This window comes from Asterias rubens, chromosome 4 (genome assembly GCF_902459465.1).
Source record: "Asterias rubens chromosome 4, eAstRub1.3, whole genome shotgun sequence".
Classification (NCBI taxonomy): Eukaryota; Metazoa; Echinodermata; class Asteroidea; order Forcipulatida; family Asteriidae; genus Asterias; species Asterias rubens.
The window spans coordinates 11,921,358-11,992,431 of NC_047065.1; the positions used below are offsets into that span (position 1 = coordinate 11,921,358).

At 40.7% G+C, this 71,074-nt stretch overlaps 5 protein-coding genes across 7 annotated transcripts in view; 3 read left to right on the forward strand and 2 right to left on the reverse strand.

Annotated features, from left to right (window-relative positions):
• Positions 1-3,656: 3,656 nt before the first annotated feature.
• On the reverse strand, positions 3,657-26,189 carry LOC117289233 (zinc finger CCCH domain-containing protein 18-like). Of its 3 annotated transcripts, none has more exons than XM_033770255.1 (16): positions 26,082-26,189; positions 23,592-25,136; positions 22,520-22,661; positions 21,120-21,205; positions 20,742-20,831; positions 19,390-19,544; positions 18,241-18,364; positions 17,642-18,024; positions 16,785-17,195; positions 15,549-15,710; positions 14,549-14,636; positions 13,540-13,771; positions 8,888-9,362; positions 8,462-8,558; positions 8,085-8,187; positions 3,657-5,889 (listed from the first exon to the last, which is right to left on the reverse strand). In XM_033770255.1, exons 2-16 carry the CDS (start codon positions 25,095-25,097, stop codon positions 5,507-5,509), a joined length of 4,437 nt encoding a protein of 1,478 aa, XP_033626146.1. In that variant the 5' UTR covers positions 25,098-25,136; positions 26,082-26,189; the 3' UTR covers positions 3,657-5,506. The 3 variants fall into 3 exon arrangements, with proteins under 3 accessions (XP_033626146.1, XP_033626145.1, XP_033626147.1); XM_033770254.1 differs by having other exon boundaries at positions 8,462-8,561; XM_033770256.1 differs by lacking the exon at positions 15,549-15,710 and having other exon boundaries at positions 8,462-8,561.
• A 355-nt stretch (positions 26,190-26,544) lies between these two features.
• On the forward strand, positions 26,545-30,379 carry LOC117289303 (cytochrome b-c1 complex subunit Rieske, mitochondrial-like). The gene is made up of 3 exons (XM_033770368.1): positions 26,545-26,845; positions 28,151-28,419; positions 29,940-30,379. The coding sequence occupies exons 1-3, from the start codon at positions 26,635-26,637 to the stop codon at positions 30,276-30,278; spliced, it is 819 nt and encodes a 272-aa protein (XP_033626259.1). The 5' UTR covers positions 26,545-26,634; the 3' UTR covers positions 30,279-30,379.
• A 4,074-nt stretch (positions 30,380-34,453) lies between these two features.
• Positions 34,454-59,003, reverse strand: LOC117289121 (NEDD8-activating enzyme E1 regulatory subunit-like). Its single transcript, XM_033770096.1, has 14 exons — positions 58,888-59,003; positions 55,138-55,302; positions 53,169-53,271; positions 50,458-50,537; positions 49,063-49,172; positions 47,864-47,973; positions 47,284-47,346; positions 46,110-46,325; positions 44,664-44,797; positions 43,567-43,642; positions 41,898-42,024; positions 40,544-40,680; positions 38,187-38,257; positions 34,454-35,774 (listed from the first exon to the last, which is right to left on the reverse strand). The coding sequence occupies exons 1-14, from the start codon at positions 58,947-58,949 to the stop codon at positions 35,615-35,617; spliced, it is 1,614 nt and encodes a 537-aa protein (XP_033625987.1). The 5' UTR covers positions 58,950-59,003; the 3' UTR covers positions 34,454-35,614.
• Positions 59,004-64,329: 5,326 nt separating this feature from the next.
• Positions 64,330-68,379, forward strand: LOC117288933. Its single transcript, XM_033769807.1, has 4 exons — positions 64,330-64,682; positions 65,507-65,714; positions 67,248-67,331; positions 68,372-68,379. The coding sequence occupies exons 1-4, from the start codon at positions 64,461-64,463 to the stop codon at positions 68,377-68,379; spliced, it is 522 nt and encodes a 173-aa protein (XP_033625698.1). The 5' UTR covers positions 64,330-64,460.
• A 1,933-nt stretch (positions 68,380-70,312) lies between these two features.
• The window catches only part of LOC117289552 (alpha-N-acetylgalactosaminide alpha-2,6-sialyltransferase 6-like), a 7,703-nt gene continuing 6,941 nt past the window's right edge, over positions 70,313-71,074 (forward strand). The window contains exon 1 of the mRNA XM_033770703.1: positions 70,313-70,394. The gene's annotated coding sequence lies outside the window, so the exon portion shown is untranslated. The remainder of the gene's footprint in view (positions 70,395-71,074) is intronic.

Here is a 71,074-nt window from a genome sequence, read left to right on the forward strand (position 1 = left end):
TTATAGTTACCATCCCTCCACGCCACATCGACCCGCCCATCCACAGCGGAAGTTTCTTATTCGGTTACTCAAAGAAATATGATTAACCAACACGCTTTCCACTAGCCTTTAGTCAAGGCGCACGCGGCAAACCGGACAGCACGCACAGCCCCCAAAAATGTAACGCACGAAAAAAAAGACTATCACCGCGAGCGGCGCAGCGGCTTCGCCTCTCGCGGTGATAGTCTTTTTCGTGCGTTACATTTTTGGGGTTGTGCGTGCCATCTGGTGTGCCGCGTGCGCCTTGACTAAAGGCTAGCTTTCCACTTGTGGTGTAACTGAAGGTACAGAGGGCGGGCAGAGGGTGGGGGCAACCCCTTCACACAATAATTATGCCTTCGCCGTCCCGCCGAAATAGCTTAAAGGCAGTGGACACTATTGATAATTACTCAAAATAATTTCCATCATAAAACCTTTCTTGATAACGAGTAAATGGGGAGAGGTTGATAGTATAAAACATTGTGAGAAACAGCTCCCTCTGAAGTGACGTAGTTTTCGAGAAAGAAGTAATTTTGCACGAATTTGATTTCGAGACCTCAAGTTTAGAACTAGAGGTCTCTCCAAATCAAGCATCAGAAATCACACAACTTCGTGTGACAAGGGTGTTTTTTCTTTCATTATTATCTCGCAACTTCTACGACTGATTGAGCTCAAATTTTCACAGGTTTGTTGTTTTATGCATATATGTTGAGCCAAGAGAGAAGACTGGTCTTTGACATTTACCAATAGTGTCCATTGTCTTTGAAGAATGATCACTTTAATTTCACGGAAAGTACAAAGTGGTTGTACTCTCTCCGAAGATGCTTTTCGTGAAGGGTGTGTGGGGTGAGGAATATAGCTTATCGGTACTTCAACTTACACATGTACAGAAGGGAAAGGGTGTTTAATACGGAGTATTATGATGGGAACCAGTGTGGAGGGCGGGGGGGGCATCATTTTATGGTGCTATATTGCCGTATTGCGATATAATTATTGCCGCCGTATTATGCCTATACAATGCGTTATCATCGTTTATATAACACCCAAGCAGATCCTTGCCATTTGATTGGAGGATTGTTCGTCACGTGATAGCAAATAAAAGTACCATTGCACGCTGAGTCACTCACCGTGCTTTTTCGTTCCATCCGAAAAGTACCATTCCACGCTGGCACGCTGCCAGCGTGCAATGGTACTTTTCGGATGGAACGAAAAAGCTGAGTAAAAACATCACTGCGTGCGCGTGTCTTTGGTAACGCAGCAGGTGTTCTGCAAGAAGGCATAGTAAAATTACTAGCATTCGGCTTCTACAGTTGAAATTGTTTGTTTTGAAAGTTGTATCTTTCAATCAAAATTACAAAGTTCTACTTGGATGTTATATAAAACAAATAATGAATGTTTTTCATTCGTGCAATGGTGCGAATATGTTCATTCGTTGAAAGCTGGAATGTTCCATTCAACTCGGCTCCGCCTCGTTGAATAGAACATTCCATCTTTCAACTCATGAACATATTATTAGCACCATTGCACTCATAAACATTCATTATGTGTATATTATACTATCGCTTTTTTCGCCGTACTAATGTTTTTTTTTATCGGTGCTCTATTTCTTTCTATCGTCGCACTAATGCGTTGATAACCGTACCATTGTTGCCTAATGTTGCCGTACTGTGCAATAAAACGAAAATTTACAAAATACAAAATGTAAAAGAAAAAGCTCTAGAATTTTGGCTACATCTCAAAAACGCTACCATCTTTTGAAGTGAAATTTCCACATGTTGGTTTCATTGTATAGGCACTACACCATGGATCTACATTATTCAATGATTGTGAAAACTTTTGAGCACAGAAGAATGTACTTGGGGAATGTGTACGTCTACTACACAGCAATTTAATTATGAACTTTTTTTCACATACAAACAAATTCCATGCAATAAGTTCTGTAGGTTCTAACTGTAAAACTGAAAGAAAAAAAAAACCCGGTGAGGTTTCCATATCTTGTTCGATTTTTAACAACTTTTGTCTCTCCTTTTTATTTTATCTTTCTTTATAATTTTGCTTATAGATCAGCATTACAAAAACGAGCAAAGTAGAATATACATCAACTACACAGTAGTTTTCAATGATGAAAATGTTTATTCACATACATAAATGACATGAGAAAATTCCACTACAATAATGCATCACTGTTAATAGCTTAATCAATTAAAATCAACTGTACAAAATTAAACAATCGAAAATAACCTGGTTCATTTGGGTTTGTGCATGGTACCAAACAATAACAAAATTGAGGTATATAAAGTAACCAAGTTTTGTCCCATATCATGCTAGACGCAGAATGAGTGGAGGACAGACGTTGTTTGCTTGACTGAACTTGGGAAGTTGGTTTTGATTGAAAGTGACAAACCTTGCAAAAGTGAAGGGAAGTAGGCCAGAGCCTATCGCCCTTGGATAAAGCTTCCTGAACATTCTAGGGTCGATGTTTTATATTATGTGGACGTTTCTCCACCCCAACCAAACTTCAAAATCATGTGAAGATTTGAGTTGCATTTATTAGGCCTGGGGTCGATTTTTTAACTTAGGACTAGTCCTAGGAGATATCAAAAACGTATGGCTAGTCCTAAGTTAGGACGAGTAACTCGTCTTAACTCGAGATAAGACTAGTCTTAACTGTTTGTGAAATCCACCCCTGGGCGACTAGTTAAATTTACCACTCGACTAATATCACCTCAATAAACAGTTGTGACTTCAACACTAGTGGCGACTAATTTTTTATTCCCAAGATTTATTGAAGCATAATATTTGCCACAGGCCCAATAGTCATGCTGATAGGGTTGAATGATTGTTTCACTGATGTCTGACTGTGTTTTGTAAGTAAATTATGCTGTCATGAGCGACACAATTGGTTCACCAAGTAGTAGCTACTATTTTGTAGTAGTCACAACTTTGTTGTAGTCATGACGGCACAATTAAAGGCAGTGGACACTGTTGATAATTGTCAAAGAATAGCCTTCACAGTTGGTGTATCTCAACATATGCATAAAATAACAAACCTGTGAAAATTGGAGCTCAATCGGTCATCGAATGTGTGAGATAATAATGAAAGAAAAAACACCCTTGTCACACGAAGTTGTGTGCGTTTAGATGGTTGATTTCGAGACCTCAAATTCTAAATCTGAGGTCTCAAAATAAAATTCATGGAAAATTACTTCTTTCTCGAAAACTATGGCACTTCAGAGGGTGCTGTTTCTCACAATGTTTTATACCATCAACCTCTCCCCATTACTTGTTTTACGCTAATAATTATTTTGAGTAATTAGCAATAGTGTGCACTGCCTTTAACCGAGTAATTGGAAAACGATAGTCGCAACTCGACTAAGCACTCAATAGTCGACTACGACACTAGTCTCCCTAATCTCCCAGGCTTAGTTGCAATCTAGCATGCAGGGGGAAAACTCCAGGAAGGTTCTAGAAAATGTTGCGGGCAAAAAGAGAGAGAGAGATTTATGCAGAGGATGTCTTTGGGACAGGGAAAACGCCCAAGACGTGACTTAAGTATCCTCCAGGTTCAGGAATCAGAACCAGTCATGAATCAATTATAAAAAGATACTCCCCCCCCCCTCCCCTCCCACTCCCCCATCCCAAAAATCACATAGCCTGGACTACGATCCATTAAAAAGCTATTTCCATTCCCCATAGAAAATGATCATCATGATATTAAAGTTTACAAACAACCTAAAAACTATAAGGGAAAATCGAACATTAGTTGGTCATCAACATTACAAGACCTGCACATTTTGTTTGTACAATGTTACCCCAAAAGATAACCACTACGTTTTAAAACAAATTCTTTACAAAATGCAATATTTAGTAACTGCTTCAACTTTTATTTATTTGGGGGTTACCCTTACACCAATGTGTGTTAGCACTACACTACTCAGTACTTACCCGATTTCTGTACAAAAAATCACAGGCATATTAACCAGGTGGGATTCGAACCCACGACCAACTTGGTTTGCCAATCAAAAGTACTAACCCACACACAAACACAAAATACCAGGAAGAAAATGAAACGTGATAAAAAAAAAATCCTTATCATTAAAAAAAACAATTGAGACTGGCGAAGAAACTAAATATATTCACAATTACTGGTTATTTTGTTTTAAACATTGATTTAAACTTTAAACTTAGCAGTATCCAGCCAGACACAACAATAAACTAACAGGACACAAGCAAACACTTCAGGAATTATTCACAGGATTGTTCTTTAAACAAAAAGAGAAAAAAAAGAAAAATAAAAAAAATTACAAGGATTCAAGCTTTTCTGAGGGGGGATTTGATGGAACAAATGACATAGAAAATAAAATCATTGTTGAGACCTCTCCGTTTCAACGAGAGTAAAATCTATACATTCCATTATGGGACAATAAGACATCAGCTTTAAAGGACTGGTAAAACGGGATCGTATGTACAGTACTACTCTCTCAAAGATTGTTGTCAAGTTTTTAATTTTCACCTTTAATTAATTATTTTGGCCAAACTGGTGGTAAAAATTTATAATGTTTAAAATTAGCGATGTTGTACTGATAATCGATAAGAAATTAACATGAAACTTGAAAATAGCCGAGAAATAAGTTGTTGTAGATTCATTGTTTATATACCCAAAAATTTGCTCTCGAACCCTGTTGGTAAAAGAGTGGATAAAGGAGGACTCCTGTTAGGGGAGGTGTCGTGGCCGAGCGTTTAAGAGCACCACCACCGAACTGAAGCTCTGACCTGTTCAAGGGAGTGTGGGTTTGAGAGTCGTGACACTTGTGTCCTTTAGCAAGACACTTAACCACTGCTTCATCCTTTGGATGGGACGTAAAGCTGTAGGTCCAGTGTGCTATTATAACAACTATCAATGCACGTACAAGACCCCAGTACACACTTTTCGCAAAGAGAAGGGGTTCGCAGGGTGTGTCCGGCAGTGCGACTAACTTCAATTACGAAGGCTGCACAAGAAAGAAGGAAGAAGAAGACGAAGAGAATGCCCTTGCCATCCCCCATCGCTACACCACTGGAAGGTCAAACAGGTGTTCACGAAAGACGAGTTCACCAAAGCAGCAGGTCCTATCATTACTATGCGCCAGGGAAAAAAATCTCCCGACACCAACCGACCTTAAGAACACAAGAACCCCTCCCCCAACCCCCAAAGGCTTAAACACAATCATGAGCTGCAGATTTCTATTTAGTTCCCTTTCCCTTTATAAATTCCAATTTCCAACACACAATTTCCTCCCTTCTACCCACATATGGTTTTGATCTTACTGCACTTGTAATGAAACACCCCGACTCCTACATTAAGCAAAATAATACATTTTCAAGACCTGGGTTTGGCAATTTTACAAATTTTGGAGAGTTATAAAATATTTTGTATTGAGGTTTATACCAATCTTAAGTAGTAGTATATTCCCGTCTGATAAAAGGTTTTTGAGACCCTTTTAGAAAGTTATTTAAGCTTAGCTTTCTTTCTGGCGATGGCGTCCTCCACAGCCCGCAGCTGTTTTAAGAGTTCTTCACGTCGTGACACTGTGGTGTTCTTCTTGGCCGCTGCTCCTCCTGCCGGTTTCGCCGCCGCAGGAGCTGCCTTAGCAACTGCAGCTACTACAGCAGGTTTGGCAGACGGTGCAGCAGACCGAGCCGGTACTTTAGCTGGTGGCTGACCGCGTGGTGCTGTTGGGGACGGGGGACGCTTGCGTTCGCCCCCCGTCGGCTTGGCTGCTGTCTTACCCGGGTACCCCTGGGCGCCGGGTTTTCGGCTGGCATCACCTGAGCTTACAGGTTTCTTAGCAGCAGTTGGAGCGGCCGTGGGTTGGCGGTTAGCCTTACGATCTGAAGGCAGAGAATGGACACATAGAGACTTTTGATAGCATAAAAAAAGAGACAACTTCAGAATAACAGTTATTATGTCATGATGACTTATTGAACCAAGGTCACCTGATGTCGTCATCACAATAATCTTGGGTCATGTCCAGAGATGCCAACATTGAATTTAAAAAAAGAGTAGCATCTCCCAAAAGTTAAGGGCGAGCGTGGCTTGGGCTCCCTAAACCAATTTTTCTATTACCCTCTACAATGCTAATTAGCTCATTTTCAGGCATTGTCGTGAAATAACAATTACAAATGTTTATAATGGCCAGTGAAAAAAAAATAAAAAATTCCCTCATCTTCTGACTTTGTTTAAAAAAAAAAACATAACAAAGGGTGGCCTTACTTAAATGTTTTTGTTTTAATGGTCAGAAATGCAACAACAAGCTATTGGGAGAGAGAGAAAAAAAGAAAAAAAAGAAGCGTGTCCGGATTTTGGGCAAAAAATACGTGTCCGTATTTTGGGCATTGTTTGGACATCGGCGCTACAATTACTAGTAAGAAAGCATGGAAACTGTCTAGCTTAGATCTCACAGGCCACTCAGTTGCAGGTATTTTTGTTCAGAAGGTCTCCTTTTTTTTGCTATTATTTCTTACTTTTTGTGCCAAGCTTCGATGAAGTACATGTACAGACAGCGTGGGCACAATAAATAGTGGATACATGAGGAATGAGGTTACTGTGACACGTTAGCTCACACACAACCTCATTCCCCACGCACGTGTGCACTATTCCCAATGGTTTAATAGAGATCAATGGGTACGATCTTGCAGCAATGCACTAGCGTAAAAATACTCATCCGGCCAGCCAGCGGGGGAGAGGGCACGCATCAATCATTACGTCGAGACACTTACATTGTTCGAGTGAATTCGCCGCTATTATTCAACACTGCGTTCTAAAATTAAAAGTGTTTTTTCTCTTCTGTTACAATTATTTGGATTTTTTTTCTTAATTTTTATTTCCACTTAATAGTTCATTCGTTGTTTGCATGTATTGTACGATTTAGTAAAATTATATTGAAGCCTGTTTAGCGTGTTTTATTGAGTATTATCGTAGCGTCGTAGTCACGGCTCGAAATCGTATTTGCTACGCCCAAATCGTGTATGTAGGTATCTCTTCATGTCCGAATGGACCGTTCCGGCTTTCCACTAAGCTCCGCCAACTGCGCACATGAGCAAGACATGTGTACAAACACTCCCAATGATATCTGCACGATTCTGCTGCGCGTGCCAATAATACGCGCACGCATGACTGAGTTTGTCCATGGTTTGTCAGACCACAATCATTGCTGTGATTGGTCAAATGGGTGAACGCGCACAGTTTGATTGATAGGCCGGATCGGTCCATTAGTGGCCACAGCTACCATTTTGGCTACAGCTACCACTATATATCTGTATCATCACATGTTGAAGTATAAAAAGACTTTACGACAGTCTGAGCAATAGCTGTAGCCGCCAATTTGGATATGAGTTGCTCAATTTTGGGAGTCAATGTCACCATTTGTGGTAAACAGTGTGATGCACAAATTAGGCAATGCAGTGTTTACACACTGATCATAATATCTACGTGTAACTTGATTCCCAAAATGTAGAGCATGCTAGACCGTGTCCAGTGCACTTGACTGCTCGGCAATGACACGTCATAATTAAAGGCACTGGACACTATTGGTAATTGGCAAAGACTAGCCTTCACAGTTGGTGCATCTCAACATATGCATAAAATAACAAACCTGTGAAAATTTGAGCTCAATCGGTCATCGAATGTGTGAGATAACAACGAAAGAAAAAAAACACCCTTGTCACACGAAGTTGCGTGTTTTAGATAGTTGATTTCGAGACCTCAAGTTCTAAACTTGAGGTCTCGAAATCAAATTCATGGAAAATTACTTCTTTCTCGAAAACTATTGCACTTCAGAGGGAGCCGTTTCTCACAATGTTTTATGCTATCAACCTCTCCCTTTTACTCGTTACCAAGTAAGGTTTTATGCTAATAATTATTTTGAGTAATTACCAATAGTGTCCACTGCCTTTAAACAAGAAGCGTTAACGCTGGAGTAAAGACGTTGATAAAAAACTGTATCTCAAGTCCCACACTTTCAAAATTAATTTGGCAATTCGAGGGCTCCAACTTTATAAAATTGAAGATGAAGTGATAAGCATACCTTTCTCGATTGGAGCCTTGCCTTGCGATGGAGTGGTTGAAGTCTTCTTGCCAGTCTGGGAAGCCATGGGTTCTGCGGGACGCTTCTTGGGTTCAGCTGGAGCCTGTAAGAAGGAGAGACACAAATCGTCACTTCTTGCCTCTTTGAATTTAAATAATAAACCACCAAGGGAAAACTGAGATGGATTCGAAATAATTTGGGGTTGAACGAAGAAGAAATTGACTAGAGCGGATTGAACCAATGACCACCAACTCTCTACCAGTTGAGCTACATGTATCTAGCGTCAGTGATGATGTGTCAGAAAAACACTAGACAGCAGAACTTGTTTGGTTGTCGGCCGGGGGAAACTGGTTTACTTTGAATTCTTTTTCTCTTACCTTACTGAGGAGAGTGACTTTGATATTCTTATGGGCGGTGACCTTTAGGGTGTTGGAGCGAGGGGCCGCAGTTACTGGAGCTGAGGTGCTATGCTGTCTGCTGAAAACAACAACAACAACTGTCAACATCAACAAAAACACCTCTCCCCCCCAAATAAAAACAAAAACCCAACTAACAAAGAGGCTCAAGGAGATTTCCAGAAATAGCAAGAATTTATATGTCTTAATACAGGCCAGGAATCACATGGTGGCCAAGGAGCCCATGGTCTTGGCCTTTCGGCCCCTTCAAACACTGGACGTGCCTTTTGCAAAATAAATTGGCCTTGCCCTCTAAAAAAAGTGAAAGTCCAAGGTCTGGAATGAGGTATCTGCTTTGCCTAGAAAAAGCAAACTTGAAAATCTTTGACAACAGTTTGTTTTGTGTACCTTGGTGGTGCTGATGCCGCTGCACTAGATGCGGTCCCGGAAGACCCCTTCGACTTCTCCTTATCTTTCTCCCTAGATGGCGCTGTTGGTTTGGTTGCACTCTTCTGCTTCGTCTGGACGGTGGTGGCCTTATTGGCTGCCGCCGGCGGAGCCTTGCCGCTCGGAGCAGCAGCAGTCCGGGAGGTGCTCCTGCTCGGAGACTGTTTCCCGTTTGACGGTTTCCCGCTCAGGGTTTTACCGGCAGGTTTGGATCCCGTTGAGGGCGGTTTGGCCGTTGGAGGAGGCTTACTTTGAGGTTTGCTGGAGGAGGATGGCGGCTTGGTAGAAGCTGCTGCCGGTGCTTTGCTGCTGCTAGGTCCTGGGGGTTTGACTGCCTTCTTCGGGGATGCTGGAGTGGGCTTGGTCCTGCCGCTGTTTGCTGCTGGTGCCTGAGGTGCTTTGCTGGGTTTATTAGCGGACTGGGGTGGAAGTGCAACTGCGGGGTGAGACAGGACAGAGAGTTTATCTTCTTTATTTTATTTTAGTTCTGGGAAAATAGAATTAGCTGCTGGAAACTGCTTACTGACCAAAAGGAACTATGTAATAATAAAAAAATAGTTAATGTTCTAAGAGATTCGACCCTAGTTGAGTCTTACGCTACATGCTTTTCATTTAGCCTTGGAGAAAGACTCTGCTAGGGTCTCAACATCACGGGCCCAGTTTCATACAGCCTGCAAGCACAACAATTTGTGTAGGCATTCACCAAGTGCGCCCTCATTGTTGAACTTCTAAAAAGTTTACTTTTAGGGTTGTCACATGACAATCACTCTCTTTTTGGAAGAGCACATTAAATTTGAGTGGTAATTCTCTCTATCTTTATAGGGAGCATGGCTCTGGCCATGCTCCAAAAACCTATTTATATGGAGCTGTAGGGTCATAGAGTTTTCTATTAAACCCTCATTCATAAATACCTCAGACAAATTCACTATTCCTATTGCAGAGATGCCAACATTGAATTTTAAAAAAGAGTAGCATCTCCCAAATGTGAAGGGCGAGCGCAGCTTGGGCGAGCGCAGCTTGGGCTCCCTAAACCGATCTTTCTATTACTCTCTACAATGCTAATTAGCTCATTTTCAGGCATTGTTGTGAAATAACAATTACCTGTATGCATCAACAGAACAACTACAAATGTTTATAGTGAAAAAAAAATTGATAAAAACCCTGATTTCCCTCATCTTCTGACTATGTTTCAAATAAATGTAACATAAAAAAGAGTGGCCTTACTTAAATGTAACATAAAAAAGGGTGGCTTTACTTAAATGTTTTGTGTTTTAATGATCAGAAACGCAACAACAAGCTATTGGGAGAGAGAACAAAAAAAAAGAAGAAAACAAAAAAACGTGTCCGGATTTTGGGCAAAAAATACGTGTCCGTATTTTGGGCATTGTCTGGACATCGGCGCTACAATTACCGGTAGGAAAACATAGAAACTGTCTAGCTTAGACCTCACAGGCCACTCAGTTGAAGGTGTTTTTGTTCAGAAGGTCTCCTCTTTTTGTCGCCATTGAAGTACATGTACAGCCAGCGTGGGCACAATAATAGTGGATACATGAGAAATGAGGTTACTGTGACACGTTAGCTCACACACAACCTCATTCCCCACGCACGTGTGCACTATTCCCCATCGTGTAATAGAGATCAATGGGTACGATCTTGCAGAAATGCACTAGCGTAAAAAATGCACACTCAATCAACCGGCCAGCCAGCGGCGGGGGATGGCACGCAACAATCATTACGTCGAGACGCGTACATTGGTCGAGTGAATTCGCCGCTATTATTCAACACTGCGTTCTAAAATTAAAATTTTTTTTCTTTTCTTTTCTGTTACAATTGTTTTGACATTTCTCTTAATTTTTATTTCCACTTAATAGTTCATTAGTTGTTTGCATGTATTGTACGATTTAATAAAATTATATTGGGTGGCTTGTTTAGCGTGTTTTATTGAGTATTATCGTAGCGTCGTAGTCACGGCTCGAAATCGTATTTGCTACGCCCAAATCGTGTATGTTGGTATCTCTGCTATTGGTGGAGAGCGCGTCACGTGTGTGTGTATAAACCTTTTTTTAAGACCAGTAAAAAACGTTGAAACATGGGCGTGACACGCGAGCTTGCACCTGTGCTTATAAGACAGTTTCTTCATTCCTATTGGTCGAGAGCAACGGCTGAAACAGTTGTGCCACATCACACCATACGCGCGACGCGCACTGCATTCCCTTTTGAGGCGTTGTTTACCAGAGGGCCTTACCATTTCATAGTGCTATGTAGGCCTAAGCCATTTTATTCTCCAGTTCCTCTGATTTGTGAATTGACTTTGTAGGAAGATCACTGTTCTGTACTTGTATTGTCTTTGAGCTAAAAATAGTTCTTATATTCACATATTATTTGTGATGTACTTTTCATGGTATAGTGGATTTTGCCATGTATTTTTAGGGACAAGATGTTCCCATGATATTTATTTTTCTCTAGGCCAAACAAAATAAATGTTGTGTTTACGATAACGGCCCGAAAAAAATCCAGGTAGGTAGGTAGGAAAATAATTTTATTTTGTAATTTTATTTTTATTTTTAAGTTCTTGAATTTTGAGTTATTTGTTAATATTTTAAACCCGTTACCATTATACTACAGCCCTGATACTTCGTGTTTTAAGGGGCACGGCAGTTTTGCCTTGACTTTTTGTAAAAATTTAGGGCACCAAGGCAATTTTCAAAAATTTGGAAGGGCATCACGGCAATCATAAAAAAGTTGCGAAGGGCACGACGGCAGTTTAAAAAAAAACCTCCGAGTTGCCTGCAAAAAATAGTTCTTCCAATTTTTCCATTTTCTAACTGTTACCCAATGAAAAAAGAAAGCATTCATCTAACTCAACAAAATAAACTACTTACAATACACAATAAATAATTTTTTTTCATACGTAATCCTACTATTGGTCATGCACGTTGTGTAGTTTTTCGTAGAGACGCTATAATTCCCACGTAACTGCTCCATTTTGACACGATGTTGACAGAATAAATGCATGCGGTGCGCGACGACTATGCTGTACATGATGGTACATCACATGTTCCAAGCATGGGGAAAACCACTATCCCAGCATGCACAGACACGTCGAGTCTTCGTCTCAAGGCGTTTAGCGTTGGTTCGCGTAATTTTACCACTAGAGGGCGTTTAATCTCACGCTATCGCTCTGTTCCAAAACGCCCTCTAGCGTTCGATGTTTCGAGTATTTTTTTGTCGCACGCAAAGAACAACGACTAACGGGCCTGAAATCTGCTGTTGTGCCTTACGTGCGTGAAATTGGGGTATATTTCTTTGCGTAAAAATTGCGTAAAATCGCATAAAATCGGGACCTTTTGGCTTATTTCCGAACTTGGGCAACGTTTAATATAATTTTTTTTCGGGAGGAAGGGCACGGCGGCAATGATGAGAAAAGGGCACAGCAATCATCATTGCCGTGAAAAATTGGGTTTTTGAAGGGCATTGCGGCAATCGGTAGGGGCAACGACGGCAATTGCCGTCGTTGCCGTCGTGGGTGAAGTATCAGGGCTGATACTAACCTTGTTCGACTCATCAAGTTTAAATAAACCCTCATGTTGGAAAGTGGTAAAATATAAAAGTTTATAAGTTGTCATTTTAAATTTTACCAACTCACAAAATATTTAGAAAAATGTTTTGAGGTCGGCAGTTCGGCCGCAAACAATTCAGGTCGGTCGGGTTACCGTAAACACAACATTTATTTTGTTTGGCCCTACTGACTTTTGGATGATTATAAAGATCAGGATTACCAACCAAATTTTAATTTGTTGCATATTGCTTGTTACTGGTATTCAGTTGTTGTTTGCTTGCCCTGAATATCACGTGATATTTTGGTTGAAAATCCTGTTTTTATCGAGGAAGAAATTTCATGCTAAGCAGATTTTTGTGCTTACAGGCTTTATGAAAATTGGCCCAGGCCATAAACTGTATTTTGCAAGCGCCAATAAATGGAAGGATCAAATATTTAATAAGAAGAACATAAACTATGCAGGTATTATTTGCGGAAATAGTTCAATTCAATCTTACTAGCTGTTTTCATACAAACTTTGAGAAAGATGGTCTTTTAAATTAAAAAATAGTTAAATGTAAAACTGTCACCAGGGCAAAATTTCATAGTGCTGCTTTACGCACAAAAAAGCAGCTAAGCACAAAAGCAATTATGCTTACCAGCCGAAACAAAGTGTCACAAGAACCATTAGTGACTGGTATCCTACTCATTGCGCTAAGCAATTTTTGTCTGCTTAAGCAGGTCTATAAATTTGAGCCCACAAGGTTTCAAAAACATGAACAAGTTTGATGGGAGATGAATTAGAACATCTGGAAAGACATTAAACAATAATAAAAGGCAATCTCAGTTCACGCCCAAACACCTTCAAAGCTTCCCAGTACAGGCATAATATTTGGTCTTTGGACAAAAAGTAGAAGCATTTCATGGGATACAAGGGTTGACCTACATGTACACATGGTGTAAGCTCTAATGTACATTTCAGGATATTTAATCACAATTTGTTTTTGTTTTTCCAGGGCAAAAACAATCGGAAAACAAACATATAATATAGGAAGAGTATCATATTTTCCAGTACCTTTGGGTATCCTGGTATTGGGAGGCAATCTCTTTCCGTCGATTCCCTTCATCGTAGACGGCCTCCTGGGTGACATGTCGCCCTCGCTTGACGATATACTAGAGTAGGAAGATCCCGAGCTAACCGACGGACTACGCGAGCGTGAGCGGCTGCGACTGCTGAAACTGGAGTTGCTAGTGAAGCTGCTGTTGCTGCTGCTTCGGGCCCGAGGTCGGATCTGTCTCCCCGGAGGCTGGTCAAAAGGAATAATAAACGGCATTTATGAATGTTACACTGATGTGGTGAAAAAAACCTCATAGGCATAACTTGGTTGGGAACCTACGACCCTTGCAATTCCAGAGCAGTGTCTTACCAACTAGACAACCGAGATTGCCTAGTAGCTAGAGGCATTTCGAATCCCGACATTTAATAAGTGTAGGCCTGTATGTTTCATTTTTGAAAGGGCAAGGGCACCAAGGCATGTTTTCCTTCGGAAAGAGCACCTTGTGAGGAAATTTCTACTGGAGCATTTCAAGGTCACCAAGGCAATGACCACGGGGAAGGGAAGCAATCACCTTCGTCCCTCTCCGTGAAGTATCAGGCCTGTAGCGCATAATGAATCATACGATAGAAGCGAAAGATAAAACAATGCAAGCTTTTATCCAGGATCTGTCTCCCTAGAGGCTGGTTAAAATAATAATAAACAGCATTAAGCCCGATTCATTCTTCCTGCAATTTCGAATACGATATGAATGTTGACGTCAAAAATTCGCAACTAATAGTTCGCAGCAGTTGAGTCGTGCTCAACTCTCTTGCGAATATCGCAGCGATATTTACGTCAAATTCGCATCGCATTCGCAGGAAGTATGAACCAGGCTTAATACAGTGCATTATGAAGCACAGATTCCTCAATTCACAATACAAAAGAAGAAAAGATAAAACCACGCTGAGTTTAAGCATGATGGACAATAAGCACTATCAGAAGTCACTATTATTCTTATAATCACCTGTCCTCCCCCAAGTTTCTTACCTGTCTCCTGTCTGTGGCTCTTTGCGCCACAGAAGATCTCTTGTCTGGTGCCTGACCTGCCGATGACTTCTTCTGTTGCATAGATGATCTGCAAAGAAAATTTGTTACAAAAAGATATAAGAAAAAAAACTTCCCTTTACACCATTGACAGTGAACAAGGAAACAGGGTGTGCAACTCTTACAAGCATGCCAAGTCTTATGAGCGACATGCACAGTCGTCAAAAAGTTCCTAATGGTCTGAAAGTGACGTAGAAAATAGCCTGACCCTGTTGGTTAATCAATAACCCACACTCGCATGCATCGCCTGCAAGCGCAAAACGTTTCGCTACTTCAAAGTCCAATTTGAATGTGTTTTGGTGGTCTCTAGCGACCGGCTTGTGCACCAAAGAGTTTAAAAAAGCAATTCCAATGGACTTCTGGTAATCGTTGGAGCCAGTTTGTGTGAAGTGGCTTACACAGTGGAGTAAAGTTAAACATCATTTACATGTACATACATTTACATACATACGTCATGTACATACAAAAATGTTTTTATAAACCGCCATTTTACCAATTTCACAGCGGTTTGTGATGAAACAAAGATAAAGAAACATGGCAACGATGATACAAAAATTGCAAATTAATATCATAAACAACCAAGCAATCATTGTGAGAACAGGTGTGATTTCAGACGGATATACATAAGGATAAGCATGCAAAATAAAAACGCCTCTCACAGAAAACCTTATCAGAAAAAAGAGATTTCTCTGAACCTCTAAGGAACAAGACTGCAACTATATCATGCAAGAGAAATGATGTTACAGCAGCATTTATACAGAGCAGAGCTTTGCAAAGCGTTTGAGTGAAAACAAGCGAATTAAAAAAGCAGCCAGTTTTTCTTATAGTATCCCGCTTCGGTGGCACTGGTAGAAAAGTGGCGGGCAGATTGCTTCTCATTTCAACAGGACACAAACAAGCACCCATCAAAGCACACATCAACAAGCACACTTATTGCACTCACGCGTTACCGTGCCCTCTCATCGCTTGGTGTGAATGCTTGGGCTCGACAGCCCCCCTGGTTGGAGCCTTGAGGCCCGGCGAGGGTTTGGCTGAGGAAGGGGCTGGCTTGGGAGGAGGGGTGACCAGTGGCGGTCTCTTTGGCAGAGACTGCATGGCAGAGTCACTGTATGGGGGAACAAAGGACGGGGGTTGTTGTCATCATGCTAACAGGCACTGGACACCTTTAGTAATTGTCAAAGATCAGTCGTCTCACTTGGTGTACATGTACGTATCTCAACATATGCACAAAATAACAAAACTGTGAAAACTTGAGCTCAATTGGTTTTAACAATGGAAGAAAAAACCCTTGTCACATGAAGTTGAGTGCTTTCACATGCTTGACTTCGGGACCTCAATTTCCAATTCTGAGGTCTCAAAATCAATTTCAAATATTTCAGTGGAAAAATTACTTCTTTCTCGAAAACTACCTTACTTCAGAGGGAGCTGTTTCTCACAATGTTTTATACTATCAACAGCTCTCCATTGCTTGTTACCAAGTCCATGTAAGTTTTTTATGGTAACAATTATTCTGAGTAAATACCTATAGGGTCCAATGCCTTTGAACAGTTCTTGTAACTCCGGTCAAATTATTTGAATCAATCTTAACCATGAATAAACATTCCAAAATTTGTGATACCTTTCGTATATTTCGTTTATATTCATGTAGAGAGTGTTATACATGTTTTATATAAACAATAACGGTCTCACATTTTGACCCTATTTAAGAGGTGACTCGGGTGATGCAACATTTGAAAATGCACATCTATATTTTCACTCAGCGCATATTGGAAGCCCCAATGAGCAACCTTCTTTTGACCTCTAGCCGAAGTCACCCTCCTTTAACGACGCTATGTGCAAAAGGTCCATTGTTGACAGCTCCCTTATAATAGGACTTTTGAGAAGTTTGGAATGTGAAGCCAGGTTCATACTTCCTGTGAATGCGAAGCCAATACACATTTTGACATCATAGAGCTGTTTTTCGCAGCGAATGTTTCCCAGGAGTAGAGCACAAGTCAACTGACGCACACAATACATTTTGTATCGTATCCACATGCGCTTTCGCAGGAAGTATGAACCAGGCTTCAGGGGTTAAAAGAACAGTTTATCAGTGGAGGTTAGTTGCTAGCTTTTTACAGAAAAGTATCTTACTGGAGAGTTAATTATCGCTACGTCTACAAATGACTGCCTTAAAGCATACCTGATTGGTGCTCTCTGTGATGCTGATTTACTACCAGGCGCTCCTCGACCCCCAGGATCCACCATATTTCCTCTACCTCCAACATGCCCTGCCTTTCCAGGAGGCATACCACCTCTTCCCTGCGGATAACCTGACCGTCCGATCGGCTGCTTGACCCCTGAGGGCTGCTTGACCCCCGAGGCCAGTTTGGCCCCAGCACCCGGTCTGACCCCCGGGGTCTGTTTGACTGTCTGTTTGACCCCGCCGGCGGAGGGCTTGACAGCGCCAGGGGGCCGACGGTTCCTCGAGGCGGGACTTCTGGAGCGGGATCTCGATGAAAACGATGAATGACTGTACGAACTTCCTGAAGATGAGCGGCTGCTTGAGGAGAAGGATGAGTGGGATCGAGAACGGGATCGTGATCGAGAGGAGCTGCCAGAAAGAAAAAAAAAACCTCACAAATATGCAGGACCAATTATATTTGGATCACAAGAAAGCAGTTATTATTATTATTATTATTGTTATTATTTATTCAGCATAAAAACACATACAAAATACAAACATAATCAAAACCTATGGGGCACAAGATGTCTCAGCTAGGAAATACATTGCAATATTGCGATACTTAATCGATATCGCGATATATCGCGATACATCGATATTTCGACTAAAACCAAATCGATCGATATATCGAAATCGTTTCCAAGTTAGTATCGCGATATTCGATAATATCGTGATATCGCCCAAGCTGAACCAGTTCCACAGTAGTGAGTGGCGGGCGCTTTACGCACAAACCATACAGCATTCGTAGGAAGACTCTTAAGGATTTAGGACCAACAGGGTTAATCGCTGAAGATGCAGAATAAAACCTGACTTACAAGGAGGAGTCACTGAAGGAATCCGACGAGTAGGAATAAGATCGACGTCTCTTCCCAGTCGTTTTAGCATTGGTCTTCGGCGAGCGAGACCTCGCCCACGGATCCTGCCAAGCGTCAGCTGGCCGGTCAGCACGCCCTGGTGGTGGTAGTGGGCCTCCCATGTCCTTCTCCATCCTAGGCACCCGGTCTTCCCTCATCATTGGCGGGCGGTCGTTTCCTGGTAGGGGCCTTTCCCTCGAGAGTGGGCGTGGAGGGCTGCGCTTCTCTCGCATCATGTCACGTGGTCTCTCACGCATGCGGTTGATCTCCCGCTGGCGTTGTCTCTCTGTGTCGCGTCGGTCTACTGGCTCGCGCTCAGCTCGCCACGGTATCTCTTTTTCAGGCTGAAAATAAGATATGGAAACATATCAATCAAATTAATGAAAGGCTGAACTGAAATATATCTCTGTTCCTTAAAAATAACAACAATCATAAAGCGCCTTTTCCTAAGATTACAAAGCGCTCAAAATTCACAGTTAGAGAGTCAAGGAAATGGTTGACTGTAAATTGCCTTGTGTGACATGGCCCTAAGAAATGACACACCTGATTGTTGAACTTACCCGGTGATATTCAACCTGCTGGGTAGGTTCGGGGCGCTCGTATCGGGTGTTGTAAACCTCAAACTGCGGGAAAAAACCTTCCCTGTTGTCTCTAGTGGGCGCTTCATCATCAGCTATGCTATAGCTGCCGAAATAAACAAGATTTGAAAGATTAAGTATGGTCTCTAGGGGGTTGAAGGCATTACACAGGCATTAATACAGGGCACTGCTAGGGTTAATTATGATCATTTCTGACACAAGTCGATGATGGTATTAAAGGCATCGGACACTATTGGTTATCGTTAGCGTGGAAACAAAGTTGCTAACGAGCAATGGAGAGCTGTTGAGAGTATAAAACACTGAAACGGCTCCCTCTGAAGTAAACGTAGTTTTAGAGAAAGAGGTAATTACTCACTTTACAAATAAAAGACTTCAGATATGAATCATTGGTACGCACACAAAAATGTGCGAAAAGGGTGTGTTTTCTTTCACTATTCCCTTGCAACTTTGATGACCGATTGAGCTCAAATTTCCACAGGTTTGTTAAGTGTGAATCCTGGGGTCGATTTCACAAAGAGTTAGGACTCGTCTTATCTCGAGTTAGGACGAGTAACTCGTCCTAACTTAGGATTAATCTTAAGGTCATGCTACAGTGCAGGGTTGAGATTCCTCCCAAGTCATAAGATTAGTCTTAAGTTAGGAAGAGTTTTGTGAAATCGACGACTGGTCTTTACCAAACGTGTCCAGTGCCTTTTAAAGGCAGTGGACACTATTGGTAATAACTAAAAATATTTATTAGCATAAAACCTTTCTTGTTGACAAGTAATGGGGAGAGGTTGATGGTATAAAACATTGTGAGAAACAGCTCCCTCTGAAGTGCCATAGTTTTGGAGAAAGAAGTAATTTTCCACGAATTTGATTTCGAGACCTCAAGTTTAGAACTTGAGGTCTCGAAATCAACCATCTAAACGCACACAACCTCGTGTGACAAGGGTGTTTTCTTCTTTCATTATCTCGCAACTTTGATGACCGATTGAGCTCAAATTTTCACATGTTTGTTATTTTATGCATATGTTGAGATACACCAACTGTGAAGGCTAGTCTTTGACAATTACCAATAGTGTCCACTGTCTTTACGACTGCAAGCATTTTCAGAATGTGGTGCCTCACCCGTAAAACTCCTCAAAGTTTGTGTTTCCTTGTGGGAGAGTGAAGTCATTCTCCTTGTCGAAATCTCTTTCCTCCTCGTACGGTATACCCCCCAGCATCCTCTTCTCTTCAAAGTTATGATCCTGCTCCTTGCGCATCAAGGCTTTCTTACGAATCTAGACAATGATGTTGTAAGACAATTTTCAAAATTGAGTTAATATCAATAATAATCATCTGTTTTTTTCTAAAGCGCTTTAAACACCCGAAGGGCATTTCAAAGTGCCTCCAACATTAGTACACCTGGTCACTGGCCCGTTGTATTCATTCCTTAAACCATCTCAGTTCCCTTGGGAGTATACAGAGGGTGAGTTTCAAGTCTTGAGTCTTGAGTAAACTAATCCCTGTAGCAGTTCTCACTGGAAACTAAATAGGTATGGTGTGGCATGGGTGGCATGGTTGGCTCGTGCGTAAAGCACTCGCCTCTCACCAAGGTGACCCGGTTTGACTCCCGGCTGAGGCCATATGTGAGTTGAGTTGTGCGTTGGTTCTCTGCTGTACCACAAGGGTTTTCCAGACCATCCGGTTTTCCTCCCTCGGGAAAAATCGATCTTGGCTGTGCTCCGTGGTCACAATGGGTTGATGTGGCTGGCACCCAGAGGCGCCCTTGCATGCCTGCTTCTCGAACACGTTGTAGCCGCGTCCTTCGCAATTCAGCTCTTAGCTGCGAGTAAGGACGATTAGCCCCCAAATTATTATTATTATTATTATCATCAGAGTGAACCCCTTCAATTAATGATAAGTGTACTGGGATCTTTAACATGCATTACAATAAATTATGGTCACGATTATTTCTAAAACAACACAATTGTCAAGACCAAGGACACCAACCCACACACAGTTGGGTCCTTAACCTACATTCAGTTAAATTGTAGACCTCAACTTAAAGTGGGCGCTTGGCCTTGTGAGTTGGGCGATATCTCATTAAGCTTGGGCGATATCAATTTATTTTATTCCTGATATATCGCCGACAATGTATCGCGATACTCGATATAATCGCGATTAATTAAATTTGACATCATCAGTTTTCAAACTCCCAATGAAAGTTGTAGAAGAGACAGTCATAGCGTAAGAGAGGTGTTCTAATGACCTATTCTTCTGGTTTTACTCCAAACCTATGGGGTGCAAGATGTCTGAGCTAGGAAATACATCGCGATATTGCGATACTTAATCGATATCGCGATATATTGCGATCCGATATCGAAATCGTTTCCAAATTAGTATCGCGATATTCGATTATATCGAGGTATCGCCCAAGCTTATATCTCATAAACATATAAAATAAGAATAAAACAACTTGAAGACTGTTTACTAACCTCCTTGGCGTGCCTGAGCCCTCTCTCCCAAGCAGACTCGACCACCGGCTCATTTGATGGAGGCGGCGGCGGTGGAAAAGCAGGGGGTGGCTAATGAGGATTGGGAAAACAACAAAAACAAACATAATTGAACCACTCTTGATGATACTAGGTTCGCTTTTCTGCGACTCTTTGGATTCACAACCAAAATAAGTTTAATGTAAAGAAAGGAAGTACCCAATCAGAAAGATAATTATCAGCTCAGACTAGGTCAATACTTCAAATTCATTGTATATGAACTAAAAGTTAGGAAGAGTTGGGTGAAATCAACCCCATGAATAAGTCAGGTCAGTTTAACCCTCCAAAACACTCCAAAGAAGATTTTGTCAACCATCTTACCGCTGGTGCTGGAGGAGCTTGTGGTATATTGAGGAGCTTGGCCGTGGCTTGGTGCAGCTCCCTTCGATCAATCAGTGAATAGTTTCCTAAACAGGTGTAAGAAAAAGTACATAACAGAGTACAAATATTAGTCATAGATCCAGTTGAATCAAATATAAAAACCCTGCAGTGGCATGTCATTGCGCTACGGTCGTGCCGTCTAGTTCATTGGACCCAAGCTCTGGTGTTGTCAGCATCAGCTTGTGGGTTTCGAATCCCGATCATGAGACTTGTGCCCTTGAGCAAGGCACTTTATAGAAAAGTTGGGAAGGTAGTGCATTGTGCTCTTCCAAACCAGGGTCCTATATTGGATGATACCCTAGCCTACATCATTATGGACAGTGAAGCGGTAACCCTGTTACAGCCAAAGGAGCAGGGCCCAATTTCATGGCTCTGCTTACCGTAAGCACAGAATCGGCGCTTTCTGTGCTTCGGCAAGCGTATTTCACGGGTTAGCGGCGAATTTGGGCTTCTGCGCGTGCGTACTTCACGTTACTAGGCATTCTACGCTTACAAGGCTAGCGCAGAAATTCGGCGCTTGCACGTATGCGGGGAATCGCAATCGTAAGTGCAGAATTCGGCGGTAAGCAGAGCCATGAAATTGTGCCCAGGTAGCAACGTGTCCCTGGTGACGGTTGATTTGAGTTGATAGACAAGATCAGGTATTTGTAGCCCTCAACTTGAAGTGGCCGCCCGGGCAGGTGTTTTTACGGGCTGCACTGTGCATAATTCTGAGGTATGTAGAGCTGATACACTTGGCCCTCAGGGCCCAATTTCATGGCTCTGCTTACCGCCGAATTCTGCGCACCGCCGAATTCTGCGCTTATGATCACGATTCCCCGGTTACGTGCCAGCGCCGAATTTCTGCGCTAGCCTTGTTAGCCTAGAATGCCTAGTAACGGGGAGTACGCACGTGCAGAAGCCAAAATTTGCTGCTAAGCCGTGAAATACGCTTGTCGTAAGCACAGAATTCCCTGCTTCCAAAAGCGCTGATTCTGTGCTTACGGTAAGCAGAGCCATGAAATTGGGCCCAGGTTGTTTACTGGTTGTTGGTATACAAAAGTACTACACACAGCCTCGTACTGGACTGGTCAAATCATGGACTGGTCAAAACATGAACGGCCAAAAATGAAGTTTAGAAAGGTGGCAGCATATAACCCATGGCACCCACAGCAAATTGCCGTAGTGCCCTGTGCTTTAGCTAGGTTGCCCTGTGCATGGTTCCTGTGTGAGTTTACATTTTCCTCATAGAGTTGCCCCTTACCAAAGGGGATTTTCTGTGCCCCTACAAGAGCCAAGGCCTGTGGAAATAAAAAATAACGACAATATTTGTTTGCCCCAAGCGAGAGATATTCTGTTACCTTTATCATTGACACCAGGGTGAATAAATCTGCAATTGGAGCCCCAGGTGCACTTGCCCTCGTTGTAAAACCGGCACACCTTCTTCACAAAGGGTTTCCTACTGCCTGGTTCCTTGACTTCACCCTCCTCCATATCCTCATCCTGGTGGAGAACAAAACAGTGACTGACTAAGAATTTCAAATACAGGGAAATTGTGTATATCTTTGAGTTATAGTTGTGTACAAAACCTTGCACTGTCAGCGTCCAAGAAATGACGCCATGGCGTGCCTCACTTGCACATCGTGTCTTGATTTGGTACTTGGTTAGTTAATCCCTTTACAGCCCCATTTGGGCTAAACTGGGATGGTAGGAAAGTGACGTCAACAGCCAGGTGGATAAGGTGCCAACAGAAAAAGATTAAAAGTGCACTTTTTACTGATGGCAGTGATGGCTGCAGATCATGGGCAGGAAAGGGGCAGGTTTTCGTTGATTGTTTTGAGAAATACAGAGGGTCTTAACGCTAGAAATTAGTTTCTCTTAAAGAAGCATGGGTGTGACTCAACATGCCACTGTTGTGGCATATACTTGGGGCAGAGTAAGGTATTGGTCGATTGTTCTGAAGAAGAAAAAAACCACTCATAGTAGGTCAATGGATTTAACGCTTTAAAATTATGTGCGTTACTTTTGGACTCTCATTGGAGTATGGACATTCATGAGACCCAGTCACAAACCTTGGCCCAATTTTCTAATCAGAGCATTTCAGTCAAGGGCACCAAGGTGATGGCCAGGGGCATGGAGGCAATCACCTTTGTTGCCTCTGTGAAGTATCAGGCCTGCTTATGATGTGCTAAGGACACCCTTCCATAGATACTTTATATATTTTCACTAAAAAACTACAAAACAATGTTTTAAATTACATTTGAATAGCTTTCCGTATGGCACCACCACTTTTTCACTCATTTTTACAAAAGGGATATCTCATTGAGGTGAATTAGATACTAAACCTATATTATTTCATATCGACTGAAAAAGTGGTGGCGCCATACGGAAACTTTTCCTTACTTTTTTCCCCCATTTTATTTTCCGACTTACATCTTCTAATTCACCATCATCATCATCCTCTTCGCCCTCTTCAGCATATAGGCCATCCTCCTCACCCTCTTCCTTCTCATCTTTACCACCAGTCTTATCATGATCTTCAACATCTTCCTCATAATCCAGCTCCACAGCATGATCATCCAGGTGGTGAACATCTAGCATCTCTGATTGGCTGGCTGCTGCCTGCTTCACACCTTCCGATTGGTCACTTGTTAATACAGCTGTCTGTGATTGGTTAGTGTTGCCCATTGAGGATTGAGTGGGCACTGTTGATTGGTCGGGTGTCTCTAGGTTGTCTTGCATCTCATTTGCCTGCAAGTCCTTGACAGTAATAATCTCATTATTGCTCAAAGTTTGACCTATTGAATCAGTTTGTGTAGTCTCCTCGTCATCGGGTTTACCTGAGCTAGTTAAATCAGTAATTTGTTCTTCGCTTATAATATCCTTTGTGGATGAGTCATGATCAATTAAATTTTGATCACTACTTATTTTAGTGTCCTCAACAACCCCCTGTGAATCACCACTATCTGCTTCTCCCTCTGCCTGACCACTATCCTCTAAGCTTACAGATTCTGTTTTGTCAGCGAGGGAAGTAACCAAAGACTGTACGGATTCTGGAATTTCATGTGTTGTATTTGAAGGCTGATGTAATGCCAAGTTTGTTTCTAGTTCTGGCTCAATTTCTTGGACTATTTCTGGATCATTTATAAGAGGTTTGTCGTCACCATCGGTTTCTGAATTCTCTCCGGATTGATTCAGGTGAAGTGGACTTTCATCCTTTGTCGCTTCTTCGTCGTCGTCTCCAGGATGACTACAAGAGATGTCCTGTTCAGATACACTTTCATCAGGGTCTCCACCCTGATTTACAGCTGTAGTCCGATCATCTTCTTCAATATCGTCTTCAATTTGTTCATCCTTTAGCTCTCCCTCGGATTCACTGCCCTCTACAGCTTCCTCTTCTAGACCCTCGACCTGCACTCCGACTTCCATTTCTTCTTGTTCACTGTCCTCGTTGTTTTTAGATTCTGCCGCCGTCGCAGGACTGAGAGGTGTTTCGACTTCTACAGATGGGCTTGCGATAAGACCACACTCCTCTGACCCACTGGCTGCATCACTCTCCTCATCACCTGAACTGTTTGCCTCTTCTTCTTCATTGTCGCTGCTCCCAGTGGAGTTGCTGTTCGGACTTTCTGGCGTTTCCGTTATATTATCCGCATCGCCTGGCTCCGATTGGACCTCATTGTCACTTGGGGTGTGGGGTCCCCTCTGATATACCTCCTCATCGTCTTGATCGTCACTACTTGAGTTTGGCGGACTTTCAGGGTTATCCATCCGACTTAATAAATCCGATACGCCATTATGATCATCATCGACAATTGGCTCTAGGTCAGAGCCACTCGGCGGCGATCCTCGTTCGTTGTTGTCACTCTTGCCAGATGAGTTTTGGTCGAGTTCCAAATTATCCGGGCTTCGAATCTGTCCCTCATCCTCTGAATCCATCTCTGAGGAGCGAATTCCTTGAAGCTTCCGACAAATTACCTGAAAAATTAAAAGAGGTATCAAATTAGGTCTCTGACAAAGGGAGCTCGAGGAATTTTTTTTATTTGTTGTTAAAAGTAATTTAAAAAAAATAAGAGTTCCAGGCTAATAAATAGGGTGCAAAATTTGTTGCATCATCAGACATCAATAAACAAGATTCTTAAAGGCAACAGTTTAAAAAGTAAAAAACAAAAAGTCTTTTCGCAAACTCTAGTTTTTAATAAATCCTTTCCGGGAGCACTAATTTGTTTAGCAGCAGCAGCGCAGGTAGGCGCTATAGAATCTAATTCCAAAGATACAAAGATATTAAGGTCACCAAAAAATTCTGAGCTGCAGCTACATCAGTGTTGGGTTTCACACATTCGCACCAACTTCTAAACTTTTGCACTTTTGCAACCGTTTTGTTTGAAAATGAACTCGACCAAATTTAATACTAATGAACAATTTGCAAGGAACAAAATTACATTGAATGAAAGCTTCCTTATCATTTTGTATAACCCGACTTTTAAAGATTTGCAATTTCTAATTCATATTTGGCGAACATGAATATGAACTCTGAGAGGAGGTCGGGAAAGAAACTAGTTTTGTTTTTGTGTTCATATCATATTTTGTTCATCTGCTTATTCCCTTATCAAATTAGTGCAATTGCAAAAAGTTTGGCTAAAAATGGCAATTTAATTTGCAGTTAAGAATTTTAATTTTTTTTCGCTACAGCAGGATATAAAAGCCACACAGGAAAAGCAAGTTACGCCTCGAGCTGCGCAACCAATATTCGTACGCATGTGCTGTATGTGCTATTTTCTCTGAGCGCTGAAGTGAGTATGAACGTGTACGTTGTGTGTAGTAAAAAAAATCAAGAATCCGTGTCGTGTTGCAAAGCAGTGTATATGTAAAAACAACCACCAAAGAGCAATTTATTTCAACTCAGACCAATTCTAAACGCACCTTAGTGAGCAACAAGCATCTCAAGATTATATTTCTGAGGAAATTTTCCTAAAAAATAACGCAATTTTAAAGTTTAACCACGCAGTCGATAGGGGGATTATTGTTCAAGCGGCGCCATGATGGAAAATTACCCACAATTCCACTGTAAAATAAGCTCCCCGGCACAGTGATAAAAAGCCCTAAAGAGGCGCGTAGAGTTTTGGACGTGATCCCTCTAACAACCAAGCCAATTTGGTCGAGTCAAAATGTTATAAGCTTAGAGGGCATAAACGTGTTTCGTAACTCGTGCGCGTGAAGGGCATCATAAACTAGTCGATTCCTTTCATATATCAAAATTATCTTAAGGGATCGATTCTTTTGTGAAACCCGTGTTATAAGAACATAGGCCAACCTCACTACATGTATTCGGTTCTCAAATTAACCGTAACCATATAGTCGATATTTCATTAAGGTAATCGCCATTGATGCTGATGGTACGGTGTTGCCGGCTTCTTCTTCTACTTTTATCGAGTCCCGTCGAAAGTGCCATAATTTGAGGAAAATTATCATTACTATGCTGGCAGTTGGGACAAAAATTGGGGCTTTTGCCCCGTTTATAAGTGCTACCTCACAAAATGTAGCATCACAACTAAGGCCAGCCGTAGTTGTGGCCCCGTCGTTGCTGCCGACTTTCAAGATTCCGACCGACGTGGAGAAGCACACAAACCGGGGAATGAGCGCTCTCGCACCCCGTAGCAACTTGAAAGTGACATCGGGTGTTCAATGTAAGTCTATTATTAATTATTATTTACACAACACATACTTTAAATAATATTCAATATTATGGTACATTCTGACATTGAACTTTGAACTCTCCCGGATTTTGCAGAAAGTTCCCTGAATAATGAAAATAAACAAACATTTCCCACAATAACATCCATGACATCCAACTATTCCAATGTTCGTGATTGATGATGCGAGTTGGTGTTCTGATTTTTGTTATGAACAAAATTGACAATCTTGCTGCAATACTTTCTTTACGTAAATAAATATTGAAAATGGAAAATCTTCCATATGTAAAAATAGGCTAGTTAGTTTTTGTTTCACTCAGTTTTAAGCTGGAAAAAATTGGTAAATATTTATATGAAAACATGTTGTCTGTTGAAACTTTAAGTAAGCAATGTATTTTGGGTGTCACTATTTACCGGAAAACACCAGAAAATACCGGAAAATACCGGAAAACTACCGGAAAACACCAGAAACACCGGAAAACTACCGCAAAAACACCAGAAAATACCGGAAAACTACCGGAAAACACCAGAAAACACCAGAAATTACCGGAAAATACCGGAAAACTACCGGGAAATACCGGAAAATACCTGAATAACAGCGCCGAAACACGACAGAGCAGCCAGCGGGCGTAGCTAAACACAGGAATACGTATACGAAGAACTGAGGAATAATTAAACTTATCACAGTCCTTCCTTTATCTGTCTCTATTTTCAGTGGAGTTTATAAAAAAAAACGTACAACTTTAATGTAAGAAGTTGCGTCGGCATTACTTTTTGTGTACGTTCATAGAGAACGCTGGCTGCTCTGTCGTGTTTCGGCGCTGTTAGTCAGGTATTTTCTGTTGTTTTTTTGGTATTTTCCGGTAATTTCTGGTGTTTTCCGGTAGTTTTCTGGTGTTTTCCGGTATTTTCCGGTAATTTCTGGTGTTTTCCGGTAGTTTTCTGGTGTTTTCCGGTATTTTCTGGTGTTTTCCGGTAAATAGTGACACTGACGTATTTTTATTTGATATTATTAAATTAATATTTTAAATAATAAATAAACATTGTTTAATTTATTACATAATTAACTGAATGAGAAAGTGGCTGTCGACCACTGTCTTTTTTGTTTTTGTTTTTGTTGTTGTGCAACAACAACATACAACATTTCCCAGTCTGAATTTAGTTGCCTATTGCAAGATTTTTTAACTTGTGCAGGACCACTTTGAAGAAAATTGAAAAACTCACCATTTAAATGTGTATTAAAAAATGATGATCTACAGTTTTTTAATAGTTGTATCCCATACATTTTATTTTACACAGGCTCCAGCTATGTCCGATATGCACACACCGACATCAGAGTGCCTGATTTTTCAGAGTACCGCAATGAAGGTTCACTCGATCCAAACAAGCCTTCCAGTGAAACATCAATGGATCGAAGGGCGTACTCCTACATGATGGTCGGTGCCGGTGGTGTGGCCGCAGCATACATAGCCAAGACCATGGTGACAGATTTCGTTAGCAGCATGAGCGCGTCCGCTGACGTTTTGGCTATGGCCAAGATTGAGATCAAGCTCAGCGAGATCCCAGAGGTTTGTATCGTGTAGGGTCTGAAACTCACCAGCCATTGTTTTCACCAAAGTTTTACCAACTTAGGATTAATCTTTGGACTTAAAATTGTAGGATGAGTGAAGTTTTGTAACCATAGATGTAAGGACGCATTGAACCCATCCTAAGTTAGGAAGAGTTACTTGTCTAACTTGAGATAGGATTAATCCTAGCCTTTTGTGAAATCAGCTGCAGCACCCAATTTCATTATGCTGTATAAAAAAAGACAATACTGCTCAGCAAGTACCTGCTAAGCCATCATTAGCAGGGAACCAGTCACAAGCAACACAAGTTTGATTATTATTCGGCTGATGACCCGTTTCTGTTAAAGCAACATTTTTCTTTGCTAAGCAATTGCTAATGCTTTTAAACAGCTTTATAAAATTGGGCCTACATATAGAAAGATTAAAGTAAATAGTGTATTTAAATACATGACAAATTTCCTACAGTCAAAAACAATTGTTTTTTTGGTCTATTTTTGACCCTGTCAGATGAACTTGTCCAAGATTAACACTTCCACTTCGAGTCAATTGTGGAGCCCACAGTTCAACCATTCAAAATTCATTGACATGCTTCACTGATTGTGCATAGCTACCCAAATTTGATCCAATGTTAAAGCTTTTCAGGCATGCAACCATATTTCAATGATTTTGGATGGTCTTCTAAAATTTGAATGGTAAAACTGAGAATAATAAAAAGAAAATCAGCTGATCCAAAGAAAAGTTGCATGCCTGGCTTTTAGAGTGTGTACAAAACTACGAGCTAGTGCAAGGAATGGATTATTGAATGGATTCAAATGGTCAATCAGCAGGAGGGTTACCCCTCCTACTGATACACCATACTTTATAAACAGGGGTGCGTTCCACTTGCGCAAACGACTCGCAACTGTTTGCGCAAACGTTTTTTTTCTTTTGAACGATTGGTGCGTATACGCGATGTCAATATGGCGGCGCCCTGAAATGAAGATGGCGCGCACCATACGTAGGTTTTTTTTAAACTTCGTTTTTGCTGCAATAGTCCTCATTTTGACATCATTACATCAACTAATTAACTTTGTTATTCCAAATCTGCATTATCATCCACCGAAAATACAATGTAATTATGTTTGTGACAAAGAAATAATACCGTATGCTTGTCCGCCATTTTAAAAATCACTCGCCAACACCAAAGTATGTTCGCCTAAAGTTGCCAATGTTCGCCAACGGTGGCGGCGAACAACTCGTTCCACTTGAAATTGTTGGCGAACGTGCGCAACTGTTGGCAACGTTTGCGCGAGTGAAACGCACCCCAGGCCTTAAATTACACCCATGACACGAAGGCTATGACCTGTTACCATTGGTCTTGGCCTTGGTGCCCTTCAAAAGTTTTCATTGACTTTTTGGTTTTCCCCTGGAAGTGCCCTTTGCAAAAATGGATAAGGCCTTGCCCTTTCATTCAACTTGTTCAAATACAAATTCCATTTTTTTTTTTTTTAATGTATAAATTTTGCTGCTTTTATTCACAGGGTAAGAATATGACATTCAAGTGGAGAGGTAAACCCTTGTTCGTACGGCACAGAACCCAGGCCGAGATCGACGATGTCGTTTCGGTGGATGTATCCTCGTTACGCCACCCCCAGCAAGACAGCGAACGCGTGACGAATCCCGATTGGTTGGTGGTTATCGGAGTTTGCACGCATCTCGGCTGCGTGCCCATTGCCAACGCAGGAGAATATGGCGGCTACTACTGCCCGTGCCACGGCTCTCATTATGATGCATCGGGCCGAATCAGGAAGGGACCTGCACCTGAGAATCTAGAAGTCCCAGAATATATTTTTAATGGAAACGAGTTAGTTGTTGGATGATTGCGAGTTTAGATTCTATTCATTAGGACAGTTGTTAAAGGCACTTGCGTGGATTTCACAAAGAGTTAAGACTAGTCTTATCTCGAGTTAAGACGAGTTACTCGTCCTAACTTAGGACTAGCCATACGTTTTTCTTATCTCCTAGGACTAGTCCTAAGTTAGGACTAGTCCTAACTCTTTGTGAAATCGACACTTGGACACTATTGGTAACTACTCAAAAGAATTTGTGGCATAAGAACTTACTTGGTAAACGAGCAATAGAGAGCTGTTGATAGTATAAAAAAAACACGAGGAGAAGAGGCTCCCTCTAAAGTAACGAAATTTTTGAGAAAGAAGTACAATATCTCACTCAAACAACTTGAGTTGAATAAGTAACCTCAAATTCATGGCATCTGAAAGCACATAACTTGAGAGATGAGGGTGTTTTTTTCTTCAAGTGTTCTCTCACAACTTCGATGACCAATGGGGTCCAAATTTTCTGTTTTTTTTCATCCATATGTTGAGATACACCAAGTGAGAAGACTGGTCTTTGACAATTACCAATAGTGTCCGTGCCTTAAGTTGCCACTGATAGACAATCCATAAACCATGGATTCCTGCACTGCATGAAAAACCTCAACCCTTATAATCCTCTACAATGAGTCAAAGGGATTGAGTACTTACCTGACAAAACACCACAGTCCCTTCTCGTTTTAACAATAAATTGCTGGGACTAGCCAAGTTACCTCAATATTGCTGGACAGTGAATGCAATTATGGAAAGACGAGCAAATCATAGAAACATAGAAACACAAGGGAGAAATGAAATTCAAAGCCCTGGAATTACATCTTTGAGAGGGCAAGGCCATTTTCACTTTACAAACGGCTTTTCCATTAAAAAATCTTAAAGTTTATGAAGGGGCACCAAGGCCAAGACCACGGGCAACAGAGGCCATGGCCTCATTGGCCTATGTGTTATTCCAGGCTGGATTCAGGACCTGAGAATGTACTCTTTACAAACAGAACTTCTTCATAACAGTGCTTGTTATAAGTGGGTTGACTGTACAGTAGTTTGCTTCTTTGCAACAGGTGTCCCACTTGTCTTGCATAGAAAGTCAACTTTCTCAGTAATATCTTCTACTATGACATAAAATTGGGTCTAGGTATTATTAGATGTTCAACTTTCCGTGATCTGAAAATGCAAAACCTTTATCAGTGGCAATCAACAATTATCCTATTTTTACTTGAAATTTTAATATAAATTATACACAAAACATTTTCTTTCTTGTTCGTTTAAGTTGCTTTTCAGGATCTTTAACCCAAGGAAAATGGAAACAGTTAGATTGAAAAAAGAAACCAATTCATAGGAATTTGTGTGGCAGAAATGAAAACTCTGTGTTGGCCCCATTGCTCAGATGTCCCCAAGTGGCTTTGGAATTCATCTTGCTGCATGCATGCCACCTGAAACATGCACGGAACAGTAACACACGGGGGGAATTGCGACTCCCAAATGTGTGATGACACCATGTGAATTGGGCCAATTGCGAGTTTTAAAAGCATACATTATTTACATGCATGAACTGTACGTGTTTACAATTTGGTACAAAATCCTGTCTTTGTCTTCTTGAATTTTAATTTATGCAGTTCACCATTATGATACAAACCTATTGCATTAATTTCATTTATATCTCAAGCGCATTCAAACATTTTGTGGGACCGCTTGAGGTCCCTTGTACGTTTCTGTAACATGTGAAAGGCACATTACAAACTTGCACACTTTAAAGGGTCCCAATGTTTGAATACGCAGGAGACTTGCGCAGTCTATACAGTTTTATCTACCAAGTACATTACCCTGAATAACAACCCACAAGGGAAACTGGAGGAGGCTTAGGCCGTGTCCGAAACGACGACTTCGGCTACAGCTACGTCTAGATCAGCGCGACTACCAGTGTTGAAGAATAGCAGACGCGCGTGATCTAGCCGTAGCTGTAGCCAAAGTCGCCGTTTCAGACACGGCCTTATAAGTTATAACCGAGTGCCAGGCATGTTTAAATCCTGCTTTAGTCAATTTTTCTTTCATCAATCCCAGTTATACTTACTTTATGTCTCAATCATCAAAACACGTTTCAAACACCAGGGCCAAATTTCATAGAGCTGCTTAGCACAAAAATTTGCTTAGCATGAAATTTCTTTCTTGATAAAAACAGGATTACCAACAAAATTTCTATTTGTTGCATATTGCTTGTTACTAGTAATCAGCTGTTGTTTGCTTATCCTGAAAATCACATGGAAATTTTGTTGGTAATCCCGTTGTTATCAAGGAAGAAATTTCATGCTAAGCAAATTTTTGTGCTTTGCAGCTCTATGAAATTGGGCCCAGAAGTTCACACAGCTAGCCAGCTACCCTATCTTCCAGTGCATTTTATAAATATGTATAGGTTATTGAGTAGTTGTTTTAATATTTTTTTTGCTGATTTGTGTTGAGCCTATTCTGTACATGTACAAGGTTTTGCAAGTTGAAAAAGAGTGAAACATCAATAAAGTATGTTATTAATTATAATGAAGTTATGCCGATTGTGTTGTTATTTCTTTACATGGCCATGGCTGTTTCTAAGGGTGCTTTCACGAAACGCTAGGATTAATCCTATCTCAAGATAGGACGAGTAACCCGTCCTAACTTAGGATGGGTTCAATGCGTCCTAGGTCTATGGATACAGAACTTACTCGTCCTCAGTCCTAAAATTAATCCTAAGTTAGGAAGAGTTTGTTGAAATCGACGGCAGAATGCCCAATCAGAAAAATCCTGAGGAAAACAACCACACAATCTAAAAAGTAAACTATATTATCATCCACACTTTATTTTATTTTCACATAAAAATGAGAACTTTACTACTTTATATAGCCAGAATTTTAGGTATGCTTTTTATTTACATTGATACTAATTGACACCATTATAAACGGGAAAAAATCCGGTTTGTAAGTGTTCATACAACCTGGGAAAATGAGAGCATCCCAACACTAAATTTGGCTTCAGAGCCCCTCTTTAAAGGCAGTGGACACTATTGGTATTTACTCAAAATAATTATCAGCATAAAACCTCAGTTGGTAACGAGTAATGGGGAGAGGTTGATAGTATAAAACAATGTGAGAAACGGCTCCCTCTGAAGTGAGTAGTTTTCGAGAAAGAAGTAATTTTTCACGAATTTGATGTCGATACCTAAATTTTAGAATTTGAGGTCTCAAAATCAAGCATCAGAAAGCACACAACGATGGTGTTTTTTCTTTCATTATTAACTTGCAAATTCGACGACCGATTTAGCTCAAATTTTCACAGGTTTGTTATTTTATGCATATGTTGAGATACACCAACTGTGAAGACTAGTCTTTGACAATTACCAATAGTGTCCACTGTCTTTAAAGTTCACAGCTTTTGCTTGGTGCCGTTTTTTAAAAACTATTGCAATAAATATTTCCATTGGGGAAATCTGGGATAACTTGCTTTGTAAAAGTAATAAATAGATAGTCATAGAAGAACATGCCATTAAACACATACACTGAGGCCTCTTGTGAGGGGTCCATTAAAAAAACAAAAAACGTAGGAAAACGGGACAAAAAAGTCACCCTCTTCCCAGCCAGGGTCATCCTACATGTTAACATTGTATTAAAGCCATGGATACTTTCGGTAAACAATATTGTCCAAAGGCCCACACTTCGTGTATCTCAACTTATATATTGAATAACAAATCTGTGAAAATTTAGGCTCAATCGGTCATCGGAGTTGGGAGAAAATAACGGGAAAACCCACCCTGGTTTCCGCACGTGCCGCCGTGTCATGACATGTGTTTAAATAAATCCGTAATTCACGATATCAAGAATTGATAATTGTTTAAATGTTTTCTCAAAAAGTAAAGCATTTCATGGAATAATATTTCAAGAGAAGTATTACACCATTACCTTCTGTAAACCCTGTAAGTTATTTGTAAATCTTTGAGGTTTTTTTTTTTTTTTTTTCCCGAAAGTGTATAATGGCTTTAAAGCCATTATACACTTTCGGTACAGAAAAAAAAAAAAAAAAAGGTCATGACACGGCGAAACGTGCGGAAACAAGAGTGGGTTTTCCCGTTATTTTCTCCCGATGAACGATTGAACCTAAATTTCCACAGGTTTGTTATTTTATATAGAAGTTGTGATACACGAAGTGTGGAACTTGGACAATACTGTTTACCGAACGTGTCCAATGGCTTTAAAGTAAAATCTACACATTTTGTCGTTTTTGAGAATAAAACAAGCAAACATTTCTGAGGAACTGTGCGTCTTTCCCAGTGAAAGAAACCATGGTCATAAGGCTGGATCCAACAAGTCGACCACTATAGTCAACAACGGTCGACCAGCCTGGATTTGAGTAAAAATGGTCAACCTTTAGTTAACCAAGGTTATTAATTTATTAACCACGGTTCCAATTCGAACTTGCTCAATGTATAAAATTGTTTTAAGAGAAGTGTTGGCTCTGAGAGTGAGAAGAGCCAATGGTATTGCCTAGGAACTCTTTAGTGGTGGAAATCAATCAATCAATCAATCAATCATCCAATCAGTCAATCAATCAATCAATCAATCAATCAATCAATCAATCAATCATCCAATCAGTCAATCAATCAATCAATCAATCATTCAATTAATCATTTAAGGTCATTTGTAGGGCGCCAAAATCAAACGTTTGTTCTAAGGTGCTGAGGCACAGTTGAACGGTTAGTAAAGCCTGCTGGAACAGGTGAGCTTTAAGGAGTGTCTTGAATGAGGTGAGTGAGATGGCATTTCAGATCTGTGTAGGGAGCTGATTCCACATTTTGGGGCCATATACAGAGAATGATCTCTCTGCAAAAGTTGAACAGCGAGTTCTTGGCACAACAAAAAGGGAGCAAGAGCTAGACGAACGAAGATGTCTTTGTTGAGATGTCAATTTGAGCATGTTCATGAAATATTCAGGAGCTTGTTCCCCCTTGAAACCATTTCGAGATGGATCAGTTACATGGTAGATCATGTAAATAGACTCAAGTCAAAGAAGTGCTCGAAATGAATGGCTTGGGATACCATTTTTACTGGTAAATACCCATTAAAAACGAAAGTGTGTCATTTAGAAAATTGTGAAAATATGTGGTGGTCGGAAACAGAGGAAATATTTTCAGTGCTGGTTGGGGAATCCTTTAGTGTCGGTTGGGTTTTCCGGCACAGACCACTGTGGGCACGGGTGGGTTTTCCCGGCACTGACCACTGTGTGCACGGGTGGGTTTTCCGGCACCGACCACTGTGGGCAGAACCGTGGTATGGTTTCAAACAGCGGTTTCAGACGGTTAAGGGATATCAGAGCTGGAACGTAGCCGAGGATGCAGTGATGGCATTGTAGATGTAAGTATTAGAAAACGGTACAAATTGATGCGTTATAATCTTGATCACTTCCTGTGCTGCTGCTCCACCGATGAATGCCGCTATGGAATGCAACTCGGCCGCTCCGTATCGACACCTAAATAAACAACAGGCCAAACGAATTAACAATGAATAATCATAATAATAAAGAATTGTAATGCGCACATACTGTACCCTACTGCTGGGTGTTCAAGGCCCAGTAAAAAAAAAAAGAAAAAAACAGACACAACAAAATTAGTCCTTGAAAACCTGAAACATAAGATAAGTTTTGAGAAGAAATTTGAATTTTTTAGTGGTACTGTATTGGACTGTGCTACCCTCTCTTGAGAGTCGCTTGAGGGTGCCCTTCAAGCTAGTCGGAGGGTGAGTTTTTCTAACTCACATGGTTATTAACACCATTGCAGCCATCCTTACACGAACGAATTTGATCCACGATTTACTACTTTTAGAACCCTTTCCTCATGTTTTAGTCATCACTTTAGCCACTTAGAACCACAGTCATGTAAGTAGAGTTATTCCCTGGGCTTATATTTATCTCAGCTTGCCAAAACGATGTTTTTCTGGGTCTTTAAATTTACTCTATATTTTAATTTGTGCCTCACCTAGATTCACCTACTTCGGGATTTAATTCAGCTAATAAGCTCAGATTTATCAGACTTCTGGAACTCCATATTCTTGTAGATATTGCATTTCCACCGAGTCATTCCATGAATTAGTGTATTTTGGTCTTTTTATATCGATATTTAGTAGTTAAGGAGCGATCCCTGTCTCTTATTCACAAACGTACGGCTACTTGCCAGATTGGTGGAGCCATCCCTGTTTTTAAGGATTTTGGCTTGTTAACCATTTAAAGGTATTTTCGTATTTTAACTGTTTTCTCATAAACATTGTTACTTGTTTATCGTTTTAAAAGAGTTGAGAAGTAAACAAATGTTTTCTCATGTATTTCTTACAGTTCACCGTGAAAAAGACTTTTTGGAAACTGGAGCTCCGACCTCTGGCCGACTTAGATTTATTTTAATGGTTGACACTAGCTGGCAATTTTGGGTTACGCTGCCACACGCTACACCCTCTTAACCCAGTACAGGTACAAAGTCAAGATCTATGATTAAGTGGTAGAGAGTTCCAGATTCCTTGACGGCGTGTAAACTTGAAGTAGTTAAAACAATTTTATCTTCAAGTACGCGCTAATCCTCCAATCAGATTGACAGAATGGAGTGGTGATAAAAACCTATATTGCACGGCTAATATCACTACCTGCGTCTTGTGTATTCTACATGTATGTCACGCACCAAGTTTGCTTGAAGATAAATACGTTATCACAAGCGCGCTCGTGAAAATACGGAAAGCATAGCGCGTCTGCGTCCCATATGGGACGCAGAATCACTATATTATTCCTTATTCCACTCGCGCTTCATAACTTATAACATCTATACGGGATTTGAGGCACTGCATTGGTGATGTATCAATGTATTATTGGTTTGCTGTCACTCCATGTGTATATCTACTTGCTGGGTAGATTATCTTCTTTTGAGAATTTGTGTTGCTATATATTCTACTTCCGCAGAGTAGTTTGTTTGGGACTTCTCTACTGCGATCAAGCCGTAGGATACATGGGCACCCCAAGGCGGTCAGCCACATCGGCCTACATCATATGACCTTGGAGCACAGCCAGGGATCATAAGTGTTTGACTTTTCCGGAGAGAGGAAACGAACATTGCAATTGTTTTTATTACTACTGAAGTATTTCTGATAATTTGTAATTTTCCTATAGATTCTTGACCGAATAAACAGTCAAGAATCTATAGAAAAATAGTCCTGCATCCAACTTAATTTTAAAAAAAACAAAGACAACCAGCACAAGAAACATGGATAAAAATAATAACCTTCATGTATACTTTTGAAAAGTCAAAATGAAACTTGAAGGGATATGGTTGGGCAGGGAAAGAGATGGTTGGAGGCGGGGAGGGGGGGGGGGGAGTGGGAAAGGCTGCACAACACTAAGTGAGCTTTATTGTCTTCTTGATAAGTCAAACATAAAGGTCATGTGGTGTGAATGTAAAGATGTCTAGAAAATGAGCAAATTTAGAAATGGCCATGCGCCAAACAGTGCAATGTTTGGTCACTTATTACTCAAATTATACAGGTGTTTTTGTGGAGAATTTTCGAGATCGTTATCTCCAGCAATTTACTTTGTTACAAAATGCAGAGTTCTCTTGAACCCACGGGGGTCGGCATGGAATGAGAAAATACTGTTTAACCTGTATGGCCCAATTTACCCATTTCACATGACGTCATCATCAGACAAATCTTGAATGCGCCATACTGGTGGGCAATTTCACTGTGCGTTTTCATATATAACTCTATGCATAGAGTATGCTGTGCATTGTGCGGTGAAGTGCGCATTTTAGGCGACGCGGCGTTAATACACGTAAACCTAACTGCCCACCAACATGGTGAGCGTGGCATCAGTCACCGCGTGTGACGCGCGTAGAGGGTCAATACTTACATTTCATTGATGTGGTCATCCTTCAAGGTTAGATTGACTCCCCATTCATGTAGGATGTTATGCACACAGCTCTGATTGATAATCACAAAGAAATTCGTCAATTGTAAATAAACACAAGCTAGAGTGGACTGTATGGGCTTTGCTTGGAGAGGTTGGTTTACAGTCATAGAGTTTTAAGAATTAGAGGGCGCACTGGCCTACATGTAGATACGCCGCCCGGTGTGCGACCATTTTGTAAGTTGAAAAAACAGCATCACACAGCGTTATCATAACACACACACTAACATTCAACCTTGCGGTCCCGTCTCGTTGTGCTCGCGACACCACCAGTGCGCCCTCTAGTGCTTATATACAATTATATATGGTTTATAGTCATCGTATCCAGGGCCCAATTTCATGAAGCTGTTAAGCAAACAAAAACTGCTAAGGAAATGTAACCATGCTAAGCCAAACATGAGTGGGGCACCAGTCAAGACAGTGTAAACATGTTATTTTACTCCCCGGTTTGTGGTTAAGGGAAATGGACACATTTGGTAATTGCCAAACAGTATTCTCACTTGGTTTATCCTAACCACAGACATATAATACCTATAGACCGACAGCACCTATGGAAATTAACGTCTGGGTAGTGTTATTTGAACAGCACCCGACTATACCCAAACCATGGGCAAAATCTGCGAAAATGCAAGTAAAAACACGTGTAAAGCAATGGGCGAGTGAAAGATGTCGATAGAAAATTTGTGTTTTTATCACCAAAAGTATAAGAAATGATGTTAAATCAATAGCTACATGTAGATACCTTTTCTGTCGTTACTTGTCTGCCGTTTCTCGTCTTTTTTCGGAACTTTCTCCAAAACAATGAAAGTAGAAGGAATTTGTCCAGAAAATATGTTCGTCACGCACTTTCTGGCCAAAGTGCATGTCGATGCGTGTTTTGTGCGGGCGTTGGTGACGCGTATCGCATAGACTTTCGTGCTACCGATACGCGATTGTTTGGTGTGCATTCGACGCGAGCGTACCCAACACGGCGGGCCAAAGTATGAACTCTTGTGTAACAGAGTGAGTTTAGACTGGATTTCCCGGAAAAAAGGTTGTAAAAACTACATTTTAATAGTTAAACCTCATTGCCCAACATTTGTAAACAGTTATATGGAATATTTGTGAAGTGTTGTCTAAGAATTTAGGATTACAATCCAGCATCGGGTCAATAATAATAATAATAATAAGCTAGCATTTATATAGCGCCTTTTCCATAGGTTACAAAGCGCTTGGATATGTCCAACACAGATCAAAAGTCAAAATCAAAGACAAAACAAGTGAGTCTTTAGCAATTTCTTGAATGAATCAACTGAGCTTGCTTTTCTGCAGCTATCAGGAAGCGAGTTCCACAGAGCTGGGCCTGCATTTGAGAAGGCTCGGTCTCCTGCACTAGTGCTTGTCCTATGCTCAGTGAGAAGGTTGCGTGAGGAAGAACCTAGCATGCGTGATGGTTGATGTTGCTGAAGCCTTTCACAGATGTTTACTGGGTATTTCAGAATGTGTGCCTTGAGGATATGTAGACAGATTTTGAAGTCAACACGCTTATTAACAGGTAACCAGTGGAGTTTCTTCAAGAGAGGGGTAGCACTATGTCAACGACGCTTCATGAAAACAATACGTGCAGCCTTATTCTGTAATTTCTGTAGGCGGGTCAGAGAACGTTTGGATATGCCATAAAGGAGGGAATTACAGTAATCCAATCTTGATAAAACTAGGGCTCGCACAACGGCATGACAGGTCTTCTGATTGATGTACCTTCGTATCTTCCCAATGTGTCGGAGATGGAAATTACCTATGCGGGTCACGTTGATGGTATGGGATTCCATGGTTAGTTTCTGATCAAAACTGACGCAAAGATTCTCACTTTGGCTGATGGACGGATATGTGTGTTGTTGATTTCTAATCTCAAACTGCTTAGTCGAGTGAGGTCGGTCTATAGGTATTATATGTCTGTGATCCTAACGTAAGCAAAAAATATCACAAACCTGTGAAAATTTGGGCTCAATTGGTCATCGAATTTGCAAGAGAAAAATGAAAGAAAAAACACCCTTGTTGCATTACTTGGTGTGCTTTCAGATGCATAATTAAAGGCTTCATATTCAGCTGAAGTCTTTTATTATTTGAGTAAGAAATAACCTCTTTCACAAAAACTAAGTTACTTCAGAGGGAGCCGTTTCTCACAATGTTTGACACTATCAACAGCTCTCTATTGCTTGTTTCCAAGTAATTTTTATGCTAACAATTATTTGGAGTATCTACCAATAGTGTCCACTGCCTTTCAGCAACTCTATGACACAGAGCCTACAATGTGTTCTGACCTTTAGTTTGTATGTATCTGCTTCTACTTGGTCGTCATAGCTCCCGGGGTACCGGTTATACTGATTGTAGAAACGATCGGCGGCACGCAGCAGGACGTAGAAGACCACTTCGCTGTCTGGATTCTCAAGATGAAGTGCTGCAACAAGTGGGGGACAGGATTCCCAAGTTTTGTTTTTAAGTTATATCAAAGTCAGAAAAAACAAACATCCGTCACTTTTCTTGGCGCCAGGCATACATGGGCGTTGATTTATGCGCAGTGCAATCGATACATGCTAGAACTCTACATGTAAACAAATTAGTATGTGCACGTTCGCACAACCATTGAGTGTCGCATGCAATTTTATTCTTCCCGAAGTGGAACCTACAGTCTTCCCAAAAACTGTTAATTTCAAGAATATTTTACAGGTTTTCAACATTGTACGCATTTTGAACAAAAAGGACATTAATTAAAAGCAGTGGCTGTGTAATAAAGGACCGTTCCTTTATAGCTCGGTCCTGTATTGCCCAGCCATTCCCCCTGCTAGTTTTAAATAAGAGAATTAATGTGTGGTGAAGAGATTTTCAACTAGTGGTTTAAACCCGCGCCGAGGCCTGGTTCTTGATAATTTTACTGAGACAAAGTCAAGGTAAATTATCAAGAACCAGGCCTCGGCAGATTTAAACCCACAAGTTGAAAACCGATTCAACACACTTTGATTCCCATTCATAAATACCTTATCGGTCAAAAACCATCAACACTTTTTGGTCAAAAGGTAAAATAAATGCAAAAATTATAATTGTTCAATGATTTCTTTCAACACAACTCCTTCCAGCTATGAAATGGTTAGGCCCTAGGCCCGATCGGGTAAACAACTCCTTATAAGGGAATGATGTGGGCGTATTGCGTGATGTGGCACAACTGTCCCGGCTGTGCTCTCGACCAATAGGAATGAAGAAACTGTCTTATATGCACATGTGCAAGCGTGCGTGTCACGCCCATGTTATAACACTTTTTACTGGTGTTATATCATCCGTTCAAACAACACCTCATGATGCCCTCTCGACCAATCAGAATGGATAAACTATCTTAGGTATTTATGAATGGCTGTTTCAGACCCTGTTGCCACTCTATATTATTCCCTTATTAAAATATAACTCTTTAGTTGCTTATTGAAAATACAGATTCTGACCAAGAACTTATAAACCTGACGATCCTAAAAAGATGTGATGGTATTTTTTGTACAACAAACCATTTTCTATGAAGAGTTCAATTTCATCCCCTTTCGTCAGTGTGCAAGATTTTTACATTTTCAGAAAGCGTTTAGGTAAAAAACAAGTTATGACAAAGAAAAATGCGACCAAATTTTAGCTCACCAATATCTGAGGCACTGCTTGTATCTCTATTGTACTCTTCTGCCAATGACCGGCACCGGACTACTCTCAGAAACTGTGAATTCTTGCAGAATAACTTGATCTCCGAGTCTGGTATACTGTCTGGTGTCTGCACAGAAGAGTAACAAATAATAATTTATTGCAGCATTTCATAAATAGTTCAGTGAGGCAAGTCAAGAGTAATCAGCACAAGTTTGAGGCATACTTGTGCCCACTATTGTATTCTACTTTTAAAAAATCTTTCAAACCATATGCATTTGATAACAAACGGTTTTGACCGCTTTTCATAGACCAACTCGCCCTATCCAAGGCAACATGTCCCTTTAAAAGTTCTTGTTAACCCTTTCAATACCACATTGTTTATTGTAAGCGCCCAACCGGATACCGCATTGTTGACAAAGGTCACAATGCTGTGTACCGTATTTTTTCATACTGAAAAAAAAATATAAACAATTTGGGGTGTGTACCGGTTTCAATCTTGATTTTTTTTGTGAGAAGACATTATTTTTATTTTTTTAACTTTGTGCATGCAATTTGTAGCATATATAACGACCTTTCCTACGATGTCAAATTTGTATCTATTATCTTAATTTTGTTTGCAAGATTTCTGGCTAAAAGAAAAATTACTTCTACTTTTATTCAGGATTTCTGTCTCACGAAAAACAACAAGATTTTCAACCTATTTTCCTCAAGAAAAGTTTGTAGAAACCTCTCAGAAAAATATAACCTGTTTGGTTATAAGCTTATATTTCCATTACTAAACATCGGTGCCTATTTTGCTGAAAAATCTTATCCGTTTTGAAAGAGTTTAGCCACCACGGTCAATTCGACCAGCACGAGTTGGTCGAGGCCTGCTTGCCATGCACGCCCAAGCCCACGGCGTTGAACGGGTGACGTGCTCGGTCCAGCTAGCTACCGTTGGTATTTAGTCCGGCTTTGACATCATCTGATTGCATGTCTGGTGACGAAATACCCCGATTTGCTGCCAAATGTTCACTAGATTCTTTGTCAGGACTGTCCAAGTCTTTTTGTAGAGTCACCATAGGCAAACGTATTGGACAAACCCTTTGTGCAATGAGCAGCCATGATGGTGATTTTTGTCGAAAAAAAAACACAACAAAAAAACGTGAAATCTTGAAGTGTACTTTTCTCGGAAAATCGTAATGGCGACCCCCTATACACAATACACACCATTGCAATGCTTGGTAAACAAGCTACCCGTCTATATAAAACCTAACAACAGAGGGCGTCAAACAAAATAAGAACAGACTCTCAAAGGCAAGTTTTCTCGACATTGGGACGGAGCAACTACATGACGCACGGTCGAGTTTTCACGACAATGGTAAGGAAGCGCTTGCATTGCGCGGTCGAGTAAACTCGCCAATGGTATAGACGATGTGACCTATGTTTACATTCAAACCGCCCTCTGTTGACAAAACACTATATACGTCATGTTTCGCCGGGCACTGAGTTGCGTAGTCATAGTAAGTTTGCGTACACTTTCTAGCTGGCTGCCAAAACACAAAGGTTTTGCCCGGCGGTTTGCGCGCGAATCATGTTATGGTTTTCGTGTGACGTCAGAGGTCACATCGTCTATTGAAAGGGATAACTTCAGTCAAGTGTGAACATGGCAAACAGGGCACCGACTCACCTTCCCTAGGGAGACCAAGATCTGGTTCACTCTGGACGTCACGGCCGATATATCAATCTTGGCTTGCTCTATGTACCTGACAAAAACGGACAAGAAAATAACATACAGGCTGTAAAAAATATGATAACTATAGCCCGGGGTACACTGTCCAGTGAAAAACTGGTGTAAGGCAGCAAACACCACTAAAAAACCTGTGCACCATTTGACCATTTAAAACTGGTTATGATCACTAAAGTTAACAGAAAGATACATTTATGACAATAATAATAATATAGAAATAACTAGTTCTTATCAATGCGCATTGTATTAGTGCCCTGGTCATTATGACAACCAATATTATTCCTTTAATCTTTCTCAGCTCTCGGGGAGAAAACAGCCCCAGCTGCCGTGCGCTCAGAAGGGCTTTTTTAAACATAATATCAACCTCTACCCTCGCAGGTACCCATTTATACCCCTGGGTGAAGAGAAGCAATTATAGTAAAGTATTGTGGTCAAGGACGCAAGTGTCACGGCCGGGATTCGAACCCACACTCTGATGATGTAACCACCAGAACTTGAATTTGACGCTTTTAACCACAACACTCTAAAATACATCATCAAAATCTGAGCTACTTAAACTTCCTGAGGGCAAGTTTAAGACAGTGGACACTATTGGTAAATTGTCAAAGACCAGTCTTGTCACTTGGTGTATCTCAACATATGCATAAAATCACAACCTGTGAAAATTTGAGCTCAATCGGTCATCAGAGTTGCAAGATAACTATGAAAGAAGAAAAAAACACCATTGTCACACGAAGTTGTGTGCTTTCAGATACTTGATTTCGAGACCCCAAATTCTAAATCTGAGGTCTCAAAATCAAATTCGTGGAAAGTTACTTCTTTCTCAAAAACTACGTCATTTCAGCGGGAGCCGTTTCTCACAATATTTTATACTATCAACCTTTCCCCATTACTCTTAACCAAGTGAGGTTTTTTGCTGATAATTATTTTGAGTAATTACCAATAGTGTCCACTGCCTTTAAAATGCTTTACTTGCCCATTGAGCTACATGTACTTGACAAAAAGCTTAGGCGCAAGGCCTGATAAGGTTAACTCACACATTTTGGAGTTGGATATATCGTTTTGAGTCGGCAGTCATGTCGGGAATGGAACCTCGTAATGGTAGCTTTCCACATCCTTCATTCTCCACAAACTGCTTGACTGCTTGAGCTATCACCCAGAAGGAGCAACTCTGCACAATAAGAAGTTCACAATAGATATTAAATATGCATAGGGGACAAAGAATGTGCATTTTGGTACTACCCGTATACACAGATGTGTGATAAGCACTGTATAATCAGTACTTTAAAAAAAAAAAAAATCACACGCATATTACTCAGGTGGGATTCAAACCCATGAACCTTGCAATTCTAGAGACTGCCCGGTGGCTTGAGGCAGTTCGAGTAAACTGCTTCACGTGCCCAGTGAGCTACTTGACAAAAAGCTTGAGCGCAAGGCCTGATTTATCAGGTAAAACTCACACACTTTGAATATAAGAAGTTAACAGGTTACTTCAAATTCCTATGGATTAATTACTTAGTGCAAAACTTCCTTGATCTACTACTTTAACATGATACCGCAACAAATGCTGTTGATGGTACTGCATGACAGAAATTTCAAGAAAATTCTCCAAAAGTCTCTGATTCGAGTCACGTTCGTAACACTTGTGTCCTTGAGCAAGATACTTTACTATAATTGCTTCTCTTCACCCAGTATGGTTATAAATGGGTACCTGCGAGGGTAGAGGTTGATAATGTGTATGAAAAAGTCTTTGTAGCACTAGGGTGGCCAATGTTGAATACTCCCCAGCCTGCGAAAGATTAAAGGGAAGTTATTGGCCAAGTGACCAGGGGTCGGTTTCACCAAGAGTTAGGACCACTCCTAGGAGATATTAAAAACCTATGGCTAGTCCTAAGTTAGGAGGAGTAAATCGTCCTCGTCCTAACTTGAGATAAGACAAGTCTTAACTCTTTGTGAAATCTACTTCAGAGCACTAACGTTAAGGGCATTGAGATTTTTATTGTAAACTGCGCTATATTTAAGAATTTGTTATTATTATTATTTTGATCACTATTTGCATCATGTAAACGAATTCTCCCTAAAAGCCATTGGACACTTTCGGTAACAGTATTGTCCAAAGGCCCACACTTCGTGTATCGTAACTTATATATAAAATAACAAACTTGTGAAAATTTAGGCTCAATCGGTCATCGGAGTAGGAAGAAAATAACGGGAAAACCCACCCGTGTTTCCGCATGTTTCGCCGTGTCATGACATGATTTTAAAATAAATTTGATATTGATATCGAGTATTCTTGATATAAGTGATAATTGTTTTAACGTTTTCTCAAGAAGTAAAGCATTTCATGGAATAATATTTCAAGAGAAGTCTTTCACCATTACCTTCTGTAAACCCTGTAAGTTATTTGTAAATCTGTGAACTTTTAATTTTGTTTACTGTTCCGAAAGTGTGTAATGGCTTTGACACTCCATGAAAATCATCACCTCTGATGTCAAGTTCACACACGCAGGATCATTGAATATTTCCTGGACTTCGCTGGGGATTCTCGTTGGCACGACGGAGGCGTTGATACTCTTTGCCGCCTCCTCAAAGTTCTCTTCGATTTCTGGGACACCGTTCTCGTTGACGAGAACACCACTCCGAATCATTTGACGAAGGCTCTCTTTCTCCTTATATGTCTTGGGAATGTTTTCTCCATGCTGGGGGAAAAGAATATCACATTTTAATAAAAGCACAAAATTAACAAAATTAGTTCGTTGGGTGCAGTTTAAGTGAATTTTCTTACGTTGACAATGGATAACCGTCACCTATATATTGATCATTATAGGGCATTTAAGAACACAAAGGTTTCAAATGCTGCATCAAACACCTTACACGTTTCCTACCCTAATAAGAATAATAATATTTGGTTCTTATAATGCGCTTTATCACCCCCCTTGGGGCGTATTAAAGCTCACAGTATTTTTCCTGCAAGGTATGTGGAGCTACGATTTGAAGTGAGAGACCTTTAAAGCACCGTGTAATGGTTAACAAGGTGCTGTGGCGCAATATGCAGCCAATTAAACCAGGAATACCGGGGCAAACCCCTTCTGATTTCGACATAAAGTGCACTGGGTTCTTTAACATGCATTACACAACACACGGGACCAACGGCTTAACGTCCCATCCGAAGGATGAAGCAATGCATTGCAATGGTTAAGTGTCTTCTTGCTTAAGGACACAAGTGTCAGGACTGGGACTTGAACCCACACTGTGCTGAACAGAAACACTCAAGTTTGAATTCGGTGCTCTTAACCACTTCTAGTGTTATTTCAAAACCTTTGTGCATACTCCACGTTACAGGGCATACTGCGCTAATACAGCTAGTCAGGAACTACTCTAGTAAAATAGTTCCGTCTGAAGAAGTCAAGAAAATAGCATTTGAAGATTCACAACGATCTAACTAAATATCTGAGCCCAATTTCATAGAGCTGCTTAGGCATGAAAAGTAGCTAAGCACAACAAAATTCAGCTTACCAGAATAAAACCACCAGCCAAAGTACCATGTCACAGTTACAATTTATGACTGGTATCCTGCAAATGTTTGCTTAGCAGAAAAGTGTTGAGCATAATTGTTTACTTAAGCAACACTATGACAAATGGCCCTGGTGCTTTTACCTCTGCTTTCCACTTCTCCAAGAATTTGTAGTCAATAACTAGGTAGGGTGTGTGCATATGTTCCTGAAAGATGAAAATGACAAGAGTGAGTATGGAAAATATGTTCAATACATTGTTTGACTCATTTCTCAAAAACTACAGCACCTCAGCAAGTGATGTTTTAAGAGAAAAGCTTACTACCATCAATTATCTTCAAACTGTGAAAGTTTACTGTAAATCTGTGGACATTGTGTTTTGTGTGCAACAAAAAGTACCCGAACCTTTTATAACCCCTTGAAGGCAGAAAGGCTATGGCCGCTATTCTATTCCGGAATGCTGTGGACTGAGTATGTGGTAAGCCGTGGAATGCAGTCTGTGGCCGGTAGCTGTGGGGAAACAAAGGCTGCTATGCAGTCATGCATGTCAGCCGGGCATTGAGGCCTGATAATACTGGCGTTAAGGGGTTAAAAACAATTTTGGTAATTGTTTGATGGAAGAAAAAAAAAATCGGAAATCAGACTAAAGTAGGAAGAATATCATGTCATCAACAAGCACTGGAGTAAAACCCAAGTCCTCCGAGGTAAAGTTATCAGCCACCCACCTGCTTTGTCATTTGGCTTAGGTCCAAGGAATCCACAAAGTGCACAAGGCCCGGAAACGGGCAATCCAATCTCAAATCATCCCTGGCGTTGTCAGGGTGAGACTCAATCACTGCCATCAGAAACAAAATAATAAATCCAGAAATAATATTAATAGCAATAACGAAAGTGGCTTATTTTTAATAGCACACATATCCGTCACTCGGTGACTCTCCAGGCACTTTAATATACATTCCTGCAAGGTATGTGGGACTATGTTTGCATAGCACCATGTAATGGTTTACGAGGTGCTGTGGAAGAATATGCTGTCAATCAAACCAGGGGCGGATTTCACAAAGAGTTAAAACTTGTCTTATCTCGGGTTAGGACGAGTTACTTGTCCTAACTTAGGACCAGCCATACGCTTTTAATATCTTCTAGGACTAGTCCCAAGTTAGGACAAGTCCCAACTCTGTGTGAAATCGACCCATGGAACACCGCGGCGAACCCCTTCTATTTTTGATAAGTGCACTGGGTGTTGTTTTTTTTGTGTGTTACACAACACAAGGGACCAACGGCTTTAACAATGCATTGTTTATTTGTATCTTTATTCGGGGTTCGAATCCCACCCGAGTAACATGCCTGTGATATTTTTTCACAGGACTCGGGGAAGTACCGAGTATACAGTGCTAACACACATCGGTGTATGGGTGAAAACCAAAACTAATATTCTTTATCCCCGATGCAAATTTAACATCTATTATATCGTTGCGGTACCCGCTGCCAAAACATAGGATTCGAACTGCCTCTAGCTGCCGGGCAACCTCGGTAGTCTAGTTGGTAAGACACTGCTCTAGAATTGCAAGGGTCGTGGGTTCAAATCCCACCCGAGTAACATGCCTGTGATATTTTTTCACAGGACTCGGAAAAATACGAAGTATACAGTGCTAACACACATCGGTGTATGGGTGAAAACCAAAGTTAATATTCTTTATCCCCGGTGCAAATTTAACATCTCTTATATCTTTATTCAAATCAAATGTCAACTTTTGTAAAGCACTCCCGTCTTTATGGGGGCGCTGAAAAATAATGCCTGTACATATCTATGTACATGTATGTGGGGTGTCATGGCCGAGCAAATAAGAGCAACGAACTCAAGCTCTGGTATCTCTGTACAGCAGAGTGTGGGTTTGAATCCCACTCATGACACTTGTGTCCTTACCTGTATGCTCTTTGACGACTAGTCGCATGTAACCAATGAAGCCATAACTTCTGCAAACCAGCAGTGGGATACCAGTGCTCCACAGTGTTGCTGCTAAATCAAGTAAGGTTCTGTAAACAACAATTTTGTGGGCAAACAATTATCATTGTTATTATTTGTTGTATGCAGGTTGCCAGACCCACAAGGCCAGGGCCCAATTTCATAGAGCTGCTAAGCACAAAAATTTGCTTAGCATGTAATTTCTTCCTTGGTAAAAACAGGATTACCAACCAAACTTCAATTTGTTACATATTCCTTGTTACTGGTTTTCAGCTGTTGTTTGCTTATCCTGAAAATTTTGTTGAAATTTGGTTGGTAATCCTGTTTTTATCAAGGAAGAAATTTCATGCTAAGCAAATTTTTGTGCTTAGCAGCTCTATGAAATTGGGCCCTGAAGGCCACTCCAAGGTGTGCACAACAAACCAACTTTTTTCCCCAGGGGGCCATTCCACTTACTGGGGCTGAAATAGGGTTACCCCCTTTACAGTCCATACGAATGTAGGCTTGTGTATCATCCATCAGCAGCCTGGCTGGTAGAGCATTAAGCACTGCCTCCCACACTTTACGAAGCAATCATGGTTTTTAAGTGTCTTGCTTGAGGGCACAAGTGTCACAACCAGGACTCGAACCCAAACTCTGCTAATCACAAACACCAGAGTTTTAAATCCAGTGCTTCCAACCACTAGGCCAAAAAACGAAAAATTGCAGGGAAACTGACTGTGCAAATTAAGTACTTTTGGATTAAACAAACAAAAAATCTGTGGCAGCATCAAGCAGATTCCACAGGTTAGCTGTGAATTTCTGCTTGTGGGAGAGCACACTCACAATTCTTAGCTCAAATCAGCTTTAAAAAAAGAAATTTTATTTTTTTTTTTTATGCAAGGCGCCAGACACACAAGGCCTGAAGGCTACTTCAAGGTGTGGGCTACAATTATTTTTTTCCAGAGGCCGTTGCCACCTACTCCTAGGGCTGAAACAGGGTTACCCCTATTACAGTCCATACGGATGTATAGGCTTGGGTATCATCAGTCCGAAGCCTGGCCGGTAGAGCAGAAAGCAATACCTCCCCAATTTTATGTAGCAAGTGTCACGACTGGGATTCAAACCCACACTCTGCTGACTAAACAGCAGAGCTTGAATCCGGTGCTCTTAACCACTCGGCCATGACATGCTACATGTAGCTCTTGCTCAGTAAAGCCAAGATTGGTGAAATCTTTTAGCATCTTTTCAGCATACATCTATTCTCATCTACATTATTGACAGAAACCATTTTCTTCAAATTTTAAATTTTTGAAATTAATCCCCCCCCCCAAAAAAAAACCCACATTAATTAATCAATCCAAAATAAAGACATACCTTTCAACCAGGTCTGTTGCTACAACTAAACTGAACGATTCAAAGAATTGCGGATTATTTTCTAGAAGCTGTTCTGGACTCTGAAACAAAAAACATCAATATTTAATATTTTTTTCATAATGAACAATAGCCCAATACAACGACAGACGGGTACAAGAGGGGAGGAAAAAGCATGAGTGAGGCTTAAGGCGTCAGTGTTCCAAAGGCTCTAGGCGCCAGTGTTTCATATGCTTTAGGCGCCAGAGTTCCATAGGCTCTAGGTGCCAGTGTTCTGTAGGCTCTAGGTGCCAGTGTTCCATAGGATCTCGGCGACAGTGTTCCATAGGCTCTAGGTTTCAGTGTTCCATATGCTTAAGGCATCTTTTTTGAAATATGGACCATTTTACAACCTCAAATGTCATTTTTCAAAAAATTATATTTGACCTTTTCAGATATTTCAAATAATTGTATACATATTAAGGTTTATTAATGTTCATATAAGGATAGAGCAGTTAATTTTAATTGTGTTGTGATCATTTTAAAAATGTAGAGTCTGCAGCAGTGAAACCTGTGGTTATATATATTTAATTCAAAACTAGCTTAAGTAAATCACAAGGAACATTCATTGTTTACTATAATGAGGTAAACAGATGTACTTTCAAATAAAATCAGTAAAAACTCAACAAAACACCAAACACAGAAAATATAAGCCTGACAGAGGGCATAAGGTTGACATAAAAACAAAGCAAATATTGTCTGTAATTATTTTTTTTCTGGCACAAGACTACTGTAATTTCGCTGATTATTGCAGCCTCTCATACCTAATATCTATCAAAAATGAAAACTTTGTCAAGCGTCCACATTTTTTTTTTAGGTAAAAAACGTCAGTTTCGAACGTAATTTTTGACAGATTTTTAGTGACGATCGCCAAAAAATGACAGATTTGCATGACGTTCCAGAAAATAGACGGACTTTATTGCAAAACGACATTCCAGAATGTATTACCTTCGCGCAATCCACATCAAACGTACCTGAACGGAAGTTGATTTAGTTTCCAAAAACTAGCGTTCTGAAGAAAGTATTTCCGTTGTAAATCATCTGAAAGACGTTTCGGTTTTTCGTCTGGAGCTGTCCGATGGATTGTCGAACGGCAGTAAATGCCGACGTTATTTTTTTGACAGAAGTATAAGATCGCGCAGAAAAACATGTGCTGATCGCACGTTCCGTAAAAACACTGAGGGTGCCTGACTACAAGCAGACGTTTGAGGGGGTACGTCTCGTGTCAAAGGTCAACTTACAGGCCGATCAGAAAATTCATGAACGTCGCGCGGAAGTAAATGACAGACAAGGAAAAATTACATCGCTGGAGATTTGAAAAACTGATTATATCGCTGCAATCATTGTCACAAAATAACCATTACTTAAACGTGTTTTCTTTGTAATTTTTTTGAACTTATTGAATGTCTTAAAAATTGGTTAACTCACGTGTTTCTTATTGTTGATATTTTTGACGGAAAAAAAAGACGCACGGAAAATTACCCATTTCTTTTTTTTTTTTTTAATTGTCGGACTTTGATTGTCTTTTGCTGTTAAATTATTTGTCAACGTCCCCCACCACCTGCGCATTCGAAAGTTAAATAAATGCCCTGCAAATATGAAGTTTTGATCATTTAAATACCTCAATTATCTAACAGGTTGTTGAGGTCTGTCAAAAATGCTGATGTCAGGGACTCAAAATCTTCTACCTTGATTTATTTGAAAGGCCTGGCCTGTCAAAATTGTGTATAATATCTTGCTAGGTACCTCTTAGTTTATTACAATGTATAAATAAACAAAATAGCTTTCACTTATGAAAATATCAGGGTCCGAATTTCAGACTTACAAATGGTCGACATAACAAAGAAGATGCCTTTAGGCGCCAGTGTTCTATAGGCTCTAGGCGCCAGTGTTCCATAGGCTCTTGGTGACAGTGTTCCATAGGCTCTTGGTGACAGTGTTCCATTTGCTCTAGGCACCAGTGTTCCATAGGCTCTATGCACCAGTGTTCCATAGGCTCTAGGCACCAGTGTTCCATAGGCTCTAGGCACCAGTGTTCCATAGGCTCTAGGTGCCAGTGTTTCATAGGCTCTTGGCACCAGTGTTCCATAGGTTCTTGGCACCAGTGTTTCATAGGTTCTCGGTGCCAGTGTTCCATAGGCTCTAGGCGCCAGTGTTCAACCAGTGTTATACTATCAACCTCTCCCCATTACTCGTAATCAAGAAAGGTTTTATGATAATAATTATTTTGAGTAATTACCAATAGCGTCCACTGCCTTTAAGGAACATTACAGAATTGGTAAAAAACAAAAATTGTCCAAGATCACAGATTTACATAAAACTTGCACGGTCTAATGATGACAATAGTAGAAAACATCCCTTGAAAAGAATTCTGTCTGAAATGTCATAGTTGATGAAAAATAAAAGAATAAAACAAAATTCCAATTGGAATTTATTGCTCAGTGACCATTTTATTAATTTTGTTTTTTGAATCGATGTCATACAAAATGTTCAATTCTTTTTTAACTATTTTCTTGCAACCCAGATGGCTGACTGATCTCAAACTTCAACAGGTTTGTCGGTTAAATGTTTATGGTGGATTACATGGGCTGACACCATTGTACACTGCCAGCAACTGTTTTGTAAACAAAAACCAATTCAGTAATGTTCCACTAACTTAATTTTTGGAAACCAACCTCTTCCACAAAGTCTCCCCGGACATCGCTGTTGAGCTCCAGGAGAAACTCTGTCGTCGCCTGTGCTCTGGATTTGCCGATGCTGTCTTTATCCAGGAAAAAGCTGGGGAAAGAAAATGGTTTCTGAAATGTTATTCATATATTGTGTGACTTTAACAACTAAGTTACGCAGTTTACATCATTCCACGGTATTTAACAATGTAATTAAAAGTATCAAAGAAAAAACATTTTTTTGAGCAAATCACTGTTTCTTGCCTTGTAAGATAAACACTGTTACATGACCTTACGTGTAGTTTTTGTACTTTCCAGTGGTACAACAAGGCCCTATCAATCATACACCAATCCAAGCAGTTCTTTCACTGGTAGTATTACATGTAAGTAATGTATTTTTGGGGATGAACGAAGACAAATACTAAAGAGCGACTTGTGACCTCGGGATTAAAATTCCGGCACTCAATTACCTGTGAGCCTCTAGCCCTTTGTTCGTGAGTGCTATAGCTGAAACCAGTCAACCTGTAACGGTTGTATAGCAAGGGATCACACCCAACTTTACAAATACGACCTGGGAAGCGAAAGCTTCTGTGTTCAATTAAAGGCAGTGGACACTATTGGTAATTACTCAAAATAATTATCAGCATAAAACCTCACTTGCTAACCAGTAATGGGGAGTGGTTGATAGTATAAAACGTTGTGAGAAACGGCTCCCTCTGAAGTGACGTAGTTTTTGAGAAAGAAGTAATATTCCAAGAATTTGATTTCGAGACCTCAAGTTTAGAATTTGAGGTCTCGAAATCAAGCATCTAAAAGCACCCAACTTCGTGTGAAAAGGGTGTTTTTTCTTTCATAGTTATCTCGCAACTCCGACGACCAATCAAGCTCAAATTTTCACAGGCTTGTTATTTTATGCATATGTTGAGGTACACCAAGAGAAAAGACTTGTGTTTGACAATTACCAATAGTGTCCATTGTCTTTAATCTATTCCATTGCTTACATGCCCCTGGTCATTGCCTTGATGTCCCATGACTTTGAAATGTACAAATTTATATATCCCTCATACAGATGCCCTTCAAGAATGAAGTATCACCCCTGAATCCACCATAAGAGTTCCGCACGTAATCAAACTTACAGGACCAATGTCCAAATCATATTCAGGGCTTGAATTTTACACTGGCTGGACCACATCATGCCCTATGGTTTTAGTAGTGTAAGGCCTGTAATCTCATGAATGAACAAGTTCAGTGGTCTTGGGTTCATTCAAATGAATAATAACAGCTCACTGATTAAAATCTTTATAAAAAAAAACAAGTGATGTTAAAGTGTTGTCCTTGAGTCTGGTTAACAATTTTAAATTTACAAATTTTGTCGTGTCTGTTTTTGTTTTCATTTTGCGATGGTTTTTATGGCACCTTGAACACCCAGCAGGGTGGATATATGTGACCCGCTCTGTGAACATGAGTCAGGTAGGCAGTTTCAGGAATTGAGTTATATGCATGGCTGGAAAGAACACACCAGCAGCAGTAATTTGGTATATGTCTGAGCTTTGGGGTGTATCGCGTTAATGAGTTACTCCTGTTTGAAAGTAGCCACTACACCATTTTTTGTGAAAAACAAAGTAAAATGATATTTTAAACTACCATTGTGTGCAAAAGGATACAAATTAGACATAATATGATCACAAAATTGTTGTATTCATAGCTTTAATGCCTAAAAGTAAGTATTCTAAAGGTTAACCATGCAACTAAAGATCTTAAAAAGAAAAGAAAAACAGATTTTCTTCTTATTTTATTACTTTTCCACATTAAACTGTCCATAACTTAATATTGCATTGGGCAACGTACGTGACTCATTTTCACAGAGTGGGTCACATATGTGAATTACAAGTCTTTATCATAATAATATAAGACCAAGAAGGAAAAAAAAGACAAAATCTTAATGTGTCCAGCTGCACATCATCCGTCTAATACTCACTTGTTCCCAACATCTTCACCTTTGACCTTGTTACCATCGACGACAGAGAAGGAACCAATTCCTGGTAGGATGATATTTTTAAGGATCTCCGTCCCCGTGGCCGTAGCATTGATGAGACACACTTGAGCTGATTCCAGGGCAGCTTGGCCGTGATCTCCCCATAGTCTGAGAAAAATGAGAAAACACTATGAAGGCCGGGTCACACACAGGCCTCGATAACCAGAACGTAAACGAAAATGTTGTCGCTGCAGTGTGACTCGGCCTTTAAGCACAGACTTGTTAGCTTTGTTACAGATGGGTTGCGATACGCGTCATTGACCGCCATCTTTGATGTATTTTACACAAGAAAAGTGCACGGGTGTACGCCCTGCGCAATACTGTCGTTCACTTTTAACCTGTAATATTCATACAAAAATGGCGGTCGATGAAACGTATTTCAATCCACCTGTTGAAAGAGCAAAGAAATGAGGAAATTGACAATTTCTACTAGAGCATTTTAAAGGGCACCAAGCAATGACCAGGGGGCATGGATGCAATCACTTTCATTGCCCCCGTTTTTAAAAATAATATTAATTAGCGCTTTTATACTTCTGAAGGGCGCCTACTCAAAGTGCTTCCAACCTTAGTACCCCTACGCCCAATTTCATAGAAAAACAACAGCTGAATACCAGTAACAAGCAATTTGCAACAAATGGAAATTTGGTTGGTAGGGGCCTAATCCCTTTTTTATCAATAAGAAATAAATTTCATGCTAAGCAAATTTGTGTGCTGAGCAGCGCTATGAAATTGGGGCCTGGTCACTGGGCCATTTAATTAATTCTCTAAACCATCTCAGCTACCTTTGGAGTATACAGCCTGTGCTGCCAAATGTGTAGCGCACTAAGCTAAAACAATCACAAGAACCATCTCTGCCCTCACAAGGTCCCATTATAAAAACAAAATCCCTGCCAACATGTGAAATCTTGCGGTTAGGGGGTAATTCTCTGCTTTCATAATGCTGTTCTTTGCCAACACTAAACAGTGACTAAAGCCATAAAACTGGGCCCAGGATTTTCTTTGTCTGCCACGACGCGCTTGCCCCCGACCGTTCTTTCCCAAGATGGACATTTTTTTGTCATCATTATTGAACATTATTTTTTTACTCATTTCTCAAAAACTACAGCAAGTAATATTTTAAAGGCAGTGGACACTATTGGTAATTACTCAAAATAGTTATAAGCATAAAACCTTTCTTGGTGACGAGTAATGGGAAGAGGTTGATGGTATAAAACATTGTGAGAAACATCTCCCTCTGAAGTGCCATAGTTTTCGAGAAAGAAGTAGTTTTCCACGAATTTGATTTTGAGACCTCAGATTTAGAACTTGAGGTCTCGAAATCAACCATCTAAACGCACACAACTCCGTGTGACAAGGGTCTTTTCTTCTTTCATTATTATCTCGCAACTTCGATGACCGATTGAGCTCAAATTTTCACAGGTTAGTTATTTTATGCATATGTTGAGATACACCAACTGTGAAGGCTAGTCTTTGACAATTACCAATAGTGTCCACTGGCTTTAAGGGAAGCTTTCTAGAATCATTATCTTCAAACCATATAAGTTTAATGTAAATTAAAGAGAGCGCCATGATCTAGATGGAATGGCGCTATACACACCTGGTTATTAGTATTATTATTAAATCTATGGATATTGTGTTTTGTGTCACTCCAAAAGTACTAAAATCCTTTGAAGGGTTTTATACCTTTTGTAGATCAAGTTTTTACCCATGACATGAATCTCACTGTGAATGAAGTTATAATTTACCTGTGGAAAGTTCAGCTTCATTAGTCAAAAGTTTTTAAGAAAAAAAAGTGATAACAACAGCAATGTTTTCAGGAGAGCTACAGAGTATACAACTACAAGTTAGTACAAGCTAAAATAATTGTTGTCTCCTGAAACAAACATTGTTTTTGTGACATTGGCAATAAAAAAACTACACTCAGCATAGACTATAGACCCAGTAACTGGGGCGCTGTACTCCCTTTTTTCGAAATTTTTTCACTATCAGTCGTACTAACGCCCCAGCCAAAGCCACACTTGGTTTTAAGACACCAACATTTTCTATGACTGCCTCACAAAAAATGCCCCAAAAATACCCAACGAATTACCTTCAAAACAGCCTCCTGGCCTCTACTATGTTTAAGATGCAACACCAGGCATTTTTTCAGACATTCCGCTGGACCATCCATCACATCGCGAGCTAGAGCTATCTTATTAATAGACGGGTGCCTGCCTGACCGAAGATCATTTGCACTCAGGGTGGCTCGGCCCCGTGGTTGCTTTGACAATAATTTTATTGTGTTTTTTTTAGTACAAGCTCATGGCTTCAGATGAGAGGAGGGAGCCAATTCTAAGATTGGTCGTCGGAGTTGCGAGATAACTATGAAAGAAAAAAACACCTTTTTCACACAAAGTTGTGTGCTTTCAGATGCTTGATTTCGAGACCTCAAATTCTAAACTTGAGGTCTCGAAATCAAATTTTGTGGAAAATTACTTCTTTCTCGAAAACTACGTCACTTCAGAGGGAGCCGTTTCTCACAATGTTTTATACTATCAACCTCTCCCTATCACTCTTCACCAAGTAAGGTTTTATGCTGATAATTATTTTGAGTAATTACCTATAGTGTCCACTGCCTTTAAACACCACCACGTGTTGCCCTCTCGACCAATCAGAATGGATAAACTGTCATTTATTATTCATAAATACCCCAGACAGTTTCTCGACTCCTATTGGTGGAGACGCGTCACGTGGGGGTGTTTAAATGGTTGATAATGACCAGTGTTTATGACCGGCTGGCTTCCACCTGTCCGCGCGCAAGACTATCACGCGGAACGCGCAATTCATAGCTATGTAACAGCGCGTAATCTATTTCTAAGCGCGCGTGCGTAATCTATTTCTAAGCGCGCGCACGTAATCTATTTTGGAAAAGTTTCCGTATGGCGCCACCACTTTTTCATTCAATATGAAATAATATAGTATCTAATTTACCTCAATGAGATATCACTTTTTGTAAAAATGAGTGGAAAAGTGGTGGCGCCATACGGAAAGTTATCCTCTCTTTTCAATAACCCACGCGCAACATACTCTCCACAAAGTTTTTGACAAAAAATATCACAAACCTCAAATTTTCAACTGTTTAAGTGTCTGTAATTGTATTTTTTAACGTTTTTTAACAAAAGGGCATTTATGAAAACAAATTGGGGAAAAAAAAGAGTAGAGAAAAAGGGTCGTTGTCGTGCGATTAATCACATGAATTCGACCCTGCCAGCTTTAAACGGCCGTGTACGAACTCGTCGTTACGTTACCCTTTTAAGTTTGATTCCCTTAATTCACCATTGTTCACAAACAAGTGAGCGGTCTGGCGGTTGAGCATGTTGAGTGACAAAGATCACGCGGTGTTTCAAGTTTACCCCGACCTAAATATGCAAGGAAACACATAGTTTCCACGGTAGAAAAAAGAGTGAGCTTGCGCGTATTAGAAGAAAGTACCGACTTTAAAGCTTACGCCCAACAAATATTGCATGATTATCATGATATGCACTCGCGTGCACGACTCGACTGTCTATCTAAACTTTTCCTTTTGGTTGGGTGCGAATTTCAGGGTTTTGTAATGCAAGTTCAAAGTTGAGAAGAACACAGACGAGATTCCCTGTATAGTTTTCTTCCACATTTTCCTAAGCTACATGTCTGTTTCATTTTAGTAATAATTACCTCAGCTGTCTGTCGTATTTCTTCTCCTTGTCGACTACCGGACTTCCCCTGGGCGCAGCCATGTTGTTGAATTGGGTACGTACCGGCGGTCAACTCGGTCCCAAGTCAACTCGGTCCCAGTCAACTCGGCCCCAAGTCAACTCGGTCCCAAGTCAACTCGGTCCCAAGTCATCTCGGTCCCAAGTCATCTCGGTCCCAGGGGCCTTTCTCAAACCACGGCTTGGGCCCCGGCTCAGGCTCCGCGTGCTGATATCCGTGCAAATACGCGCGGCTCCAAAATGCAGGTTACAATGCAAGCTGCGTACACAGTACAGCACGCGGAGCCTAAGCCTGAGCCGGAGCCCAAGCCGTGGTTTGAGAAAGGCCCTGTCAACTCGGTCCCAAGTCAACTCGGTCCTTCGACCAAATTTTACTTTTTTAAAATTATTTTATTGGTACTATTTCGTGCGTGTAACTGAGTTAATAATAATATTTACAGTTCTTTTTCAGAATTGAGAAGTCTTTCGAAACCTCACCATGCAATGCCTCAAATCATGCTCAAATCCTATTTATTTTATTATGTTCTTGTAAAAGTTTACTTACTTTTTGAATGTAAGTGTATTGCTCCATGTTTCAACCAACCTTATTTTTATTTTTGTTTTGATTTTCATTACGTGTAAGTTAACTGGAAAGTTATGTTTATTATTAATAATTTTAACCAAACATCAATTTTCTCATGTTTTAATTCTCGGAAATCGTACTTTTTTATATTATTTATAAAATTGCTTGATAAAATAAACATCTCAAGAGGATTAAATTGTTACTGTTTGTCAATTAATGTTAATTTTTGAGAGCCATACAAAAAACAATACTCTGGTTGAAATCAAAGAAACATTTGAACTCATTGTTTTTCATTTGAAATTATTCGCCCAACAAGAACTTCCCGTCAACCATACGGACCGAGTTGACTTGGGACTGAGTTGACTTGGGACCGAGTTGACTTGGGACCGAGTTGACTTGAGACCGAGTTGACTTGGGACCGAGTTGACTTGGGACCGAGTTGACATGGACCGAGTTGACTGGTACCAAGTTTACTTGGGACCGAGTTGACTCATAAGCGTTGAATTAAATCCTAAACTCGTTTATTTATTGAAACACAGTCAAAAGTAAAAAAACAAAAACTCCAAATGAAAGTTTAGCGCAACTAAATTAAAGATATAACTTATCGAAATATTTTTGGACAAATAAATTGTTAATTTATGATTAATTTATGTCACCCCAAACAAAGTCACCCCTAACAAAGTCGATCACCCCCTAACAAAGTCACCCCTAACAAAGTCACCCCCTGACAAACCCTAGAAAGTCGCCCCTTGATAAAGTCGCCCCTTACAAAGTCACTGCTTCTAACAAAGTCACCCCTACCTCCATGCTTATACCATGGGGGGTAGAAAGTCACCCCCTTAAAGTCACCCTAACAAAGTCGTCCCCTTACAAAGTCGCCCCAAGACAACCCCTTAAAATTGGATTGTTTATTTGTTATCACCGTGTGTGACTGATTTTGTGAGCTTTCCCACTGCAAAGTTAAAAAAAAACTAACAACCCCTGTGCGACATGAGAGTGATAAACTGATATGACGAATTGGTAATCCTGCCATCGATTTCACAAAACTCTTCTTAACTTAAGACTAATCTTAGGACGTAGGACGAGTCCCAACCCTGCACTGTAGCATGCAGACCTTAAGATTAATCCTAAGTTAGGACGAGTTACTCGGGACGAGATAAGACGAGTCCTAACTCTTTGTGAAATCGACGGCAGATCACCTTAATTGGACAAGATAGCACCCACAATAGGAGACTTTCCAACGCTAGGTGGCAGCAGACATACCGGGTAAATTTCCATTGTTTACGTAGTTCTGAACATGCGCATAATTCTGAGAACAATGGATTTACCCGGTAAGTCTGCTGCCCTCTATCGTCCCAGAAAGTCTCCCATAGACCTTATGCACATGACGTCATTTCAGTAGGGCGCCCTCACCTAGAGGTCAAAAGGAGGTTGTTCATTGGCCAATCCTGATGTGCGCCGCGCGTACAAATCTGTGCGTTTCGATTGTTTCGTCACCGTTTTTCCACTAAGATGGCCGCTGGATGACGTCAATGCATAAGGTCTACTATAGCATGCGCTGTATGGGCATTTTCACCTAGGACGTCGTTCAATAAACAAGGATTCCTTTCACACGATGATGTAGCCCACGTCCTTGGTCAAAACTTCCGCTAGTGTAAGATTTTGTCGTAGGTTCGGACCTGGATGACGTCAATGCATAAGGTCTACTATAGCATGCGCTGTATGGGCATTTTCACCTAGGACGTCGTTCAATAAACAAGGATTCCTTTCACACGATGATGTAGCCCACGTCCTTGGTCAAAACTTCGGCTAGTGTAAGATTTTGTCGTAGGTTCGGACCTGCGACAAAATGTAGCAATGTTGGACAAGATTTGACAAGGGTCTGGACACTCAACAAATTATTGTCCTTTCACACGAGGTGCATTTTGTAAAATCTTACAACCATGCTACAATTTAGCAAGGGACCCTTGCTAAATTGCTCTCGTGTGAAAGGGGCTTTTTGACACGGACGCAATGTAGCCAGGGTCCCTTGTTACATAAAGATTTGAAATGGTCATCTCGTATTGACTTCATAGATAACATTTTTTTGAAATAACATACACAAATTGTTTTGTGGAGTTCAGGGTCCCTTGCTAAACAATTTACGAGCGTGGATTGATTTGTTATCACCGTGCATGACTGATTTTGTGAGCTTCTAAAAAAAGCTATAACAACCCTTGTGCGACATGAGAGTGATATGACGAATTGTTAATCCTTTAGGTGGACAAGATAGCACCAACAACAGCATGCGCTATATGGGCACTTTCACATAGGACGTCGTTCAATGCTCAATAAATAAAGGTTCCTTTAGCCCCACACGAGAGCAATTTAGCAAGGGTGTAGCATGGTTGTAAGATTTTACAAAATGCACCTTGTGTGAAAGGACAATAATTTTTGGAGTGTCCAGGGTCCCTTGTCAAATCTTGTTCCAACATTGCTACATTTTGTCGGAGGTCCGGGCGGAAGTTTTGACCAAGGACGTGGGCTACATTCTCGTTAGCCTTGTCCAAGGCTCTTTACGCAAGCACCGGCCCGCTCTGACTTCACGAAATGCATAGATACTATACCGCACGGCACATAACAGTACTTGATACCGCGGGGTCGAAGCATGACTTTCGAGGTATCAACGAGGTTTTTGTAACCTCGTTGATACCTCGAAAATCAACGAGCGTGCCGGTGCTTGCGTGAAGAGCCTTGGACAAGGCTAGATCATCGTGTGAAAGGAATCCTTGTGTATTGAACGACGTCCTAGGTGAAAATGCCCATACAGCGCATAAAACTTCCGCTGTTGTAAGATTTTGAAAAGACCCTGGACACTCCAAAAATAATTGTCCTTTCACACGAGGTGCATTTGGTAAAATCTTACAACCATGCTACAATTAATAGCAAGGGACCCTTGCTAAATTGCTCTCGTGTGAAAGGGGGCTTTAGTCATGAGGCTGGTTCCAGTTAATGGCCGACCACAGAAGTCAACCAATGATCGACCAGCCTGGGTTCGAGTCAAAGGGGAAACCTCATTGGTAATTGTCAAAGACAAGTCTTCTCACTTGGTGTATGACAACATTGAGTAAAATAACAAACTTATGAAAATTTGAGCTCAATTGGTCGTCTAAGTTGAAAAATAATAATGAAAGAAAAAACACCCTTGTCACACGACGTTGTGTGCTTTCAGATGATTGATTTCGAGATCTCAACATCTAACTCTAAGGTTTCAAAACGAATTCGTGTAAAATTTCTTCTTTCTCGAAAACTATCACTTCAGAGGGAGCCGTTTCTCCCATTACTCGTTAACGTTACCAATAAGGTTTTGTGCTAATAATTATTTTGAGTAATTGCCAAAGCACACTCGAACTTGCTCTAGGCTGTTCGACTAGTTGTGAACTACCGCCCACAAATACTATGCGTGATTGGCTAGAATATTTTTTATTCAACCAAAGCAAAACAGGGGTGTTTGCATTTTATTATAGATTGGACAATAGATGCCCACCTTTTCAAAATTATAAAGGAAGGGTTGTGACAGTCTCCCCTCCAGTCGCTTGGGGTTGCGGCACATACGAAGCTGTACGTACAACACGTCACGAATGCATTGCTTAAAGGCTAAGTCAATACAAAATCAATTTGGTCAATAACCCCACTATTCAAGAACTATTTCAACAAAGGAGAGGGGTAAACATGGAGGAAGAAAAAAGCCATGTAACTAGCTTAACAAAGGATCCGTCTAAATGACGCAATGGGATGCAGTTCAATAAGATATGAAGGTGCTACGGTGCTTCGAACGTGTAAAAGGAATGATCACTAGTTGAACCATTGAACCAATGGCGGTAAGATGGTTGAACAGTAAATAATCTTGTTGCAGTGAATAATAACTTGGAGTTGATATTTAAACCAATATTGACCAGCGGAAATTTGGAGGAGGCTACATAGCATTCTCAAGTCCGTCTGACCATTAGAACGATTGGTCTGACCATGGAGGAATAAATTGCGAAGACCGGGGTAAAGTATTTTGTGGTCAGAGAAAAATTACATTTTATTTTCAACCAGCCTGATCACCGCTCTGCTCATCATAGTACGGACAGTGAGAAGGGATATTTCAAGACATCTCTCTCTATGAAAAGAACATTTTTTTCGAGGTTAAGTTTTCTTCACTGATGCTGAACGTCTTTAGCAAGACTGGCGTTAACTATGGTAATTATTAGACCAAGGAACTGGGACGGTGTATCAGTGTCATTATCGGTCGTACTGACGACCGATAAAAACAAAATTTCGAAAAAGGAGTACATTGCCCCGGTTACATGGTCTAGGTATATACTTTGGAGTTGTTCTTGTCATTCTCACTAACTCATCCTAAAAAAGTAGCACGTCGGCTTCCCGTCATAATTTATTTCGGGATGTCGACATCCCAAAAGTTTAATGTCGTCGAGCTGTAATATAATATTTTAACTCGGGATGACGACATCCTAAAATTGGGATGTCATCTTGCTGTGGTAATTTAACTTGGGATGACAACATCCTAAAAGTATGATTGTTGAAATGATCTTGCGATCGTCTTTGAATTCTATGTTTGTTATTCGAGATGTTTCTTCATTTCCTTAAAACAGGATCGACTCGTCAAGAAATACAAACTTCTAGTCTGCCTATTCATATTCGGACTTGTGGCGTTTTCTCAATATCCGAATAGTGCAGTAAAATCATCAGCACCCTCAATATCGACACCTTGGCTTTCAAAACCAAACAGGAAATCACTCCAACTTGACAGAACGGCTCCCGATGTCAAATGTACTCAAAAGACATGCACAGCTGATTCCCAAAACAAAGAATCGTTACCCACAGAATCGACACCTGACCATCTGGGATTCGTAAAAACCATACCCGATATTATTGGCGTTGATCAACAAGAAGCTATTAAAAATGCGAGCTACCCAAATAAACATTCGATGTTTGTGGAATCGAATACCTTGTGTGCACAAACAATTCAAGGTACAATTCCCACGTCAGCATTAAGAAAGGGATACGTTGTAAAGAACTACCCAGCCGCCAAAATCAACGCTGTAACCGGACTATATGAGAGGAGCCCGCCTCAACGACTTAACTCGACCATTACAAGAGAGAATATCAGTAGCAGTTTGATGGCCCAACTAAAGAAATACATTCCCCACGTAAGACTTTATTATGACAATTATACTTCTAAAGGTCAATTAGGCCCTGAAAAGCTGTGTTTATGTTTATCAACTCAAAAAGAGTGTGCTCTGATCGTCTTAAAAAGCGACAACATCAAAACAATTTTCGTTATCAAACTTTGACCCATTCCAGTTGTTCGGGCCATCGTTTATGAAATACATTTTTTGCTTAGGGCCTATATGCCCACACATTTATAATAATTTTTACAGCGCAAGAAAATGCTTTGAGACTTTTATTTATTTAAACAAGTCTTAATGTTAAGTCGCCAGTCACACAGGCCTGAAGGCCAATTCAAGGTGTGGGCAGGGCTTCAATCGACTATCTTTCCAGGGGCCGTCGCTCAAGGGAGGGGATGAAACAAGGGTGTACGGATGTAGGCTTGGGTTCAGAAGCCTGGCTGATAGTAGACTATAGGTTCCAAGTCTTTAATCGTGGCTTTTAGTCGTCCTGATATCAGCTACATTATTGGCTGAAACAGCGCCCGCTTGTAATAAACCTCCGTCATTTAGCCTACGATCGAGTTTAGCTAATTTGGGGGCGTTTTTTGTGGCTGGGATGCAGAGGAATAACCGCGATCTAAGACTTGAATCAAGTCTAGGCTGGTAGAGCAGAAAGCACCACCTCCCCAACTTTACGAAGCAATCATTGTTAAGTTTATCGCTTAAGGACACAAATTAGTGTCACGACCGGGACTCGAACCCACACTCAGCTGATCAAACAACAGAGCTTGAATCCGGTGCCACGATCTTTCATGTGTACAATTTGTTGTTTTCATGTGTACAATTTGTTGTTTTTCTTGTAGATTTGGCGAACGTACACTCCCTTCACGGGCACCTACAGAAACCCGTGCCGTGTCAGCCCAACATCGGTTTACTGTCTCCCATACTTCTATGTCTTGACAGGAGCTAAGAGCGGCTCAACTGATTTTTGGTATTCGCTTGAGTTGCATCCGATGGTATACTCAACGCCTAAAGAACCGCACTGGTGGACAAGAAAGACAAACCACGAAAGTTAGTTTAACAGTACCTTTAAGAATCCAATCATGGGCGTCAATCTGAAAAGATGAGGGGGGGGGGCGGGACGTTAGTAATAACATTTACGGCGTGTGGTCCGGGCCCGCTTTAGGGCCCCAGGAAAGTTTTAGGTCGTATTTGCTCTCTGGTGAAATCTGGGAGTCTGGGGGGTAATGTGCCCTCCTCTCGGATGTCACTGGAATGTAAATGCCTATTTCATTATGATGCACCATTTCTTTGCTACATGTACATGGTTATCTGACCCCTGAAAATTTGGCATTTTAGATACTCTGTGGTGCCAGAACAATTATAAGCCTTCAAATTTGAGCAGTAAAATTTGGGCCATTAAAACAAAATGAAAAAGATGGGTATGTGTAGTTGATTGTTTGCAATGTTGTACACGCAAGGTATGCCAAAGAAAACAATTTCAGAAACGTCTCAATTGAATATGGTATCAAAATGGAACAGAGTAAATAACAGCCTCGGGTGCGGGGGTGCGGAGATACCTGGGTAAAACATGACCAATATCGCTCGAACTAGCAATAGAGGCAGCAGAACGGCAATGGCATACAGAGACAGCGCGCCACTGTAAAGTAAACATACTACAAGAGTAGGGAGATGACACGCACGTACGTACATGGCCTTATAAGACACACTAGTTTGCATTTTAGATGCTATGTGGTGCAATCTTGGGCCAATTTTGAGGGAGGACATTTGATATAGTGTCCCCCACCCTTCAAAAAGTTGTGTCATTCTTTTCCGCAGTATTAATGCCCATGGTGGGACACATGGTTTGGTCCTACCGAGTGCAATTCTTGAATTTCATGATAAAGATGGTCAAAGACACGGGGGAGCATTTGATATTGTGTCCCTCACCCTCCAAAAGATGGGGGACATGTCCCACTGCCCCCCTCCCGATTGACGCCCATTAATATGAATACATTGTATTGTAAACATTGCCCCTCCAGACATCCGAAGAGAGGTAGCCACATCTAGGCTGGTCTGTAAGATCCGATCCAACCCAGAGACCTTGACTTCCACCCTAGGCCTAGACTTAAGTCGAGAAACCCAATCTGGTCCAATGTCCCGGACAGTGCAGCGACAGCAGAAGATCTATGGCGCACACGTCCCCCACAAGTTCCTGGTCGCTGACCCCACCATCCAACTTCCGGGAATGGACCTCCCGCTCGGCCATTGGTGCGTCTTAAACCGGTTTCGTACAGACGCAGGGCCGTGCCGCAGCAGCCTACACAAGTGTGGCTACCTTGCATCTCCGCTTTGTGATTATGGAGAACCACAGACGATGCGCCACATGATAGATGACTGCCCACTCTCTCACCTTGATGGTGGCATCAAAGCCCTTCACCTGGCTGAGGACCCAGCCGTAAACTGGATTATGGACTTCAAAACGAGATCTACATAGCATACGACATCATTATTGTATTGTACTATTTAACGCACAATTAACTTTACATGAACATGCGTGGTTTATCACCTGTCTTTTCAACCCCCCCCCCTCTCTTTTTATAGTTGCTAGATACGACCGCTTCTACAAAAAATTTGAGCAATGTGTTCGAACAGACACTGATCCAAACATTCATAACTACATAACGGGTGAGTTTACCGATTATTTTCAATGTGCTTTAAAGGCAGTGGACACTATTGGTAATTACTTAAAATAATTATCGTCATAAAACCTTTCTTGATTACGAGTAATGGGGAGAAGTTGATATTATAAAACATTGTGAGAAACAGCTCCCTCCGAAGTGACGTAGTTTTCGAGAAAGAAGTAATTTTCCACGAATTCGGTTTCGAGACCTCAAGTTTAGAACTTGAGGTCTCGAAATCAAGCATCAGAAAGCAAACAACTTCGTGTGACAAGGGTGTTTTTTTCTTTCATTAATATCTCGCAACTTCGACGACCGATTGAGCTCAAATTTTCACAGGTTTGTTATATTATGCATATGTTGAGATACACCAAGTGAGAAGACTGGTCTTCGACAATTACCAATAGTGTCCATTGTCTTTAAAATTCGCTGCTGCAATCTGCTTACTAAACACAGATTACCAAAACTCCCGTTTATAATGCCCCAAAAGGCACTGGACACCAAAGCGGGTTTATATGAAATTGGACCTAGATGAGGGTCACAAATAACTACACTTTTTCACATTTCACATTTATTTTTTAAATACACAGCAGTTTTTTTTAAAGTGTCTCTAGAAAATTAAAATCATGCTATTTTTCTTTATAAGGTATTGTTTGAGGCACAAAGTTAGAACGTGGTGAACTTACAACAAAACTATTTACCTTTTTCGTGTTTATTCGTTTTTGTTAGCAAACAAATTGCGTACTCATATATACTCATATACCATGCATATAAAAAAAATACGCACCCTTTTATTAACAATTATGTACTGCACTATTGGGAAAGCTGACCCAAATAAATGTTAATTGGTGACGGACATGTGCGCTTTATAAGAAGCCACAATTAGTATTATTAATTTATTATTATTATTATTATTATTATTATTATTATTATTATCATTAAGGCCCGTCCCCCTTTTAACTGTTGTGTATTTAAAAAAACAACATATTGCTATGTTTGCTCATGTTTTTTAATCCTGCATTTAAATGTTTTTCTTGACTGTAACAGCGATTTGAAACAGTGTTAAAGCGCTTTATAAATGCATTTAAGTTAAGCTAAGTCATCTTCTGTGCTTTGCCCTCTTAACGCGTACATGGTGAACCTGGGGTCGATTTCGAAAAGGGTTTAGACTGTAGTCCTATGTTCAGTTAGGACGAGTTACTCGTCATAACTTAAGATTATCCAATTCAGGTTTAATATCTCCTAGGACTAGCTTTTACCAGTTAAATCCATTGTTCTGGGTTATGTACGCATGCTCAGAACTACGTGAACAATGGACGTTTACCTGGTAAGTCTGCTGCCACCTAGCGTTCCAAATTCCCCCATTGGGGCGTGCCTTGACAAAATGGCCAGGTTTCGGAGAAATAAATCACCCTCGTCCCAAGTTTCAATTTGTTTCAGTGTTAATCTATAATACTTACAACCAAGTCTAACATAAAAAGTGGAAATATATTTAGAAAAAATATATATAATATGACAAATTGCTCATTTGCTTTTCTTACTTCAAGAAATGTGTAAGGAGATTTAATATCATAGAAAAAAATGTTGTCTTTTTCGATAAGCGCCAGTTTCCCAGTGAATTCTGTCTGCCGGAGAATCGGTCTCCCAATTGGAATATAACATGGGCTGGATGAGGATGATTCAAAAGAGGGCGCTCTCACAAGTAGTTTGTACACAGTTTGCCATGGGGGACCGTGAATCTCCTGCCACACAAGACTTGCACAGGATATTGTGGGGAAAACGCCAAGTCAGACCACGCGCAAAGCCAATTATTTAGTTCAAGAACAACTCTATAATATTGTAGTCTAAATGGTATAAAAATTTATGTACTTTTTCCTAACACAAAAAAACACAATGTCCACAGATTTACATTAAACTTACACAGTTTGAAGATTATGATAGTAGAAAGCTTCCCTTGAAATTTTACCTACTGAGGTGCTGTAGTTTTTGAGAAATGAGTAAAAGTAATAACTTTCGTCTCAGTTTTAGCATGTAAAAACGTATTAACCAGTTATGCTATGGTTTTGGTATAATATCATAACTGGTTAAGAGGATTTTACATGCTAAAATAATGTTGGTCTCATGAGACCAAAATTATTTCGTGACTTGTTTTCCTCGTTTCTCAAAAACTACACAACCTTAGTTAGTAATATTTGAAGGGAAGCTTTCCACTATCATTATCTTCAAACCCTGTAAGTTTAATGGAAATCTGTGGACATTGTGTTAACGCAGTTGCCGTTCGCAACACGATACTGTCCGCAACATGCATTACTGGAGAACATTATTATACCAGTATCACACAAACAGTCAAAACTATAAACGATCCAGATGTGTGGACTTGCTCCAGTCCTTCCGAGTCAGGCTCTAAACAAGTTGATATAGCGACCTCTACCCAAAAATCCCCCTTGCCAGAATGTTTATACTAATTGAGCTCAGGCTATTTGTATGCTGTGTACGCCAAGGTTCGGTCAAACTCCAAAGGTCATTGTTTGTGAAGCTAATCTATGTAAACAACAATAGTTATAGTGGCTTTCAACACAGCACACAAATCCGTTGTGGTGGGAGACCCTCTGTGTGTGTGTGTCCCCCCCCCCTCCCCCCCCCCTAGACTTGACTCAAGTCCCAATCCCGTGCCAGCGCCACAGAAAAACAGGCCCAACCTGTTCTGCCTGCGGGATCGCTGCTGCAATAGCTACATTTTGACGATGGGGGCGCACTTGTTATGTGACTCAGAGCCGTATTATTATTGGTACTTGACTGCTGGCACGTTGTGTTTGGGACCTCACACGATCAAGGGACTTAAATCAAGTCTACCCCCCCCCCCCGGAGTATGTGTGTCCCCCCCCCCCCAATAAGACAATACAAACTACTGCTGACAGCGGCCCGGTGTTGAGTCATCCTCCTCCCCCCCCCCCCCCAGCCCATGTTAAGTTCCCATTGTGACAGAATCTCTGGTGGACAGTTGCCCATGCATGGGACACCTCACTCATTTACGCCCATGTACAGGCCTCGTGGAGTCCGAATCTAAAAGGTACATTACAGAATTGTTTTTTGCTAACAAAAAGTGGCTGATACTTCATGTAATCCACCATAATAATATATAAATTGAAAAACCTGTAGAAGTTTGAGATCGATCGGCCATCTTGGTCACAGGTGAAAGAGAACGATTGGGCTACACAGTTTTCATGACTTAGGTTTAAAACGCTCACTGATCGAGCGATAGACTCCAAACGGATTTAAAAAAAATTATTTTTCATCAATATTATAACATTTCAGACAGAAATGTAGTTTGAGGGATTTTTTCTACTATAATCATCACTATAGACATTGTAAGTTGTATGTAAATCTGTGGTCTTAGTCGAGTTTTTTAAATGAGGGTTGCCGTAATTGTCGTTGCATCATAAGGTGATCATCACATTTTTTGGGGAGCAATAAACTAGTTATTGCTCCATGGTTTTAGCAATTTCCTCAAACAAGGCCTTGTTTGAGGAAATTGCAAGGGTTCTGCCCATGACAGTCGGTGCCGGAAGTGGTTCGCCCTGCACTCAGGGTTCTCCACCACCACCACTGGCAAATTTTTCGTCAGTTCCTTTAAAAACGCACATAGAGGCGCTATAATTATAAGAACCTGCCTGCAAAAAAAAAAAACGGGAAAAAAACACACACTTTATAGTTGCGATGGCACTGATGGGCTTTCGTACAATTATGTCT

What these genes read in the sequence shown, in the direction of transcription:
- LOC117289303 (XM_033770368.1), top strand. Translation starts at nt 26,635, where the DNA reads ATGCTGGCAGTTGGGACAAAAATTGGGGCTTTTGCCCCGTTTATAAGT. An exon ending in AGTGACATCGGGTGTTCAAT is followed by an intron (nt 26,846 to 28,150) that starts GTAAGTCTATTA and finishes TATTTTACACAG; the next exon opens with GCTCCAGCTATGTCCGATAT. An exon ending in AGCTCAGCGAGATCCCAGAG is followed by an intron (nt 28,420 to 29,939) that starts GTTTGTATCGTG and finishes TTTTATTCACAG; the next exon opens with GGTAAGAATATGACATTCAA.
- LOC117289233 (XM_033770254.1), bottom strand. Translation starts at nt 25,097, where the DNA reads ATGGATTCAGAGGATGAGGGACAGATTCGAAGCCCGGATAATTTGGAA. An exon ending in GGCTCAGGCACGCCAAGGAG is followed by an intron (nt 19,545 to 20,741) that starts GTTAGTAAACAG and finishes ATCATTGTCTAG; the next exon opens with ATTCGTAAGAAAGCCTTGAT. An exon ending in AACTTTGAGGAGTTTTACGG is followed by an intron (nt 18,365 to 19,389) that starts GTGAGGCACCAC and finishes TTATTTCGGCAG; the next exon opens with CTATAGCATAGCTGATGATG.
- LOC117289121 (XM_033770096.1), bottom strand. Translation starts at nt 58,949, where the DNA reads ATGGCTGCGCCCAGGGGAAGTCCGGTAGTCGACAAGGAGAAGAAATAC. An exon ending in AAGCAGTGCCTCAGATATTG is followed by an intron (nt 40,681 to 41,897) that starts GTGAGCTAAAAT and finishes CACTTGTTGCAG; the next exon opens with CACTTCATCTTGAGAATCCA. An exon ending in CAGATACATACAAACTAAAG is followed by an intron (nt 38,258 to 40,543) that starts GTCAGAACACAT and finishes ATTATCAATCAG; the next exon opens with AGCTGTGTGCATAACATCCT.
- LOC117288933 (XM_033769807.1), top strand. Translation starts at nt 64,461, where the DNA reads ATGTTTGTGGAATCGAATACCTTGTGTGCACAAACAATTCAAGGTACA. An exon ending in TAAAGAAATACATTCCCCAC is followed by an intron (nt 64,683 to 65,506) that starts GTAAGACTTTAT and finishes TTTTTCTTGTAG; the next exon opens with ATTTGGCGAACGTACACTCC. An exon ending in AAGAAAGACAAACCACGAAA is followed by an intron (nt 65,715 to 67,247) that starts GTTAGTTTAACA and finishes CTCTTTTTATAG; the next exon opens with TTGCTAGATACGACCGCTTC.